The 72089-nt window shown below is 44.2% G+C and overlaps 3 protein-coding genes and 1 long non-coding RNA gene across 9 annotated transcripts in view; 1 reads left to right on the top strand and 3 right to left on the bottom strand.

Moving 5' to 3' along the window:
- Positions 1 to 27134: 27134 nt before the first annotated feature.
- bud31 (BUD31 homolog) lies at positions 27135 to 53997 on the bottom strand. The gene is made up of 4 exons (XM_071390785.1): positions 53724 to 53997; positions 51688 to 51810; positions 31247 to 31413; positions 27135 to 28033 (listed from the first exon to the last, which is right to left on the bottom strand). The coding sequence occupies exons 1-4, from the start codon at positions 53815 to 53817 to the stop codon at positions 27983 to 27985; spliced, it is 435 nt and encodes a 144-aa protein (XP_071246886.1). The 5' UTR covers positions 53818 to 53997; the 3' UTR covers positions 27135 to 27982.
- A 2808-nt stretch (positions 53998 to 56805) lies between these two features.
- cpsf4 (cleavage and polyadenylation specific factor 4) lies at positions 56806 to 67037 on the top strand. Of its 2 annotated transcripts, none has more exons than XM_071390703.1 (8): positions 56806 to 57200; positions 57971 to 58021; positions 58648 to 58800; positions 59343 to 59438; positions 61093 to 61186; positions 63315 to 63387; positions 63885 to 64079; positions 65961 to 67037. In XM_071390703.1, exons 1-8 carry the CDS (start codon positions 57098 to 57100, stop codon positions 66027 to 66029), a joined length of 834 nt encoding a protein of 277 aa, XP_071246804.1. In that variant the 5' UTR covers positions 56806 to 57097; the 3' UTR covers positions 66030 to 67037. The 2 variants fall into 2 exon arrangements, with proteins under 2 accessions (XP_071246804.1, XP_071246813.1); XM_071390712.1 differs by having other exon boundaries at positions 57103 to 57200; positions 58631 to 58800.
- LOC139568734 (uncharacterized) lies at positions 66379 to 68531 on the bottom strand. The gene is made up of 3 exons (XR_011673652.1): positions 68431 to 68531; positions 68201 to 68319; positions 66379 to 66738 (listed from the first exon to the last, which is right to left on the bottom strand). It is a non-coding gene; the product is annotated as an uncharacterized lncRNA (long non-coding RNA).
- A 2793-nt stretch (positions 68532 to 71324) lies between these two features.
- Positions 71325 to 72089, bottom strand: part of atp5mf (ATP synthase membrane subunit f) — a 3571-nt gene continuing 2806 nt past the window's right edge. For all 5 annotated transcript variants that reach the window (XM_071390764.1, XM_071390740.1, XM_071390724.1 and 2 more), the window contains one exon: positions 71325 to 71462. In XM_071390764.1, coding sequence (XP_071246865.1) covers positions 71434 to 71462 — 29 coding nt within the window. In that variant the 3' untranslated portion in view covers positions 71325 to 71433. The remainder of the gene's footprint in view (positions 71463 to 72089) is intronic.

Raw genomic sequence — 72089 nt, 5'->3', positions numbered from 1 at the left:
CTATTTCTCCCTCTGTTTTCCGCTTCTGTCCTGGTCGGATTCTTGTTTGATGTTTGCTGTTCCTGTGTCCTTGTTCCGCCCTGTCGTGTTCTTTGCCTTCTTCAGATGCTGCGTGTGAGCAGGTGTCTATGTCAGCTACGGCCAGTGCCTTCCTGAAGCGACCTGCAGTCTGTGGTCGCGTCTCCAGTCGTTCCTCTCTATTGACGAGAGGATTTCAGTTCCTGTTTTGGATTGACCATTGATATTATCCAGGAGAATCATTATTTGTTTAATACTGGAATAAAGACTCTGTTACTATTACGTCGCTTTTGGGTCCTCATTCATCAGCATAACAGGTAGACTATAGCAGTTAGACCCATAACCATTCAGATGGTGGTAGACTATAGCAGTTAGACCCATAACCATTCAGATGGTGGTAGACTATAGCAGTTAGACCCATAACCATTCAGATGGTGGTAGACTATAGCAGTTAGACCCATAACCATTCAGATGGTGGTAGACTATAGCAGTTAGACCCATAACCATTCAGATGGTGGTAGACTATAGCAGTTAGACCCATAACCATTCAGATGGTGGTAGACTATAGCAGTTAGACCCATAACCATTCAGATGGTGGTAGACTATAGCAGTTAGACCCATAACCATTCAGATGGTGGTAGACTATAGCAGTTAGACCCATAACCATTCAGATGGTGGTAGACTATAGCAGTTAGACCCATAACCATTCAGATGGTGGTAGACTATAGCAGTTAGACCCATAACCATTCAGATGGTGGTAGACTATAGCAGTTAGACCCATAACCATTCAGATGGTGGTAGACTATAGCAGTTAGACCCATAACCATTCAGATGGTGGTAGACTATAGCAGTTAGACCCATAACCATTCAGATGGTGGTAGACTATAGCAGTTAGACCCATAACCATTCAGATGGTGGTAGACTATAGCAGTTAGACCCATAACCATTCAGATGGTGGTAGACTTTAGCAGTTAGACCCATAACCATACAGATGGTGGTAGACTATAGCAGTTAGACCCATAACCATTCAGATGGTGGTAGACTATAGCAGTTAGACCCATAACCATTCAGATGGTGGTAGACTATAGCAGTTAGACCCATAACCATTCAGATGGTGGTAGACTATAGCAGTTATTAATTCAGACCTATTCAGATGGTGGTAGGCTATAGCAGTTATTAATTCAGACCCATAACCATTCAGATGGTGGTAGACTATAGCAGTTATTAATTCCGACCCATAACCATTCAGATGGTGGTAGACTATAGCAGTTATTAATTCAGACCCATAACCATTCAGATGGTGGTAGACTATAGCAGTTATTAATTCAGACCCATAACCATTCAGATGGTGGTAGACTATAGCAGTTATTAATTCAGACCCATTCAGATGGTGGTAGACTATAGCAGTTATTAATTCAGACCCATAACCATTCAGATGGTGGTAGACTATAGCAGTTATTAATTCAGACCCATTCAGATGGTGGTAGACTATAGCAGTTAGACCCATAACCATTCAGATGGTGGTAGACTATAACAGTTATTAAGTCAGACCCATTCAGATGGTGGTAGACTATAGCAGTTATTAATTCAGACCCATTCAGATGGTGGTAGACTATAGCAGTTATTAATTCAGACCCATAACCATTCAGATGGTGGTAGACTATAGCAGTTATTAATTCAGACCCATTCAGATGGTGGTAGACTATAGCAGTTATTTATTCAGACCCATTCAGATGGTGGTAGACTATAGCAGTTATTAATTCAGACCCATTCAGATGGTGGTAGACTATAGCAGTTAGACCCATAACCATTCAGATGGTGGTAGACTATAGCAGTTATTAATTCAGACCCATTCAGATGGTGGTAGACTATAGCAGTTAGACCCATAACCATTCAGATGGTGGTAGACTATAGCAGTTATTAATTCAGACCCATTCAGATGGTGGTAGACTATAGCAGTTAGACCCATAACCATTCAGATGGTGGTAGACTATAGCAGTTATTAATTCAGACCCATAACCATTCAGATGGTGGTAGACTATAACAGTTATTAAGTCAGACCCATTCAGATGGTGGTAGACTATAGCAGTTATTAATTCAGACCCATTCAGATGGTGGTAGACTATAGCAGTTATTAATTCAGACCCATAACCATTCAGATGATGGTAGACTATAGCAGTTATTAATTCAGACCCATTCAGATGGTGGTAGACTATAGCAGTTATTTATTCAGACCCATTCAGATGGTGGTAGACTATAACAGTTATTAATTCAGACCCATTCAGATGGTGGTAGACATTTACATTTACATTTAAGTCATTTAGCAGACGCTCTTATCCAGAGCGACTTACAAATTGGTGCATTCACCTTATGATATCCAGTGGAACAACCACTTTACAATAGTGCATCTAACTCTTTTAAGGGGGGGGGGGTTAGAAGGATTACTTTATCCTATCCTAGGTATTCCTTAAAGAGGTGGGGTTTCAGGTGTCTCCGGAAGGTGGTGATTGACTCCGCTGACCTGGCGTCGTGAGGGAGTTTGTTCCACCATTGGGGTGCCAGAGCAGCGAACAGTTTTGACTGGGCTGAGCGGGAACTGTACTTCCTCAGAGGTAGGGAGGCGAGCAGGCCAGAGGTGGATGAACGCAGTGCCCTTGTTTGGGTGTAGGGCCTGATCAGAGCCTGAAGGTACGGAGGTGCCGTTCCCCTCACAGCTCCGTAGGCAAGCACCATGGTCTTGTAGCGGATGCGAGCTTCAACTGGAAGCCAGTGGAGAGAGCGGAGGAGCGGGGTGACGTGAGAGAACTTGGGAAAGTTGAACACCAGACGGGCTGCGGCGTTCTGGATGAGTTGTAGGGGTTTAATGGCACAGGCAGGGAGCCCAGCCAACAGCGAGTTGCAGTAATCCAGACGGGAGATGACAAGTGCCTGGATTAGGACCTGCGCCGCTTCCTGCGTGAGGCAGGGTCGTACTCTGCGAATGTTGTAGAGCATGAACCTACAGGAACGGGTCACCGCCTTGATGTTAGTTGAGAACGACAGGGTGTTGTCCAGGATCACGCCAAGGTTCTTAGCACTCTGGGAGGAGGACACAATGGAGTTGTCAACCGTGATGGCGAGATCATGGAACGGGCAGTCCTTCCCCGGGAGGAAGAGCAGCTCCGTCTTGCCGAGGTTCAGCTTGAGGTGGTGATCCGTCATCCACACTGATATGTCTGCCAGACATGCAGAGATGCGATTCACCACCTGGTTATCAGAGGGGGGAAAGGAGAAGATTAATTGTGTGTCGTCTGCATAGCAATGATAGGAGAGACCATGTGAGGATATGACAGAGCCAAGTGACTTGGTGTATAGCGAGAATAGGAGAGGGCCTAGAACAGAGCCCTGGGGGACACCAGTGGTGAGAGCACGTGGTGCGGAGACAGATTCTCGCCACGCCACCTGGTAGGAGCGACCTGTCAGGTAGGACGCAATCCAAGCGTGGGCCGCGCCGGAGATGCCCAGCTCGGAGAGGGTGGAGAGGAGGAGTTAGCAGTTATTAATTCAGACCCATTCAGATGGTGGTAGACTATAGCAGTTAGACCCATAACCATTCAGATGGTGGTAGACTATAGCAGTTATTAATTCAGACCCATTCAGATGGTGGTAGACTATAGCAGTTAGACCCATAACCATTCAGATGGTGGTAGACTATAGCAGTTATTAATTCAGACCCATTCAGATGGTGGTAGACTATAGCAGTTAGACCCATAACCATTCAGATGGTGGTAGACTATAGCAGTTATTAATTCAGACCCATTCAGATGGTGGTAGACTATAGCAGTTATTAATTCAGACCCATAACCATTCAGATGGTGGTAGACTATAGCAGTTATTAATTCAGACCCATAACCATTCAGATGGTGGTAGACTATAGCAGTTATTAATTCAGACCCATAACCATTCAGATGGTGGTAGACTATAGCAGTTATTAATTCAGACCCATAACCATTCAGATGGTGGTAGACTATAGCAGTTATTAATTCAGACCCATAACCATTCAGATGGTGGTAGACTATAGCAGTTATTAATTCAGACCCATTCAGATGGTGGTAGACTATAGCAGTTATTAATTCAGACCCATAACCATTCAGATGGTGGTAGACTATAGCAGTTAGACCCATAACCATTCAGATGGTGGTAGACTATAGCAGTTATTAATTCAGACCCATAACCATTCAGATGGTGGTAGACTATAGCAGTTATTAATTCAGACCCATAACCATTCAGATGGTGGTAGACTATAGCAGTTATTAATTCAGACCCATAACCATTCAGATGGTGGTAGACTATAGCAGTTATTAATTCAGACCCATAACCATTCAGATGGTGGTAGACTATAGCAGTTATTTATTCAGACCCATAACCATTCAGATGGTGGTAGACTATAACAGTTATTAATTCAGACCCATAACCATTCAGATGGTGGTAGACTATAGCAGTTATTAATTCAGACCCATAACCATACAGATGGTGGTAGACTATAGCAGTTATTAATTCAGACCCATAACCATTCAGATGGTGGTAGACTATAGCAGTTAGACCCATAACCATTCAGATGGTGGTAGACTATAGCAGTTAGACCCATAACCATTCAGATGGTGGTAGACTATAGCAGTTAGACCCATAACCATTCAGATGGTGGTAGACTATAGCAGTTAGACCCATAACCATTCAGATGGTGGTAGACTATAGCAGTTAGACCCATAACCATTCAGATGGTGGTAGACTATAGCAGTTAGACCCATAACCATTCAGATGGTGGTAGACTATAGCAGTTAGACCCATAACCATTCAGATGGTGGTAGACTATAGCAGTTAGACCCATAACCATTCAGATGGTGGTAGACTATAGCAGTTAGACCCATAACCATTCAGATGGTGGTAGACTATAGCAGTTAGACCCATAACCATTCAGATGGTGGTAGACTATAGCAGTTAGACCCATAACCATTCAGATGGTGGTAGACTATAGCAGTTATTAATTCAGACCCATAACCATTCAGATGGTGGTAGACTATAGCAGTTATTAATTCAGACCCATAACCATTCAGATGGTGGTAGACTATAGCAGTTAGACCCATAACCATTCAGATGGTGGTAGACTATAGCAGTTAGACCCATAACCATTCAGATGGTGGTAGACTATAGCAGTTAGACCCATAACCATTCAGATGGTGGTAGACTATAGCAGTTAGACCCATAACCATTCAGATGGTGGTAGACTATAGCAGTTAGACCCATAACCATTCAGATGGTGGTAGACTATAGCAGTTAGACCCATAACCATTCAGATGGTGGTAGACTATAGCAGTTAGACCCATAACCATACAGATGGTGGTAGACTATAGCAGTTAGACCCATAACCATTCAGATGGTGGTAGACTATAGCAGTTAGACCCATAACCATTCAGATGGTGGTAGACTATAGCAGTTAGACCCATAACCATTCAGATGGTGGTAGACTATAGCAGTTAGACCCATAACCATTCAGATGGTGGTAGACTATAGCAGTTAGACCCATAACCATTCAGATGGTGGTAGACTATAGCAGTTAGACCCATAACCATTCAGATGGTGGTAGACTATAGCAGTTAGACCCATAACCATTCAGATGGTGGTAGACTATAGCAGTTAGACCCATAACCATTCAGATGGTGGTAGACTATAGCAGTTAGACCCATAACCATTCAGATGGTGGTAGACTATAGCAGTTAGACCCATAACCATTCAGATGGTGGTAGACTATAGCAGTTAGACCCATAACCATTCAGATGGTGGTAGACTATAGCAGTTAGACCCATAACCATTCAGATGGTGGTAGACTATAGCAGTTAGACCCATAACCATACAGATGGTGGTAGACTATAGCAGTTAGACCCATAACCATTCAGATGGTGGTAGACTATAGCAGTTAGACCCATAACCATTCAGATGGTGGTAGACTATAGCAGTTAGACCCATAACCATTCAGATGGTGGTAGACTATAGCAGTTAGACCCATAACCATTCAGATGGCGGTAGACTATAGCAGTTAGACCCATAACCATTCAGATGGTGGTAGACTATAGCAGTTAGACCCATAACCATTCAGATGGTGGTAGACTATAGCAGTTAGACCCATAACCATTCAGATGGTGGTAGACTTTAGCAGTTAGACCCATAACCATACAGATGGTGGTAGACTATAGCAGTTAGACCCATAACCATTCAGATGGTGGTAGACTATAGCAGTTAGACCCATAACCATTCAGATGGTGGTAGACTATAGCAGTTAGACCCATAACCATACAGATGGTGGTAGACTATAGCAGTTAGACCCATAACCATTCAGATGGTGGTAGACTATAGCAGTTAGACCCATAACCATTCAGATGGTGGTAGACTATAGCAGTTAGACCCATAACCATTCAGATGGTGGTAGACTATAGCAGTTAGACCCATAACCATTCAGATGGTGGTAGACTATAGCAGTTAGACGCATAACCATTCAGATGGTGGTAGACTATAGCAGTTAGACCCATAACCATTCAGATGGTGGTAGACTATAGCAGTTAGACCCATAACCATTCAGATGGTGGTAGACTATAGCAGTTAGACCCATAACCATTCAGATGGTGGTAGACTATAGCAGTTAGACCCATAACCATTCAGATGGTGGTAGACTATAGCAGTTAGACCCATAACCATTCAGATGGTGGTAGACTATAGCAGTTAGACCCATAACCATTCAGATGGTGGTAGACTATAGCAGTTAGACCCATAACCATTCAGATGGTGGTAGACTTTAGCAGTTAGACCCATAACCATACAGATGGTGGTAGACTATAGCAGTTAGACCCATAACCATTCAGATGGTGGTAGACTATAGCAGTTAGACCCATAACCATTCAGATGGTGGTAGACTATAGCAGTTAGACCCATAACCATTCAGATGGTGGTAGACTATAGCAGTTATTAATTCAGACCTATTCAGATGGTGGTAGGCTATAGCAGTTATTAATTCAGACCCATAACCATTCAGATGGTGGTAGACTATAGCAGTTATTAATTCAGACCCATAACCATTCAGATGGTGGTAGACTATAGCAGTTATTAATTCAGACCCATAACCATTCAGATGGTGGTAGACTATAGCAGTTATTAATTCAGACCCATAACCATTCAGATGGTGGTAGACTATAGCAGTTATTAATTCAGACCCATTCAGATGGTGGTAGACTATAGCAGTTATTAATTCAGACCCATAACCATTCAGATGGTGGTAGACTATAGCAGTTATTAATTCAGACCCATTCAGATGGTGGTAGACTATAGCAGTTAGACCCATAACCATTCAGATGGTGGTAGACTATAACAGTTATTAAGTCAGACCCATTCAGATGGTGGTAGACTATAGCAGTTATTAATTCAGACCCATTCAGATGGTGGTAGACTATAGCAGTTATTGATTCAGACCCATAACCATTCAGATGGTGGTAGACTATAGCAGTTATTAATTCAGACCCATTCAGATGGTGGTAGACTATAGCAGTTATTTATTCAGACCCATTCAGATGGTGGTAGACTATAGCAGTTATTAATTCAGACCCATTCAGATGGTGGTAGACTATAGCAGTTAGACCCATAACCATTCAGATGGTGGTAGACTATAGCAGTTATTAATTCAGACCCATTCAGATGGTGGTAGACTATAGCAGTTAGACCCATAACCATTCAGATGGTGGTAGACTATAGCAGTTATTAATTCAGACCCATTCAGATGGTGGTAGACTATAGCAGTTAGACCCATAACCATTCAGATGGTGGTAGACTATAGCAGTTATTAATTCAGACCCATTCAGATGGTGGTAGACTATAGCAGTTATTAATTCAGACCCATAACCATTCAGATGGTGGTAGACTATAGCAGTTATTAATTCAGACCCATAACCATTCAGATGGTGGTAGACTATAGCAGTTATTAATTCAGACCCATTCAGATGGTGGTAGACTATAGCAGTTATTAATTCAGACCCATAACCATTTAGATGGTGGTAGACTATAACAGTTATTAATTCAGACCCATAACCATTCAGATGGTGGTAGACTATAGCAGTTATTAATTCAGACCCATAACCATACAGATGGTGGTAGACTATAGCAGTTATTAATTCAGACCCATAACCATACAGATGGTGGTAGACTATAGCAGTTATTAATTCAGACCCATAACCATTCAGATGGTGGTAGACTATAGCAGTTAGACCCATAACCATTCAGATGGTGGTAGACTATAGCAGTTAGACCCATAACCATTCAGATGGTGGTAGACTATAGTAGTTAGACCCATAACCATTCAGATGGTGGTAGACTATAGCAGTTAGACCCATAACCATTCAGATGGTGGTAGACTATAGCAGTTAGACCCATAACCATTCAGATGGTGGTAGACTATAACAGTTAGACCCATAACCATTCAGATGGTGGTAGACTATAGCAGTTAGACCCATAACCATTCAGATGGTGGTAGACTATAGCAGTTAGACCCATAACCATTCAGATGGTGGTAGACTATAGTAGTTAGACCCATAACCATTCAGATGGTGGTAGACTATAGCAGTTATTAATTCAGACCCATAACCATACAGATGGTGGTAGACTATAGCAGTTAGACCCATAACCATTCAGATGGTGGTAGACTATAGCAGTTAGACCCATAACCATTCAGATGGTGGTAGACTATAGTAGTTAGACCCATAACCATTCAGATGGTGGTAGACTATAGCAGTTATTAATTCAGACCCATAACCATTCAGATGGTGGTAGACTATAGTAGTTAGACCCATAACCATTCAGATGGTGGTAGACTATAGCAGTTAGACCCATAACCATTCAGATGGTGGTAGACTATAGTAGTTAGACCCATAACCATTCAGATGGTGGTAGACTATAGCAGTTATTAATTCAGACCCATAACCATTCAGATGGTGGTAGGCTATAGCAGTTATTAATTCAGACCCATAACCATTCAGATGGTGGTAGACTATAGCAGTTATTAATTCAGACCCATAACCATTCAGATGGTGGTAGACTATAGCAGTTAGACCCATAACCATTCAGATGGTGGTAGACTATAGCAGTTATTAATTCAGACCCATAACCATTCAGATGGTGGTAGACTATAGCAGTTAGACCCATAACCATTCAGATGGTGGTAGACTATAGCAGTTAGACCCATAACCATTCAGATGGTGGTAGACTATAGTAGTTAGACCCATAACCATTCAGATGGTGGTAGACTATAGCAGTTATTAATTCAGACCCATAACCATTCAGATGGTGGTAGGCTATAGCAGTTATTAATTCAGACCCATAACCATTCAGATGGTGGTAGACTATAGCAGTTATTAATTCAGACCCATAACCATTCAGATGGTGGTAGACTATAGCAGTTAGACCCATAACCATTCAGATGGCGGTAGACTATAGCAGTTAGACCCATAACCATTCAGATGGTGGTAGACTATAGCAGTTAGACCCATAACCATTCAGATGGTGGTAGACTATAGCAGTTAGACCCATAACCATTCAGATGGTGGTAGACTATAGCAGTTAGACCCATAACCATTCAGATGGTGGTAGACTATAGCAGTTAGACCCATAACCATTCAGATGGTGGTAGACTATAGCAGTTAGACCCATAACCATTCAGATGGTGGTAGACTATAGCAGTTAGACCCATAACCATTCAGATGGTGGTAGACTATAGCAGTTAGACCCATAACCATTCAGATGGTGGTAGACTATAACAGTTAGACCCATAACCATTCAGATGGTGGTAGACTATAGCAGTTAGACCCATAACCATTCAGATGGTGGTAGACTATAGCAGTTAGACCCATAACCATTCAGATGGTGGTAGACTATAACAGTTAGACCCATAACCATTCAGATGGTGGTAGACTATAGCAGTTAGACCCACAACCATTCAGATGGTGGTAGACTATAGCAGTTAGACCCATAACCATTCAGATGGTGGTAGACTATAGCAGTTAGACCCATAACCATTCAGATGGTGGTAGACTATAGCAGTTAGACCCATAACCATTCAGATGGTGGTAGACTATAGCAGTTAGACCCATAACCATTCAGATGGTGGTAGACTATAGCAGTTAGACCCATAACCATTCAGATGGTGGTAGACTATAGCAGTTAGACCCATAACCATTCAGATGGTGGTAGACTATAGCAGTTAGACCCATAACCATTCAGATGGTGGTAGACTATAGCAGTTAGACCCATAACCATTCAGATGGTGGTAGACTATAGCAGTTAGACCCATAACCATTCAGATGGTGGTAGACTATAGCAGTTAGACCCATAACCATTCAGATGGTGGTAGACTATAGCAGTTAGACCCATAACCATTCAGATGGTGGTAGACTATAGCAGTTAGACCCATAACCATTCAGATGGCGGTAGACTATAGCAGTTAGACCCATAACCATTCAGATGGCGGTAGACTATAGCAGTTAGACCCATAACCATTCAGATGGTGGTAGACTATAGCAGTTAGACCCATAACCATTCAGATGGTGGTAGACTATAGCAGTTAGACCCATAACCATTCAGATGGTGGTAGACTATAGCAGTTAGACCCATAACCATTCAGATGGTGGTAGACTATAACAGTTAGACCCATAACCATTCAGATGGTGGTAGACTATAGCAGTTAGACCCATAACCATTCAGATGGTGGTAGACTACAGCAGTTAGACCCATAACCATTCAGATGGTGGTAGACTATAGCAGTTAGACCCATAACCATTCAGATGGTGGTAGACTATAACAGTTAGACCCATAACCATTCAGATGGTGGTAGACTATAGCAGTTAGACCCATAACCATTCAGATGGTGGTAGACTACAGCAGTTAGACCCATAACCATTCAGATGGTGGTAGACTATAGCAGTTAGACCCATAACCATTCAGATGGTGGTAGACTATAGCAGTTAGACCCATAACCATTCAGATGGTGGTAGACTATAGCAGTTAGACCCATAACCATTCAGATGGTGGTAGACTATAGCAGTTAGACCCATAACCATTCAGATGGTGGTAGACTATAGCAGTTAGACCCATAACCATTCAGATGGTGGTAGACTATAGCAGTTAGACCCATAACCATTCAGATGGTGGTAGACTATAGCAGTTAGACCCATAACCATTCAGATGGTGGTAGACTATAGCAGTTAGACCCATAACCATTCAGATGGTGGTAGACTATAGCAGTTAGACCCATAACCATTCAGATGGTGGTAGACTATAGCAGTTAGACCCATAACCATACAGATGGTGGTAGACTATAGCAGTTATTAATTCAGACCCATAACCATTCAGATGGTGGTAGACTATAGCAGTTAGACCCATAACCATTCAGATGGTGGTAGACTATAGCAGTTATTAATTCAGACCCATAACCATTCAGATGGTGGTAGACTATAGCAGTTAGACCCATAACCATTCAGATGGTGGTAGACTATAGCAGTTAGACCCATAACCATTCAGATGGTGGTAGACTATAGCAGTTAGACCCATAACCATTCAGATGGTGGTAGACTATAGCAGTTAGACCCATAACCATTCAGATGGTGGTAGACTATAGCAGTTAGACCCATAACCATTCAGATGGTGGTAGACTATAGCAGTTAGACCCATAACCATACAGATGGTGGTAGACTATAGCAGTTAGACCCATAACCATTCAGATGGTGGTAGACTATAGCAGTTAGACCCATAACCATTCAGATGGTGGTAGACTATAGCAGTTAGACCCATAACCATTCAGATGGTGGTAGACTATAGCAGTTAGACCCATAACCATTCAGATGGTGGTAGACTATAGCAGTTAGACCCATAACCATTCAGATGGTGGTAGACTATAGCAGTTAGACCCATAACCATTCAGATGGTGGTAGACTATAGCAGTTAGACCCATAACCATTCAGATGGTGGTAGACTATAGCAGTTAGACCCATAACCATTCAGATGGTGGTAGACTATAGCAGTTAGACCCACAACCATTCAGATGGTGGTAGACTATAGCAGTTAGACCCATAACCATTCAGATGGTGGTAGACTATAGCAGTTAGACCCATAACCATTCAGATGGTGGTAGACTATAGCAGTTAGACCCATAACCATTCAGATGGTGGTAGACTATAGCAGTTAGACCCATAACCATTCAGATGGTGGTAGACTATAGCAGTTAGACCCATAACCATTCAGATGGTGGTAGACTATAGCAGTTAGACCCATAACCATTCAGATGGTGGTAGACTATAGCAGTTAGACCCATAACCATTCAGATGGTGGTAGACTATAGCAGTTAGACCCATAACCATTCAGATGGTGGTAGACTATAGCAGTTAGACCCATAACCATTCAGATGGTGGTAGACTATAGCAGTTAGACCCATAACCATTCAGATGGTGGTAGACTATAGCAGTTAGACCCATAACCATTCAGATGGTGGTAGACTATAGCAGTTAGACCCATAACCATTCAGATGGCGGTAGACTATAGCAGTTAGACCCATAACCATTCAGATGGCGGTAGACTATAGCAGTTAGACCCATAACCATTCAGATGGTGGTAGACTATAGCAGTTAGACCCATAACCATTCAGATGGTGGTAGACTATAGCAGTTAGACCCATAACCATTCAGATGGTGGTAGACTATAGCAGTTAGACCCATAACCATTCAGATGGTGGTAGACTATAACAGTTAGACCCATAACCATTCAGATGGTGGTAGACTATAGCAGTTAGACCCATAACCATTCAGATGGTGGTAGACTACAGCAGTTAGACCCATAACCATTCAGATGGTGGTAGACTATAGCAGTTAGACCCATAACCATTCAGATGGTGGTAGACTATAACAGTTAGACCCATAACCATTCAGATGGTGGTAGACTATAGCAGTTAGACCCATAACCATTCAGATGGTGGTAGACTACAGCAGTTAGACCCATAACCATTCAGATGGTGGTAGACTATAGCAGTTAGACCCATAACCATTCAGATGGTGGTAGACTATAGCAGTTAGACCCATAACCATTCAGATGGTGGTAGACTATAGCAGTTAGACCCATAACCATTCAGATGGTGGTAGACTATAGCAGTTAGACCCATAACCATTCAGATGGTGGTAGACTATAGCAGTTAGACCCATAACCATTCAGATGGTGGTAGACTATAGCAGTTAGACCCATAACCATTCAGATGGTGGTAGACTATAGCAGTTAGACCCATAACCATTCAGATGGTGGTAGACTATAGCAGTTAGACCCATAACCATTCAGATGGTGGTAGACTATAGCAGTTAGACCCATAACCATTCAGATGGTGGTAGACTATAGCAGTTAGACCCATAACCATACAGATGGTGGTAGACTATAGCAGTTATTAATTCAGACCCATAACCATTCAGATGGTGGTAGACTATAGCAGTTAGACCCATAACCATTCAGATGGTGGTAGACTATAGCAGTTATTAATTCAGACCCATAACCATTCAGATGGTGGTAGACTATAGCAGTTAGACCCATAACCATTCAGATGGTGGTAGACTATAGCAGTTAGACCCATAACCATTCAGATGGTGGTAGACTATAGCAGTTAGACCCATAACCATTCAGATGGTGGTAGACTATAGCAGTTAGACCCATAACCATTCAGATGGTGGTAGACTATAGCAGTTAGACCCATAACCATTCAGATGGTGGTAGACTATAGCAGTTAGACCCATAACCATACAGATGGTGGTAGACTATAGCAGTTAGACCCATAACCATTCAGATGGTGGTAGACTATAGCAGTTAGACCCATAACCATTCAGATGGTGGTAGACTATAGCAGTTAGACCCATAACCATTCAGATGGTGGTAGACTATAGCAGTTAGACCCATAACCATTCAGATGGTGGTAGACTATAGCAGTTAGACCCATAACCATTCAGATGGTGGTAGACTATAGCAGTTAGACCCATAACCATTCAGATGGTGGTAGACTATAGCAGTTAGACCCATAACCATTCAGATGGTGGTAGACTATAGCAGTTAGACCCATAACCATTCAGATGGTGGTAGACTATAGCAGTTAGACCCATAACCATTCAGTCTTGGTGAAGAGAAGTGAAAGCCTTCTGCATCTAATTCTAGTCCTGTATTATTATATTATAATTCTAGTTATTCAAGAATGCCATTAGAATGAGGAAGATAAGGACAATCTGCTGATGTAAAAAGGGCTTAATAAATACATTTGATTGATTGATAAACGTACATAATTTAACTGTTGAAAGGAAGGAATGAAGAAACACTAGAGAGAGAGAATGAGGCTAACAACATCAGGGGAAATATTATGAAAGGTGTTTATATACTATATATATTTATATATGTATACAGTGAGGGAAAAAAGTATTTGATCCCCTGCTGATTTTGTACGTTTGCCTACTGACAAAGAAGTGATCAGTCTATAATTTTAATGGTAGGTTTATTTGAACAGTGAGAGACAGAATAACAACAAAAAAATCCAGAAAAACGCATGTCAAAAACGTTATAAATTGATTTGCATTTTAATGAGGGAAATAAGTATTTGACCCCCTCTCAATCAGAAAGATTTCTGGCTCCCACGTGTCTTTCATACAGGTAACGAGCTGAGATTAGGAGCACACTCTTAAAGGGAGTGCTCCTAATCTCAGTTTCTTACCTGTATAAAAGACACCTGTCCACAGAAGCAATCAATCAATCAGATTCCAAACTCTCCACCATGGCCAAGACCAAAGAGCTCTCCAAGGATGTCAGGGACAAGATTGTAGATCTACACAAGGCTGGAATGGGCTACAAGACCATTGCTAAGCAGCTTGGTGAGAAGGTGACAACAGTTGGTGCGATTATTCGCAAATGGAAGAAACACAAAAGAACTGTCAAACTCCCTTGGCCTAGGGCTCCATGCAAGATCTCACCTCGTGGAGTTGCAATGATCATGAGAATGGTGAGGAGTCAGCCCAGAACTACACAGGAGGATCTTGTCAATGATCTCAAGGCAGCTGGGACCATAGTCACCAAGAAAACAATTGGTAACACACTACGCCGTGAAGGACTGAAATCCTGCAGCGCCCGCAAGGTCCCCCTGCTCAAGAAAGCACATATACATGCCCGTCTGAAGTTTGCCAATGAACATCTGAATGATTCAGAGGACAACTGGGTGAACGTGTTGTGGTCAGATGAGACCAAAATGGAGTTCTTTGGCATCAACTCAACTTGCCGTGTTTGGAGGAGGAGGAATGCTGCCTATGACCCCAAGAAACCATCCCCACCGTCAAACATGGCGGTGGAAACATTATGCTTTGGGGGTGTTTTTCTGCTAAGGGGACAGGACAACTTCACCGCATCAAAGGGACGATGGACGGGGCCATGTACCGTCAAATCTTGGGTGAAAACCTCCTTCCCTCAGCCAGGGTATTGAAAATGGGTTGTGGATGGGTATTCCAGCATGACAATGACCCAAAACACACGGCCAAGGCAACAAAGGAGTGGCTCAAGAAAAAGCACATTAAGGTCCTGGAGTGGCCTAGCCAGTCTCCAGACCTTAATCCCATAGAAAATCTGTGGAGGGAGCTGAAGGTTCGAGTTGCCAAACGTCAGTCTCGAAACCTTAATGATTTGAAGAAGATCTGCAAAGAGGAGTGGGACAAAATCTCTCCTGAGATGTGTGCAAACCTGGTGGCCAACTACAAGAAACATCTGACCTCTGTGATTGCCAACAAGGGTTTTGCCACCAAGTACTAAGTCATGTTTTGCAGAGGGGTCAAATACTTATTTCCCTCATTAAAATGCAAATCAATTTATAAAATTTTTGACATGCGTTTTTCTGGATTTTTTTGTTGATATTCTGTCTCTCACTGTTCAAATAAACCTACCATTAAAATTACAGACTGATAATTTCTTTGTCAGTGGGCAAACGTACAAAATCAGCAGGGGATCAAATACTTTTTTCCCTCACTGTATGTGTCAGCCTACTAATTATACAAATAGGCCCTATTATATTACAAAATGTAAATCAAATTCACTAGCGTATATTTGTGTAACGTTCGTCGTATGGAGGAAGAGAGAAGGACCAAGGCGCAGCGTGAAAAGTATCCATTTTAATAGAATACGTTAAACAAACAAACAAAATAACGATAAACGAGAATAAAACGAAACGAAACGAAACAGTTCTGTCTGGTGCAGACACACAAAGACTGAAGACAACCACCCACAAACCCCAACAGAAAACAGGCTACCTAAATATGGTTCCCAATCAGAGACAAAGACTAACACCTGCCTCTGATTGAGAACCATATCAGGCCAAACACAGAAACGGGAAAACTAGACACACAACATAGAATGCCCACTCAGCTCACGTCCTGAGCAACACTAAAACAAAGAAAACACACAAGAACTATGGTCAGAACGTGACAATTTGTAACTTTGTAGGCCACATTTGCGCACCGGAATTATCGTGGTTTAAACGATGTGTGTAATTCCAGTCCGTGTAATACAGTATAATAGACTACAGTAGAGTAATACAGTTCACACTCAAACAGATTAGCCTACTGGAGCTAGTTTCATTGACTTACACAAGAGAGCATATATCTAGCTACATCTATGGGCTTCAATGTTTTTCTGTCGTGCGTAATGTGTAGTAGACTATATCATATAAGGCCTATGTATTGGATAATGGCACAATCGTTTGGTCTTTTTTGGGCTTGGCCTCATTAAATGTCTTGGCCTCATTTAAATGTCTTTAATGTTAGGGGCATAAATATGAAACTCACCAAAAACAATACAGAAGAAACCGTGACGTTCTGGGCTGCTCACAGGCAGCTACACAAAAAAAACAAGATCCCACAAACAACAGGTGGAAAAAAAGGCTGCCTAAATATGATCCCCAATCAGAGACAACGATAGACAGCTGCCTCTGACTGGGAACCATACCAGGCCAACAAAGAAACAGAAAACATATATTTCCCCACCCTAGTCACACCCTGACCTAACCAAAATAGAGAATTAAAAGGATCTCTAAGGTCAGGGCGTGACACCCAGTGTGGATCGGGTCTCAGCTTTTCGGCTGATATTTCTCAGTCATTCTCTTTGGTCTGAGAATCCCAATAAAGCCAATGTATAATTGAGTTCAGAGTCTTGGGTGTCACTCGTCTGTTTGTGTTCGACAGGTGTTCAAGAACTGTTGTAGAAATGATATATTATTAAACTACATTCATCAATCTGGATTCCAATATTAAGGGATTAAATGTAGCAAGCCGTGTTCCTGAGAAGAATGTAGTCAAGACCGTACAGCACCTCTCAGGATGACAAGAACCAACATGTGTCTAACTAGCAACATTATGCAGTTATTAAGAGACTAGATACAAATAGTTCATCCTGGATACCAGTGTTCTGGTATTAATGTATTGAGGTAAACAGGTCAGAGATGTCAAGGTGGAACCCAGTGTTCTAGTATTAATGTATTGAGGTAAACAGGTCAGAGATGTCAAGGTGGAACCCAGTGTTCTAGTATTAATGTATTGAGGTAAACAGATCAGAGATGTCAAGGTGGAACCCAGTGTTCTAGTATTAATGTATTGAGGTAAACAGATCAGAGATGTCAAGGTGGAACCCAGTGTTCTAGTGTTAATGTATTGAGGTAAACAGATCAGAGATGTCAAGGTGGAACCCAGTGTTCTAGTATTAATGTATTGAGGTAAACAGATCAGAGATGTCAAGGTGGAACCCAGTGTTCTAGTATTAATGTATTGAGGTAAACAGAGCAGAGATGTCAAGGTGGAACCCAGTGTTCTAGCATTAATGTATTGAGGTAAACAGATCAGAGATGTCAAGGTGGAACCCAGTGTTCTAGTATTAATGTATTGAGGTAAACAGATCAGAGATGTCAAGGTGGAACCCAGTGTTCTAGTATTAATGTATTGAGGTAAACAGATCAGAGATGTCAAGGTGGAACCCAGTGTTCTAGTATTAATGTATTGAGGTAAACAGATCAGAGATGTCAAGGTGGAACCCAGTGTTCTAGTATTAATGTATTGAGGTAAACAGATCAGATGTCAAGGTGGAACCCAGTGTTCTAGTATTAATGTATTGAGGTAAACAGATCAGAGATGTCAAGGTGGAACCCAGTGTTCTAGTATTAATGTATTAAGGTAAACAGGTCAGAGATGTCAAGGTGGAACCCAGTGTTCTAGTATTAATGTATTGAGGTAAACAAATCAGAGATGTCAAGGTGGAACCCAGTGTTCTAGTATTAATGTATTGAGGTTAACAGGTCAGAGATGTCAAGGTGGAACCCAGTGTTCTAGTATTAATGTATTGAGGTAAACAGGTCAGAGATGTCAAGGTGGAACCCAGTGTTCTTGTATTAATGTATTGAGGTAAACAGGTCAGAGATGTCAAGGTGGAACCCAGTGTTCTAGTATTAATGCATTGAGGTAAACAGAGCAGAGATGTCAAGGTGGAACCCAGTGTTCTAGTATTAATGTATTGAGGTAAACAGGTCAGAGATGTCAAGGTGGAACCCAGTGTTCTAGTATTAATGTATTGAGGTAAACAGATCAGAGATGTCAAGGTGGAACCCAGTGTTCTAGTATTAATGTATTGAGGTAAACAGATCAGAGATGTCAAGGTGGAACCCAGTGTTCTAGTATTCATGTATTGAGGTAAACAGATCAGAGATGTCAAGGTGGAACCCAGTGTTCTAGTATTAATGTATTGAGGTAAACAGATCAGAGATGTCAATGTGGAACCCAGTGTTCTAGTATTAATGTATTGAGGTAAACAGATCAGAGATGTCAAGGTGGAACCTAATGTTCTAGCATTAATGTATTGAGGTAAACAGATCAGAGATGTCAAGGTGGAACCCCAGTGTTCTAGTATTAATGTATTGAGGTAAACAGATCAGAGATGTCAAGGTGGAACCCAGTGTTCTAGTATTAATGTATTGAGGTAAACAGATCAGAGATGTCAAGGTGGAACCTAATGTTCTAGCATTAATGTATTGAGGTAAACAGATCAGAGATGTCAAGGTGGAACCCAGTGTTCTAGTATTAATGTATTGAGGTAAACAGATCAGAGATGTCAAGGTGGAACCCAGTGTTCTAGTATTAATGTATTGAGGTAAACAGATCAGATGTCAAGGTGGAACCCAGTGTTCTAGTATTCATGTATTGAGGTAAACAGATCAGAGATGTCAAGGTGGAACCCAGTGTTCTAGTATTAATGTATTGAGGTAAACAGATCAGAGATGTCAAGGTGGAACCCAGTGTTCTAGTATTAATGTATTGAGGTAAACAGATCAGAGATGTCAAGGTGGAACCCAGTGTTCTAGTATTAATGTATTGAGGTAAACAGATCAGAGATGTCAAGGTGGAACCCAGTGTTCTAGTATTAATGTATTGAGGTAAACAGATCAGAGATGTCAATGTGGAACCCAGTGTTCTAGTATTAATGTATTGAGGTAAACAGATCAGAGATGTCAAGGTGGAACCTAATGTTCTAGCATTAATGTATTGAGGTAAACAGATCAGAGATGTCAAGGTGGAACCCCAGTGTTCTAGTATTAATGTATTGAGGTAAACAGATCAGAGATGTCAAGGTGGAACCCAGTGTTCTAGTATTAATGTATTGAGGTAAACAGATCAGAGATGTCAAGGTGGAACCCAGTGTTCTAGTATTAATGTATTGAGGTAAACAGATCAGAGATGTCAATGTGGAACCCAGTGTTCTAGTATTAATGTATTGAGGTAAACAGATCAGAGATGTCAAGGTGGAACCTAATGTTCTAGCATTAATGTATTGAGGTAAACAGATCAGAGATGTCAAGGTGGAACCCCAGTGTTCTAGTATTAATGTATTGAGGTAAACAGATCAGAGATGTCAAGGTGGAACCCAGTGTTCTAGTATTAATGTATTGAGGTAAACAGATCAGAGATGTCAAGGTGGAACCTAATGTTCTAGCATTAATGTATTGAGGTAAACAGATCAGAGATGTCAAGGTGGAACCCAGTGTTCTAGTATTAATGTATTGAGGTAAACAGATCAGATGTCAAGGTGGAACCCAGTGTTCTAGTATTCATGTATTGAGGTAAACAGATCAGAGATGTCAAGGTGGAACCCAGTGTTCTAGCATTAATGTATTGAGGTAAACAGATCAGAGATGTCAAGGTGGAACCCAGTGTTCTAGCATTAATGTATTGAGGTAAACAGATCAGAGATGTCAAGGTGGAACCCAGTGTTCTAGTATTAATGTATTGAGGTAAACAGATCAGAGATGTCAAGGTGGAACCCAGTGTTCTAGTATTAATGTATTGAGGTAAACAGATCAGAGATGTCAAGGTGGAACCCAGTGTTCTAGCATTAATGTATTGAGGTAAACAGATCAGAGATGTCAAGGTGGAACCCAGTGTTCTAGTATTAATGTATTGAGGTAAACAGAGCAGAGATGTCAAGGTGGAACCCAGTGTTCTAGTATTAATGTATTGAGGTAAACAGATCAGAGATGTCAAGGTGGAACCCAGTGTTCTAGCATTAATGTATTGAGGTAAACAGATCAGAGATGTCAAGGTGGAACCCAGTGTTCTAGTATTAATGTATTGAGGTAAACAGAGCAGAGATGTCAAGGTGGAACCCAGTGTTCTAGCATTAATGTATTGAGGTAAACAGATCAGAGATGTCAAGGTGGAACCCAGTGTTCTAGTATTAATGTATTGAGGTAAACAGATCAGAGATGTCAAGGTGGAACCCAGTGTTCTAGTATTAATGTATTGAGGTAAACAGATCAGAGATGTCAAGGTGGAACCCAGTGTTCTAGTATTAATGTATTAAGGTAAACAGGTCAGAGATGTCAAGGTGGAACCCAGTGTTCTAGTATTAATGTATTGAGGTAAACAGATCAGAGATGTCAAGGTGGAACCCAGTGTTCTAGCATTAATGTATTGAGGTAAACAGATCAGAGATGTCAAGGTGGAACCCAGTGTTCTAGTATTAATGTATTGAGGTAAACAGAGCAGAGATGTCAAGGTGGAACCCAGTGTTCTAGTATTAATGTATTGAGGTAAACAGATCAGAGATGTCAAGGTGGAACCCAGTGTTCTAGCATTAATGTATTGAGGTAAACAGATCAGAGATGTCAAGGTGGAACCCAGTGTTCTAGTATTAATGTATTGAGGTAAACAGAGCAGAGATGTCAAGGTGGAACCCAGTGTTCTAGCATTAATGTATTGAGGTAAACAGATCAGAGATGTCAAGGTGGAACCCAGTGTTCTAGTATTAATGTATTGAGGTAAACAGATCAGAGATGTCAAGGTGGAACCCAGTGTTCTAGTATTAATGTATTGAGGTAAACAGATCAGAGATGTCAAGGTGGAACCCAGTGTTCTAGTATTAATGTATTGAGGTAAACAGATCAGAGATGTCAAGGTGGAACCCAGTGTTCTAGTATTAATGTATTAAGGTAAACAGGTCAGAGATGTCAAGGTGGAACCCAGTGTTCTAGTATTAATGTATTGAGGTAAACAAATCAGAGATGTCAAGGTGGAACCCAGTGTTCTAGTATTAATGTATTGAGGTAAACAGATCAGAGATGTCAAGGTGGAACCCAGTGTTCTAGTATTAATGTATTGAGGTAAACAGAGAGATGTCAAGGTGGAACCTAATGTTCTAGCATTAATGTATTGAGGTAAACAGATCAGAGATGTCAAGGTGGAACCCAGTGTTCTAGTATTAATGTATTGAGGTAAACAGATCAGAGATGTCAAGGTGGAACCCAGTGTTCTAGTATTAATGTATTGAGGTAAACAGATCAGATGTCAAGGTGGAACCCAGTGTTCTAGTATTCATGTATTGAGGTAAACAGATCAGAGATGTCAAGGTGGAACCCAGTGTTCTAGTATTAATGTATTGAGGTAAACAGATCAGAGATGTCAAGGTGGAACCCAGTGTTCTAGTATTAATGTATTGAGGTAAACAGATCAGAGATGTCAAGGTGGAACCCAGTGTTCTAGTATTAATGTATTGAGGTAAACAGATCAGAGATGTCAAGGTGGAACCCAGTGTTCTAGTATTAATGTATTGAGGTAAACAGATCAGAGATGTCAATGTGGAACCCAGTGTTCTAGTATTAATGTATTGAGGTAAACAGATCAGAGATGTCAAGGTGGAACCTAATGTTCTAGCATTAATGTATTGAGGTAAACAGATCAGAGATGTCAAGGTGGAACCCCAGTGTTCTAGTATTAATGTATTGAGGTAAACAGATCAGAGATGTCAAGGTGGAACCCAGTGTTCTAGTATTAATGTATTGAGGTAAACAGATCAGAGATGTCAAGGTGGAACCCAGTGTTATAGTATTAATGTATTGAGGTAAACAGATCAGAGATGTCAATGTGGAACCCAGTGTTCTAGTATTAATGTATTGAGGTAAACAGATCAGAGATGTCAAGGTGGAACCTAATGTTCTAGCATTAATGTATTGAGGTAAACAGATCAGAGATGTCAAGGTGGAACCCCAGTGTTCTAGTATTAATGTATTGAGGTAAACAGATCAGAGATGTCAAGGTGGAACCCAGTGTTCTAGTATTAATGTATTGAGGTAAACAGATCAGAGATGTCAAGGTGGAACCTAATGTTCTAGCATTAATGTATTGAGGTAAACAGATCAGAGATGTCAAGGTGGAACCCAGTGTTCTAGTATTAATGTATTGAGGTAAACAGATCAGATGTCAAGGTGGAACCCAGTGTTCTAGTATTCATGTATTGAGGTAAACAGATCAGAGATGTCAAAGTGGAACCCAGTGTTCTAGCATTAATGTATTGAGGTAAACAGATCAGAGATGTCAAGGTGGAACCCAGTGTTCTAGCATTAATGTATTGAGGTAAACAGATCAGAGATGTCAAGGTGGAACCCAGTGTTCTAGCATTAATGTATTGAGGTAAACAGATCAGAGATGTCAAGGTGGAACCCAGTGTTCTAGTATTAATGTATTGAGGTAAACAGATCAGAGATGTCAAGGTGGAACCCAGTGTTCTAGCATTAATGTATTGAGGTAAACAGATCAGAGATGTCAAGGTGGAACCCAGTGTTCTAGTATTAATGTATTGAGGTAAACAGAGCAGAGATGTCAAGGTGGAACCCAGTGTTCTAGTATTAATGTATTGAGGTAAACAGATCAGAGATGTCAAGGTGGAACCCAGTGTTCTAGCATTAATGTATTGAGGTAAACAGATCAGAGATGTCAAGGTGGAACCTAATGTTCTAGCATTAATGTATTGAGGTAAACAGATCAGAGATGTCAAGGTGGAACCCAGTGTTCTAGTATTAATGTATTGAGGTAAACAGATCAGAGATGTCAAGGTGGAACCCAGTGTTCTAGTATTAATGTATTGAGGTAAACAGATCAGAGATGTCAAGGTGGAACCCAGTGTTCTAGTATTAATGTATTGAGGTAAACAGATCAGAGATGTCAAGGTGGAACCCAGTGTTCTAGTATTAATGTATTGAGGTAAACAGATCAGAGATGTCAAGGTGGAACCCAGTGTTCTAGTATTAATGTATTGAGGTAAACAGATCAGAGATGTCAATGTGGAACCCAGTGTTCTAGTATTAATGTATTGAGGTAAACAGATCAGAGATGTCAAGGTGGAACCTAATGTTCTAGCATTAATGTATTGAGGTAAACAGATCAGAGATGTCAAGGTGGAACCCCAGTGTTCTAGTATTAATGTATTGAGGTAAACAGATCAGAGATGTCAAGGTGGAACCCAGTGTTCTAGTATTAATGTATTGAAGTAAACAGATCAGAGATGTCAAGGTGGAACCCAGTGTTATAGTATTAATGTATTGAGGTAAACAGATCAGAGATGTCAATGTGGAACCCAGTGTTCTAGTATTAATGTATTGAGGTAAACAGATCAGAGATGTCAAGGTGGAACCCCAGTGTTCTAGTATTAATGTATTGAGGTAAACAGATCAGAGATGTCAAGGTGGAACCCAGTGTTCTAGTATTAATGTATTGAGGTAAACAGATCAGAGATGTCAAGGTGGAACCTAATGTTCTAGCATTAATGTATTGAGGTAAACAGATCAGAGATGTCAAGGTGGAACCCAGTGTTCTAGTATTAATGTATTGAGGTAAACAGATCAGATGTCAAGGTGGAACCCAGTGTTCTAGTATTCATGTATTGAGGTAAACAGATCAGAGATGTCAAAGTGGAACCCAGTGTTCTAGCATTAATGTATTGAGGTAAACAGATCAGAGATGTCAAGGTGGAACCCAGTGTTCTAGCATTAATGTATTGAGGTAAACAGATCAGAGATGTCAAGGTGGAACCCAGTGTTCTAGTATTAATGTATTGAGGTAAACAGATCAGAGATGTCAAGGTGGAACCCAGTGTTCTAGTATTAATGTATTGAGGTAAACAGATCAGAGATGTCAAGGTGGAACCCAGTGTTCTAGCATTAATGTATTGAGGTAAACAGATCAGAGATGTCAAGGTGGAACCCAGTGTTCTAGTATTAATGTATTGAGGTAAACAAATCAGAGATGTCAAGGTGGAACCCAGTGTTCTAGTATTAATGTATTGAGGTTAACAGGTCAGAGATGTCAAGGTGGAACCCAGTGTTCTAGTATTAATGTATTGAGGTAAACAGGTCAGAGATGTCAAGGTGGAACCCAGTGTTCTTGTATTAATGTATTGAGGTAAACAGGTCAGAGATGTCAAGGTGGAACCCAGTGTTCTAGTATTAATGCATTGAGGTAAACAGAGCAGAGATGTCAAGGTGGAACCCAGTGTTCTAGTATTAATGTATTGAGGTAAACAGGTCAGAGATGTCAAGGTGGAACCCAGTGTTCTAGTATTAATGTATTGAGGTAAACAGATCAGAGATGTCAAGGTGGAACCCAGTGTTCTAGTATTAATGTATTGAGGTAAACAGATCAGAGATGTCAAGGTGGAACCTAATGTTCTAGCATTAATGTATTGAGGTAAACAGATCAGAGATGTCAAGGTGGAACCCCAGTGTTCTAGTATTAATGTATTGAGGTAAACAGATCAGAGATGTCAAGGTGGAACCCAGTGTTCTAGTATTAATGTATTGAGGTAAACAGATCAGAGATGTCAAGGTGGAACCTAATGTTCTAGCATTAATGTATTGAGGTAAACAGATCAGAGATGTCAAGGTGGAACCCAGTGTTCTAGTATTAATGTATTGAGGTAAACAGATCAGAGATGTCAAGGTGGAACCCAGTGTTCTAGTATTAATGTATTGAGGTAAACAGATCAGATGTCAAGGTGGAACCCAGTGTTCTAGTATTCATGTATTGAGGTAAACAGATCAGAGATGTCAAGGTGGAACCCAGTGTTCTAGTATTAATGTATTGAGGTAAACAGATCAGAGATGTCAAGGTGGAACCCAGTGTTCTAGTATTAATGTATTGAGGTAAACAGATCAGAGATGTCAAGGTGGAACCCAGTGTTCTAGTATTAATGTATTGAGGTAAACAGATCAGAGATGTCAAGGTGGAACCCAGTGTTCTAGTATTAATGTATTGAGGTAAACAGATCAGAGATGTCAATGTGGAACCCAGTGTTCTAGTATTAATGTATTGAGGTAAACAGATCAGAGATGTCAAGGTGGAACCTAATGTTCTAGCATTAATGTATTGAGGTAAACAGATCAGAGATGTCAAGGTGGAACCCCAGTGTTCTAGTATTAATGTATTGAGGTAAACAGATCAGAGATGTCAAGGTGGAACCCAGTGTTCTAGTATTAATGTATTGAAGTAAACAGATCAGAGATGTCAAGGTGGAACCCAGTGTTATAGTATTAATGTATTGAGGTAAACAGATCAGAGATGTCAATGTGGAACCCAGTGTTCTAGTATTAATGTATTGAGGTAAACAGATCAGAGATGTCAAGGTGGAACCTAATGTTCTAGCATTAATGTATTGAGGTAAACAGATCAGAGATGTCAAGGTGGAACCCCAGTGTTCTAGTATTAATGTATTGAGGTAAACAGATCAGAGATGTCAAGGTGGAACCCAGTGTTCTAGTATTAATGTATTGAGGTAAACAGATCAGAGATGTCAAGGTGGAACCTAATGTTCTAGCATTAATGTATTGAGGTAAACAGATCAGAGATGTCAAGGTGGAACCCAGTGTTCTAGTATTAATGTATTGAGGTAAACAGATCAGATGTCAAGGTGGAACCCAGTGTTCTAGTATTCATGTATTGAGGTAAACAGATCAGAGATGTCAAAGTGGAACCCAGTGTTCTAGCATTAATGTATTGAGGTAAACAGATCAGAGATGTCAAGGTGGAACCCAGTGTTCTAGCATTAATGTATTGAGGTAAACAGATCAGAGATGTCAAGGTGGAACCCAGTGTTCTAGTATTAATGTATTGAGGTAAACAGATCAGAGATGTCAAGGTGGAACCCAGTGTTCTAGTATTAATGTATTGAGGTAAACAGATCAGAGATGTCAAGGTGGAACCCAGTGTTCTAGCATTAATGTATTGAGGTAAACAGATCAGAGATGTCAAGGTGGAACCCAGTGTTCTAGTATTAATGTATTGAGGTAAACAGATCAGAGATGTCAGGGTGGAACCCAGTGTTCTAGTATTAATGTATTGAGGTAAACAGATCAGAGATGTCAAGGTGGAACCCAGTGTTCTAGTATTAATGTATTGAGGTAAACAGAGCAGAGATGTCAAGGTGGAACCTAATGTTCTAGATTAATCCAGACTAGAGGGTCAGTCATCACTCATCCAGAGACCATTAGATCAAGACAACCTCTTGGTCTTAACGGTCAAGATGTTTGGTTTCTCCAATGGGAGACCCTGGTTCAGATCTTAACGGTCAAGATGTTTGGTTTCTCCAATGGGAGACCCTGGTTCAGATCTTAACGGTCAAGATGTTTGGTTTCTCCAATGGGAGACCCTGGTTCAGATCCCACCCGTGACATACACACACAGACGGCATTATTTAAAACAAGAGTTTTAATTGAAATTATAAAAAAAAAAAGGTACAAATTAAACTAGAATCATCAGGTTGAAAGCAATGACATGTTCAACAGCTTAAAAAGCTCCCACCCTTCCCTCTCCCACAGACCTCTTCATTGTAAATGAGGTACAATAGCACTTAATAATGACCACCGCGTGTCCTAAACAGCTGGAATGGTAACAATAACCCTGCCCAATCACAAAGACACCCCTATACGGGGAGTAGGGGCTAGAGAGTAGGGAGTAGGGGGCAGAGCGTAGGGGGCTAGAGAGTAGGGAGTAGGGGGCAGAGAGTAGGGGGCTAGGGAGTAGGGAGCAGAGAGTAGGGGGCTAGAGAGTAGGGGCTAGAGAGTAGGGAGTAGGGGGCAGAGAGTAGGGGGCTAGAGAGTAGGGGCTAGAGAGTAGGGGGCAGAGCGTAGGGGGCTAGAGAGTAGGGAGTAGGGGGCAGAGAGTAGGGAGTAGGGGGCAGAGAGTAGGGGGCGAGAGACTAGGGGGCGAGAGACTAGGGGGCGAGAGACTAGGGGGCGAGAGACTAGGGGGCGAGAGACTAGGGGGCGAGAGACTAGGGGGCGAGAGACTAGGGGGCGAGAGACTAGGGGGCGAGAGACTAGGGGGCGAGAGACTAGGGGGCTAGGTGTGTATTTGAGATTAGGCGCTCCAGGGTCATAAAGCACACAGGTGGAGTAGATGAGCCCTGATGTCCCGTAGAAAATAACTGACGATCCAGAGAAGAACAGCCAGGCCACACTAGACGATCCACAGCAAAACAGCCAGGCGATCCAGACCTGACTAGACGATCCAGAGTAGAACAGCCAGGCGATCCTGACGAGTCAGCCGGAGCAGCCCCGGCAGCCACAGTGGGTACACTCTATTATCCTGCCCTGTAGAGAGACAGAGAGAGACAGAGAGAGACAGAGACAGAGACAGAGAGAGAGAGAGACAGAGAGAGAGACAGAGAGAGAGAGAGAGAGAGACAGAGAGAGAGACACAGAGACAGAGACACACAGAGAGAGAGACAGAGAGTATTAGTATTGTGTTGTACGATTATAGTGTAGTAGTGATGTGTTGTAGTATTATAGTGTTGTAGTATTATAGTGCAGTAGTATTATATTATAGTGCAGTAGTATTATATTATAGTGTAGTAGTGATGTGTTGTAGTATTATAGTGCAGTAGTATTCTATTATAGTGTAGTAGTATTATATCATAGTGTAGTAGTGATGTGTTGTAGTATTATAGTGCAGTAGTATTATATTATAGTGTAGTAGTGATGTGTTGTAGTATTATAGTGCAGTAGTATTATATTCTAGTGTAGTAGTGATGTGTTGTAGTATTATAGTGCAGTAGTATTATATTATAGTGTAGTAGTATTATAGTATTATAGTGCAGTAGTATTATATTATAGTGCAGTAGTATCATATTATAGTGTAGTAGTATTATATTATAGTGTAGTAGTGATGTGTTGTAGTATTATAGTGCAGTAGTATTATATTATAGTGCAGTAGTATTATAGCGTAGGTGTATTATAGTCCAGTAGTATTATAGTGTAGTATTATAGTGTAGCAGTATTATAGTGCAGTAGTATTATATTATAGTGTAGTAGTATTATAGTGCAGTAGTATTATATTATAGTGTAGTAGTATTATAGTGCAGTAGTATTATATTATAGTGTAGTAGTGATGTGTTGTAGTATTATAGTGCAGTAGTATTATATTATAGTGCAGTAGTATTATAGTGCAGTAGTATTATATTATAGTGTAGTAGTATTATAGTGCAGTAGTATTATATTATAGTGTAGTAGTGATGTGTTGTAGTATTATAGTGCAGTAGTATTATATTATAGTGTAGTAGTATTATAGTGCAGTAGTATTATATTATAGTGTAGTAGTGATGTGTTGTAGTATTATAGTGCAGTAGTATTATATTATAGTGCAGTAGTATTATATTATAGTGTAGTAGTGATGTGTTGTAGTATTATAGCGTAGGTGTATTATAGTCCAGTAGTATTATAGTGTAGTATTATAGTGTAGCAGTATTATAGTGCAGTAGTATTATATTATAGTGTAGTAGTATTATAGTGCAGTAGTATTATATTATAGTGTAGTAGTATTATAGTGCAGTAGTATTATATTATAGTGTAGTAGTATTATAGTGCAGCAGTATTATAGTGTAGCAGTATTATAGTGCAGCAGTATTATAGCGTAGCAGTATTATTGTGTAGTAGTATTATATTGTAGTAGTATTATAGTGCAGTAGGGATGTGTTGTAGTGTGGTAGTATTATAGTGCAGTAGTATTATAGTGTAGTTGTACTATATTGTAGTGGTACTATATTGTAGTAGTGCCACAGTGTAGTAGTATTATAGTGTAGTAGTACCACAGTGTATTGATATGGTATAGTGCTGTAGTAGTATTATAGTGCAGTAGTATTATAGTGTAGTAGTACCACAGTGTAGTAGTTTTATAGTGCAGTAGTATTATAGTGCAGTAGTATTACAGTGTAGTAGTATTACAGTGTAGTAGTATTACAGTGTAGTAGTATTACAGTGTAGTAGTGCCACAGTGTAGTAGTATTATAGTGTAGTACTCACGGCCTCCAGTTTGCTCTTGGGGACTCTACAGATGTACAGTGTATTGATATAGTATTATAGTGTAGTAGTACTATAGTGTAGTAGTATTATAGTGTAGTAGTACTATAGTGTAGTAGTACTATAGTGTAGTAGTATTATAGTACTCACGGCCTCCAGTTTGCTCTTGGGGACTCCACAGATGTACAGTGTATTGATATGGTATAGTGGTGTAGTAGTATTGTAGTAGTACTATAGTACTCACGGCCTCCAGTTTGCTCTTGGGGACTCCACAGATGTACAGTGTATTGATATAGTATTACAGTGTAGTAGTATTGTAGTAGTACTATAGTACTCACGGCCTCCAGTTTGCTCTTGGGGACTCTACAGATGCAGTGTATTGATATAGTATTATAGTGTAGTAGTATTGTAGTAGTACTATAGTACTCACAGCCTCCAGTTTGCTCTTGGGGACTCCACAGATGCAGTGTATTGATATAGTATTATAGTGTAGTAGTATTGTAGTAGTACTATAGTACTCACGGCCTCCAGTTTGCTCTTGGGGACTCCACAGATGCAGTGTATTGATATAGTATTATAGTGTAGTAGTACTATAGTACTCACGGCCTCCAGTTTGCTCTTGGGGACTCTACAGATGTACTGATATAGTATTATAGTGTAGTAGTACTATAGTACTCACGGCCTCCAGTTTGCTCTTGGGGACTCGACAGATGTACAGTGTATTGATATAGTATTATAGTGTAGTAGTACTATAGTACTCACGGCCTCCAGTTTGCTCTTGGGGACTCTACAGATGTACAGTGTATTGATATAGTATTATAGTGTAGTAGTACTATAGTACTCACGGCCTCCAGTTTGCTCTTGGGGACTCTACAGATGTACAGTGTATTGATATAGTATTATAGTGTAGTAGTACTATAGTACTCACGGCCTCCAGTTTGCTCTTGGGGACTCGACAGATGTACAGTGTATTGATATAGTATTATAGTGTAGTAGTACTATAGTACTCACGGCCTCCAGTTTGCTCTTGGGGACTCTACAGATGTACAGTGTATTGATATAGTATTATAGTGTAGTAGTACTACAGTACTCACGGCCTCCAGTTTGCTCTTGGGGACTCTACAGATGTACAGTGTATTGATATAGTATTATAGTGTAGTAGTACTATAGTACTCACGGCCTCCAGTTTGCTCTTGGGGACTCGACAGATGTACAGTGTATTGATATAGTATTATAGTGTAGTAGTACTATAGTACTCACGGCCTCCAGTTTGCTCTTGGGGACTCGACAGATGTACAGTGTATTGATATAGTATTATAGTGTAGTAGTACTATAGTACTCACGGCCTCCAGTTTGCTCTTGGGGACTCGACAGATGTACAGTGTATTGATATAGTATTATAGTGTAGTAGTACTATAGTACTCACGGCCTCCAGTTTGCTCTTGGGGACTCGACAGATGTACAGTGTATTGATATAGTATTATAGTGTAGTAGTACTATAGTACTCACGGCCTCCAGTTTGCTCTTGGGGACTCGACAGATGCAGTTGGTTCCAAAGTTGGTGTCTCGTGTCTGGATGCAGCGAAGACAGCACAGGTTCTCGTACCCCTGCTTCTTCCACTTAGCGATCAGGTTCTTATCAGCATAACTCTCCTTTATACAGTAGTCGTACAGCTCTATACACACACACACACACACACACACACACACACACCACACACACACACACACACACACACAGACAGAGATAGAAATAGCATTATACCGAAACCCAACCCTAAAATATGTCAACCCTAACATTAACCCTGTCCTGGAGGTTACCACGGTAGCCCGTGATGGCCTTCCTCTTATGTAACATCTACCTCTGCTGATGGCCTTCCTCTTATGTAACATCTACCTCTGCTGATGGCCTTCCTCTTATGTAACATCTACCTCTGCTGATGGTCTTCCTCTTATGTAACATCTACCTCTGCTGATGGTCTTCCTCTAATGTAACATCTACCTCTGCTGATGGCCTTCCTCTTATGTAACATCTACCTCTGCTGATGGCCTTCCTCTTATGTAACATCTACCTCTGCTGATGGCCTTCCTCTTATGTAACATCTACCTCTGCTGATGGCCTTCCTCTTACGTAACATCTACCTCTGCTGATGGCCTTCCTCTTATGTAACATCTACCTCTGCTGATGGCCTTCCTCTTATGTAACATCTACCTCTGCTGATGGCCTTCCTCTTATGTACCATCTACCTCTGCTGATGGCCTTCCGCTTATGTAAAATCTACCTCTGCTGATGGCCTTCCTCTTATGTAACAGTAACATCTACCTCTGCTGATGGCCTTCCTCTTACGTAACATCTACCTCTGCCGATGGCCTTCCTCTTATGTAACATCTACCTCTGCTGATGGCCTTCCTCTTACGTAACATCTACCTCTGCTGATGGCCTTCCTCTTATGTAACATCTACCTCTGCTGATGGCCTTCCTCTTATGTACCATCTACCTCTGCTGATGGCCTTCCTCTTATGTAACATCTACCTCTGCTGATGGTCTTCCTCTTATGTAACATCTACCTCTGCTGATGGCCTTCCTCTTATGTAACATCTACCTCTGCTGATGGCCTTCCTCTTATGTACCATCTACCTCTGCTGATGGCCTTCCGCTTATGTAACATCTACCTCTGCTGATGGCCTTCCTCTTATGTAACAGTAACATCTACCTCTGCTGATGGCCTTCCTCTTACGTAACATCTACCTCTGCCGATGGCCTTCCTCTTATGTAACATCTACCTCTGCTGATGGCCTTCCTCTTACGTAACATCTACCTCTGCTGATGGCCTTCCTCTTATGTAACATCTACCTCTGCTGATGGCCTTCCTCTTATGTAACATCTACCTCTGCCGATGGCCTTCCTCTTACGTAACATCTACCTCTGCCGATGGCCTTCCTCTTATGTAACATCTACCTCTGCTGATGGTCTTCCTCTTATGTAACATCTACCTCTGCTGATGGCCTTCCTCTTACGTAACATCTACCTCTGCTGATGGCCTTCCTCTTATGTAACATCTACCTCTGCTGATGGCCTTCCTCTTATGTAACATCTACCTCTGCTGATGGCCTTCCTCTTATGTACCATCTACCTCTGCTGATGGCCTTCCGCTTATGTAAAATCTACCTCTGCTGATGGCCTTCCTCTTATGTAACAGTAACATCTACCTCTGCTGATGGCCTTCCTCTTACGTAACATCTACCTCTGCCGATGGCCTTCCTCTTATGTAACATCTACCTCTGCTGATGGCCTTCCTCTTACGTAACATCTACCTCTGCTGATGGCCTTCCTCTTATGTAACATCTACCTCTGCTGATGGCCTTCCTCTTATGTACCATCTACCTCTGCTGATGGCCTTCCGCTTATGTAACATCTACCTCTGCTGATGGCCTTCCTCTTATGTAACAGTAACATCTACCTCTGCTGATGGCCTTCCTCTTACGTAACATCTACCTCTGCCGATGGCCTTCCTCTTATGTAACATCTACCTCTGCTGATGGCCTTCCTCTTACGTAACATCTACCTCTGCTGATGGCCTTCCTCTTATGTAACATCTACCTCTGCTGATGGCCTTCCTCTTATGTAACATCTACCTCTGCCGATGGCCTTCCTCTTACGTAACATCTACCTCTGCCGATGGCCTTCCTCTTATGTAACATCTACCTCTGCTGATGGCCTTCCTCTTACGTAACATCTACCTCTGCCGATGGCCTTCCTCTTATGTAACATCTACCTCTGCCGATGGCCTTCCTCTTACGTAACATCTACCTCTGCCGATGGCCTTCCTCTTATGTAACATCTACCTCTGCCGATGGCCTTCCTCTCATGTAACATCTACCTCTGCTGATGGCCTTCCTCTTATGTAACATCTACCTCTGCTGATGGCCTTCCTCTTATGTAACATCTACCTCTGCTGATGGCCTTCCTCTTATGTAACATCTACCTCTGCTGATGGCCTTCCTCTTACGTAACATCTACCTCTGCTGATGGCCTTCCTCTTATGTAACATCTACCTCTGCCGATGGCCTTCCTCTTATGTACCATCTACCTCTGCTGATGGCCTTCCTCTAATGTAACATCTACCTCTGCTGATGGCCTTCCTCTTACGTAACATCTACCTCTGCCGATGGCCTTCGTCTTACGTAACATCTACCTCTGCCGATGGCCTTCCTCTTATGTAACATCTACCTCTGCTGATGGCCTTCCTCTTATGTAACATCTACCTCTGCTGATGGCCTTCCTCTTATGTAACATCTACCTCTGCCGATGGCCTTCCTCTTACGTAACATCTACCTCTGCCGATGGCCTTCCTCTTACGTAACATCTACCTCTGCCGATGGCCTTCCTCTTACGTAACATCTACCTCTGCTGATGGCCTTCCTCTTACGTAACATCTACCTCTGCCGATGGCCTTCCTCTTATGTAACATCTACCTCTGCTGATGGCCTTCCTCTTATGTAACATCTACCTCTGCTGATGGTCTTCCTCTAATGTAACATCTACCTCTGCCGATGGCCTTCCTCTTACGTAACATCTACCTCTGCTGATGGCCTTCCTCTTACGTAACATCTACCTCTGCTGATGGCCTTCCTCTTACGTAACATCTACCTCTGCTGATGGCCTTCCTCTTATGTAACATCTACCTCTGCCGATGGCCTTCCTCTTATGTAACAGTAACATCTACCTCTGCTGATGGCCTTCCTCTTACGTAACATCTACCTCTGCGGATGGCCTTCCTCTTATGTAACATCTACCTCTGCTGATGGCCTTCCTCTTACGTAACATCTACCTCGGCCGATGGCCTTCCTCTTATGTAACATCTACCTCTGCCGATGGCCTTCCTCTTATGTTACATCTACCTCTGCCGATGGCCTTCCTCTTATGTAACATCTACCTCTGCTGATGGTCTTCCTCTTATGTAACATCTACCTCTGCTGATGGCCTTCCTCTAATGTAACATCTACCTCTGCTGATGGCCTTCCTCTTACGTAACATCTACCTCTGCTGATGGTCTTCCTCTTATGTAACATCTACCTCTGCTGATGGCCTTCCTCTTACGTAACATCTACCTCTGCTGATGGCCTTCCTCTTATGTACCATCTACCTCTGCCGATGGCCTTCCTCTTATGTAACATCTACCTCTGCCGATGGCCTTCCTCTTATGTAACATCTACCTCTGCAGATGGCCTTCCTCTTATGTAACATCTACCTCTGCTGATGGCCTTCCTCTTATGTAACATCTACCTCTGCTGATGGTCTTCCTCTTATGTAACAGTAACATCTACCTCTGCCGACGGCCTTCCTCTTACGTAACATCTACCTCTGCCGATGGCCTTCCTCTTATGTAACATCTACCTCTGCTGATGGCCTTCCTCTTATGTAACATCTACCTCTGCCGATGGCCTTCCTCTTATGTACCATCTACCTCTGCCGATGGCCTTCCTCTTATGTAACATCTACCTCTGCTGATGGCCTTCCTCTTATGTAACAGTAACATCTACCTCTGCTGATGGCCTTCCTCTTACGTAACATCTACCTCTGCGGATGGCCTTCCTCTTATGTACCATCTACCTCTGCTGATGGTCTTCCTCTTATGTAACATCTACCTCTGCGGATGGCCTTCCTCTTATGTAACATCTACCTCTGCCGATGGCCTTCCTCTTACGTAACATCTACCTCTGCCGATGGCCTTCCTCTTATGTAACATCTACCTCTGCCGATGGCCTTCCTCTAATGTAACATCTACCTCTGCTGATGGCCTTCCTCTTATGTAACATCTACCTCTGCTGATGGCCTTCCTCTTATGTAACATCTACCTCTGCTGATGGCCTTCCTCTTATGTAACATCTACCTCTGCTGATGGCCTTCCTCTTACGTAACATCTACCTCTGCTGATGGCCTTCCTCTTATGTAACATCTACCTCTGCTGATGGCCTTCCTCTTACGTAACATCTACCTCTGCTGATGGTCTTCCTCTTATGTAACATCTACCTCTGCTGATGGTCTTCCTCTTATGTAACATCTACCTCTGCTGATGGCCTTCCTCTTACGTAACATCTACCTCTGCTGATGGCCTTCCTCTTATGTAACATCTACCTCTGCTGATGGCCTTCCTCTTATGTAACATCTACCTCTGCTGATGGCCTTCCTCTTATGTACCATCTACCTCTGCTGATGGCCTTCCGCTTATGTAAAATCTACCTCTGCTGATGGCCTTCCTCTTATGTAACAGTAACATCTACCTCTGCTGATGGCCTTCCTCTTACGTAACATCTACCTCTGCCGATGGCCTTCCTCTTATGTAACATCTACCTCTGCTGATGGCCTTCCTCTTACGTAACATCTACCTCTGCTGATGGCCTTCCTCTTATGTAACATCTACCTCTGCTGATGGCCTTCCTCTTATGTAACATCTACCTCTGCTGATGGCCTTCCTCTTATGTACCATCTACCTCTGCTGATGGCCTTCCGCTTATGTAACATCTACCTCTGCTGATGGCCTTCCTCTTATGTAACAGTAACATCTACCTCTGCTGATGGCCTTCCTCTTACGTAACATCTACCTCTGCCGATGGCCTTCCTCTTATGTAACATCTACCTCTGCTGATGGCCTTCCTCTTACGTAACATCTACCTCTGCTGATGGCCTTCCTCTTATGTAACATCTACCTCTGCTGATGGCCTTCCTCTTATGTAACATCTACCTCTGCCGATGGCCTTCCTCTTACGTAACATCTACCTCTGCCGATGGCCTTCCTCTTATGTAACATCTACCTCTGCTGATGGCCTTCCTCTTACGTAACATCTACCTCTGCCGATGGCCTTCCTCTTATGTAACATCTACCTCTGCCGATGGCCTTCCTCTTACGTAACATCTACCTCTGCCGATGGCCTTCCTCTTATGTAACATCTACCTCTGCCGATGGCCTTCCTCTAATGTAACATCTACCTCTGCTGATGGCCTTCCTCTTATGTAACATCTACCTCTGCTGATGGCCTTCCTCTTATGTAACATCTACCTCTGCCGATGGCCTTCCTCTTACGTAACATCTACCTCTGCCGATGGCCTTCCTCTTATGTAACACCTACCTCTGCCGATGGCCTTCCTCTAATGTAACATCTACCTCTGCTGATGGCCTTCCTCTTATGTAACATCTACCTCTGCTGATGGCCTTCCTCTTATGTAACATCTACCTCTGCTGATGGCCTTCCTCTTATGTAACATCTACCTCTGCTGATGGCCTTCCTCTTACGTAACATCTACCTCTGCTGATGGCCTTCCTCTTATGTAACATCTACCTCTGCTGATGGCCTTCCTCTTATGTAACATCTACCTCTGCTGATGGCCTTCCCCTTATGTAACATCTACCTCTGCCGATGGCCTTCCTCTTACGTAACATCTACCTCTGCTGATGGTCTTCCTCTTATGTAACATCTACCTCTGCTGATGGCCTTCCTCTTATGTAACATCTACCTCTGCTGATGGCCTTCCTCTTACGTAACATCTACCTCTGCTGATGGTCTTCCTCTTATGTAACATCTACCTCTGCTGATGGCCTTCCTCTTACGTAACATCTACCTCTGCCGATGGCCTTCCTCTTATGTAACATCTACCTCTGCCGATGGCCTTCCTCTAATGTAACATCTACCTCTGCCGATGGCCTTCCTCTTATGTAACATCTACCTCTGCTGATGGCCTTCCTCTTATGTACCATCTACCTCTGCCGATGGCCTTCCTCTTATGTAACATCTACCTCTGCTGATGGTCTTCCTCTTATGTAACATCTACCTCTGCTGATGGCCTTCCTCTTACGTAACATCTACCTCTGCCGATGGCCTTCCTCTTACGTAACATCTACCTCTGCCGATGGCCTTCCTCTTACGTAACATCTACCTCTGCTGATGGCCTTCCTCTTATGTAACATCTACCTCTGCTGATGGTCTTCCTCTTATGTAACATCTACCTCTGCTGATGGCCTTCCTCTTACGTAACATCTACCTCTGCCGATGGCCTTCCTCTTATGTAACATCTACCTCTGCTGATGGTCTTCCTCGAATGTAACATCTACCTCTGCTGATGGCCTTCCTCTTATGTAACATCTACCTCTGCTGATGGCCTTCCTCTTATGTAACATCTACCTCTGCCGATGGCCTTCCTCTTATGTACCATCTACCTCTGCTGATGGCCTTCCTCTAATGTAACATCTACCTCTGCTGATGGCCTTCCTCTTACGTAACATCTACCTCTGCCGATGGCCTTCGTCTTACGTAACATCTACCTCTGCCGATGGCCTTCCTCTTATGTAACATCTACCTCTGCTGATGGCCTTCCTCTTATGTAACATCTACCTCTGCTGATGGCCTTCCTCTTATGTAACATCTACCTCTGCTGATGGCCTTCCTCTTATGTAACATCTACCTCTGCTGATGGCCTTCCTCTTACGTAACATCTACCTCTGCTGATGGCCTTCCTCTTACGTAACATCTACCTCTGCTGATGGCCTTCCTCTTACGTAACATCTACCTCTGCTGATGGCCTTCCTCTTATGTAACATCTACCTCTGCCGATGGCCTTCCTCTTATGTAACAGTAACATCTACCTCTGCTGATGGCCTTCCTCTTACGTAACATCTACCTCTGCGGATGGCCTTCCTCTTATGTAACATCTACCTCTGCTGATGGTCTTCCTCTTATGTAACATCTACCTCTGCAGATGGCCTTCCTCTTACGTAACATCTACCTCTGCCGATGGCCTTCCTCTTATGTAACATCTACCCCTGCCGATGGCCTTCCTCTTATGTTACATCTACCTCTGCCGATGGCCTTCCTCTTATGTAACATCTACCTCTGCTGATGGTCTTCCTCTTATGTAACATCTACCTCTGCTGATGGCCTTCCTCTAATGTAACATCTACCTCTGCTGATGGCCTTCCTCTTACGTAACATCTACCTCTGCTGATGGTCTTCCTCTTATGTAACATCTACCTCTGCTGATGGCCTTCCTCTTACGTAACATCTACCTCTGCTGATGGCCTTCCTCTTATGTACCATCTACCTCTGCCGATGGCCTTCCTCTTATGTAACATCTACCTCTGCCGATGGCCTTCCTCTTATGTAACATCTACCTCTGCAGATGGCCTTCCTCTTATGTAACATCTACCTCTGCTGATGGCCTTCCTCTTATGTAACATCTACCTCTGCTGATGGTCTTCCTCTTATGTAACAGTAACATCTACCTCTGCCGACGGCCTTCCTCTTACGTAACATCTACCTCTGCCGATGGCCTTCCTCTTATGTAACATCTACCTCTGCTGATGGCCTTCCTCTTATGTAACATCTACCTCTGCCGATGGCCTTCCTCTTATGTACCATCTACCTCTGCCGATGGCCTTCCTCTTATGTAACATCTACCTCTGCTGATGGCCTTCCTCTTATGTAACAGTAACATCTACCTCTGCTGATGGCCTTCCTCTTACGTAACATCTACCTCTGCGGATGGCCTTCCTCTTATGTACCATCTACCTCTGCTGATGGTCTTCCTCTTATGTAACATCTACCTCTGCGGATGGCCTTCCTCTTATGTAACATCTACCTCTGCCGATGGCCTTCCTCTTACGTAACATCTACCTCTGCCGATGGCCTTCCTCTTATGTAACATCTACCTCTGCCGATGGCCTTCCTCTAATGTAACATCTACCTCTGCTGATGGCCTTCCTCTTATGTAACATCTACCTCTGCTGATGGCCTTCCTCTTATGTAACATCTACCTCTGCCGATGGCCTTCCTCTTACGTAACATCTACCTCTGCTGATGGTCTTCCTCTTATGTAACATCTACCTCTGCTGATGGCCTTCCTCTTATGTAACATCTACCTCTGCTGATGGCCTTCCTCTTACGTAACATCTACCTCTGCTGATGGTCTTCCTCTTATGTAACATCTACCTCTGCTGATGGCCTTCCTCTTACGTAACATCTACCTCTGCCGATGGCCTTCCTCTTATGTAACATCTACCTCTGCCGATGGCCTTCCTCTAATGTAACATCTACCTCTGCCGATGGCCTTCCTCTTATGTAACATCTACCTCTGCTGATGGCCTTCCTCTTATGTACCATCTACCTCTGCCGATGGCCTTCCTCTTATGTACCATCTACCTCTGCTGATGGTCTTCCTCTTATGTAACATCTACCTCTGCGGATGGCCTTCCTCTTACGTAACATCTACCTCTGCCGATGGCCTTCCTCTTACGTAACATCTACCTCTGCCGATGGCCTTCCTCTTACGTAACATCTACCTCTGCTGATGGCCTTCCTCTTATGTAACATCTACCTCTGCTGATGGCCTTCCTCTTATGTAACATCTACCTCTGCTGATGGCCTTCCTCTTATGTAACATCTACCTCTGCTGATGGCCTTCCTCTTATGTAACAGTAACATCTACCTCTGCTGATGGCCTTCCTCTTACGTAACATCTACCTCTGCCGATGGCCTTCCTCTTATGTAACATCTACCTCTGCTGATGGCCTTCCTCTTATGTAACATCTACCTCTGCTGATGGCCTTCCTCTTATGTAACAGTAACATCTACCTCTGCTGATGGCCTTCCTCTTACGTAACATCTACCTCTGCGGATGGCCTTCCTCTTATGTACCATCTACCTCTGCTGATGGTCTTCCTCTTATGTAACATCTACCTCTGCGGATGGCCTTCCTCTTACGTAACATCTACCTCTGCCGATGGCCTTCCTCTTACGTAACATCTACCTCTGCCGATGGCCTTCCTCTTACGTAACATCTACCTCTGCTGATGGCCTTCCTCTTATGTAACATCTACCTCTGCTGATGGTCTTCCTCTTATGTAACATCTACCTCTGCTGATGGCCTTCCTCTTACGTAACATCTACCTCTGCCGATGGCCTTCCTCTTATGTAACATCTACCTCTGCTGATGGTCTTCCTCGAATGTAACATCTACCTCTGCTGATGGCCTTCCTCTTATGTAACATCTACCTCTGCTGATGGCCTTCCTCTTATGTAACATCTACCTCTGCCGATGGCCTTCCTCTTATGTACCATCTACCTCTGCTGATGGCCTTCCTCTAATGTAACATCTACCTCTGCTGATGGCCTTCCTCTTACGTAACATCTACCTCTGCCGATGGCCTTCGTCTTACGTAACATCTACCTCTGCCGATGGCCTTCCTCTTATGTAACATCTACCTCTGCTGATGGCCTTCCTCTTATGTAACATCTACCTCTGCTGATGGCCTTCCTCTTATGTAACATCTACCTCTGCTGATGGCCTTCCTCTTACGTAACATCTACCTCTGCCGATGGCCTTCCTCTTACGTAACATCTACCTCTGCCGATGGCCTTCCTCTTACGTAACATCTACCTCTGCCGATGGCCTTCCTCTTACGTAACATCTACCTCTGCCGATGGCCTTCCTCTTACGTAACATCTACCTCTGCCGATGGCCTTCCTCTTATGTAACATCTACCTCTGCTGATGGCCTTCCTCTTATGTAACATCTACCTCTGCTGATGGTCTTCCTCTAATGTAACATCTACCTCTGCCGATGGCCTTCCTCTTACGTAACATCTACCTCTGCTGATGGCCTTCCTCTTACGTAACATCTACCTCTGCTGATGGCCTTCCTCTTACGTAACATCTACCTCTGCTGATGGCCTTCCTCTTATGTAACATCTACCTCTGCCGATGGCCTTCCTCTTATGTAACAGTAACATCTACCTCTGCTGATGGCCTTCCTCTTACGTAACATCTACCTCTGCGGATGGCCTTCCTCTTATGTAACATCTACCTCTGCGGATGGTCTTCCTCTTATGTAACATCTACCTCTGCTGATGGCCTTCCTCTTACGTAACATCTACCTCTGCCGATGGCCTTCCTCTTATGTAACATCTACCTCTGCCGATGGCCTTCCTCTTATGTAACATCTACCTCTGCCGATGGCCTTCCTCTTATGTACCATCTACCTCTGCCGATGGCCTTCCTCTTATGTAACATCTACCTCTGCTGATGGCCTTCCTCTTATGTAACAGTAACATCTACCTCTGCTGATGGCCTTCCTCTTACGTAACATCTACCTCTGCGGATGGCCTTCCTCTTATGTACCATCTACCTCTGCTGATGGTCTTCCTCTTATGTAACATCTACCTCTGCGGATGGCCTTCCTCTTATGTAACATCTACCTCTGCCGATGGCCTTCCTCTTACGTAACATCTACCTCTGCTGATGGCCTTCCTCTTACGTAACATCTACCTCTGCCGATGGCCTTCGTCTTACGTAACATCTACCTCTGCCGATGGCCTTCCTCTTATGTAACATCTACCTCTGCTGATGGCCTTCCTCTTATGTAACATCTACCTCTGCTGATGGCCTTCCTCTTATGTAACATCTACCTCTGCTGATGGCCTTCCTCTTACGTAACATCTACCTCTGCCGATGGCCTTCCTCTTACGTAACATCTACCTCTGCCGATGGCCTTCCTCTTACGTAACATCTACCTCTGCCGATGGCCTTCCTCTTACGTAACATCTACCTCTGCCGATGGCCTTCCTCTTACGTAACATCTACCTCTGCCGATGGCCTTCCTCTTATGTAACATCTACCTCTGCTGATGGCCTTCCTCTTATGTAACATCTACCTCTGCTGATGGTCTTCCTCTAATGTAACATCTACCTCTGCCGATGGCCTTCCTCTTACGTAACATCTACCTCTGCTGATGGCCTTCCTCTTACGTAACATCTACCTCTGCTGATGGCCTTCCTCTTACGTAACATCTACCTCTGCTGATGGCCTTCCTCTTATGTAACATCTACCTCTGCCGATGGCCTTCCTCTTATGTAACAGTAACATCTACCTCTGCTGATGGCCTTCCTCTTACGTAACATCTACCTCTGCGGATGGCCTTCCTCTTATGTAACATCTACCTCTGCGGATGGTCTTCCTCTTATGTAACATCTACCTCTGCTGATGGCCTTCCTCTTACGTAACATCTACCTCTGCCGATGGCCTTCCTCTTATGTAACATCTACCTCTGCCGATGGCCTTCCTCTTATGTAACATCTACCTCTGCCGATGGCCTTCCTCTTATGTACCATCTACCTCTGCCGATGGCCTTCCTCTTATGTAACATCTACCTCTGCTGATGGCCTTCCTCTTATGTAACAGTAACATCTACCTCTGCTGATGGCCTTCCTCTTACGTAACATCTACCTCTGCGGATGGCCTTCCTCTTATGTACCATCTACCTCTGCTGATGGTCTTCCTCTTATGTAACATCTACCTCTGCGGATGGCCTTCCTCTTATGTAACATCTACCTCTGCCGATGGCCTTCCTCTTACGTAACATCTACCTCTGCCGATGGCCTTCCTCTTATGTAACATCTACCTCTGCCGATGGCCTTCCTCTAATGTAACATCTACCTCTGCCGATGGCCTTCCTCTTATGTAACATCTACCTCTGCCGATGGCCTTCCTCTTATGTAACATCTACCTCTGCTGATGGCCTTCCTCTTATGTAACATCTACCTCTGCTGATGGCCTTCCTCTTACGTAACATCTACCTCTGCTGATGGCCTTCCTCTTATGTAACATCTACCTCTGCTGATGGCCTTCCTCTTATGTAACATCTACCTCTGCTGATGGCCTTCCTCTTATGTAACATCTACCTCTGCCGATGGCCTTCCTCTTACGTAACATCTACCTCTGCTGATGGTCTTCCTCTTATGTAACATCTACCTCTGCTGATGGCCTTCCTCTTATGTAACATCTACCTCTGCTGATGGCCTTCCTCTTACGTAACATCTACCTCTGCTGATGGTCTTCCTCTTATGTAACATCTACCTCTGCCGATGGCCTTCCTCTTACGTAACATCTACCTCTGCCGATGGCCTTCCTCTTATGTAACATCTACCTCTGCCGATGGCCTTCCTCTAATGTAACATCTACCTCTGCCGATGGCCTTCCTCTTATGTAACATCTACCTCTGCTGATGGCCTTCCTCTTATGTACCATCTACCTCTGCCGATGGCCTTCCTCTTATGTAACATCTACCTCTGCTGATGGTCTTCCTCTTATGTAACATCTACCTCTGCTGATGGCCTTCCTCTTACGTAACATCTACCTCTGCCGATGGCCTTCCTCTTACATAACATCTACCTCTGCCGATGGCCTTCCTCTTACGTAACATCTACCTCTGCTGATGGCCTTCCTCTTATGTAACATCTACCTCTGCTGATGGTCTTCCTCTTATGTAACATCTACCTCTGCTGATGGCCTTCCTCTTACGTAACATCTACCTCTGCCGATGGCCTTCCTCTTATGTAACATCTACCTCTGCTGATGGTCTTCCTCTTATGTAACATCTACCTCTGCTGATGGCCTTCCTCTTATGTAACATCTACCTCTGCTGATGGCCTTCCTCTTATGTAACATCTACCTCTGCTGATGGCCTTCCTCTTATGTAACATCTACCTCTGCCGATGGCCTTCCTCTTATGTACCATCTACCTCTGCTGATGGCCTTCCTCTAATGTAACATCTACCTCTGCTGATGGCCTTCCTCTTACGTAACATCTACCTCTGCCGATGGCCTTCGTCTTACGTAACATCTACCTCTGCCGATGGCCTTCCTCTTATGTAACATCTACCTCTGCTGATGGCCTTCCTCTTATGTAACATCTACCTCTGCTGATGGCCTTCCTCTTATGTAACATCTACCTCTGCTGATGGCCTTCCTCTTACGTAACATCTACCTCTGCTGATGGCCTTCCTCTTACGTAACATCTACCTCTGCCGATGGCCTTCCTCTTACGTAACATCTACCTCTGCCGATGGCCTTCCTCTTACGTAACATCTACCTCTGCTGATGGCCTTCCTCTTACGTAACATCTACCTCTGCTGATGGCCTTCCTCTTATGTAACATCTACCTCTGCTGATGGTCTTCCTCTTATGTAACATCTACCTCTGCTGATGGTCTTCCTCTTATGTAACATCTACCTCTGCAGATGGCCTTCCTCTTACGTAACATCTACCTCTGCCGATGGCCTTCCTCTTACGTAACATCTACCTCTGCCGATGGCCTTCCTCTTACGTAACATCTACCTCTGCCGATGGCCTTCCTCTTATGTAACATCTACCCCTGCCGATGGCCTTCCTCTTATGTAACATCTACCTCTGCTGATGGTCTTCCTCTTATGTAACATCTACCTCTGCCGATGGCCTTCCTCTTATGTAACATCTACCTCTGCTGATGGCCTTCCTCTTATGTAACATCTACCTCTGCTGATGGTCTTCCTCTTATGTAACATCTACCTCTGCAGATGGCCTTCCTCTTACGTAACATCTACCTCTGCCGATGGCCTTCCTCTTATGTAACATCTACCTCTGCTGATGGCCTTCCTCTTATGTAACATCTACCTCTGCTGATGGTCTTCCTCTAATGTAACATCTACCTCTGCCGATGGCCTTCCTCTTACGTAACATCTACCTCTGCTGATGGCCTTCCTCTTACGTAACATCTACCTCTGCTGATGGCCTTCCTCTTACGTAACATCTACCTCTGCTGATGGCCTTCCTCTTATGTAACATCTACCTCTGCCGATGGCCTTCCTCTTATGTAACAGTAACATCTACCTCTGCTGATGGCCTTCCTCTTACGTAACATCTACCTCTGCGGATGGCCTTCCTCTTATGTAACATCTACCTCTGCTGATGGTCTTCCTCTTATGTAACATCTACCTCTGCTGATGGCCTTCCTCTTACGTAACATCTACCTCTGCCGATGGCCTTCCTCTTATGTAACATCTACCTCTGCCGATGGCCTTCCTCTTATGTTACATCTACCTCTGCCGATGGCCTTCCTCTTATGTAACATCTACCTCTGCTGATGGTCTTCCTCTTATGTAACATCTACCTCTGCTGATGGCCTTCCTCTAATGTAACATCTACCTCTGCTGATGGCCTTCCTCTTACGTAACATCTACCTCTGCTGATGGTCTTCCTCTTATGTAACATCTACCTCTGCTGATGGCCTTCCTCTTACGTAACATCTACCTCTGCTGATGGCCTTCCTCTTATGTACCATCTACCTCTGCCGATGGCCTTCCTCTTATGTAACATCTACCTCTGCCGATGGCCTTCCTCTTATGTAACATCTACCTCTGCAGATGGCCTTCCTCTTATGTAACATCTACCTCTGCTGATGGCCTTCCTCTTATGTAACATCTACCTCTGCTGATGGTCTTCCTCTTATGTAACAGTAACATCTACCTCTGCCGACGGCCTTCCTCTTACGTAACATCTACCTCTGCCGATGGCCTTCCTCTTATGTAACATCTACCTCTGCTGATGGCCTTCCTCTTATGTAACATCTACCTCTGCCGATGGCCTTCCTCTTATGTACCATCTACCTCTGCCGATGGCCTTCCTCTTATGTAACATCTACCTCTGCTGATGGCCTTCCTCTTATGTAACAGTAACATCTACCTCTGCTGATGGCCTTCCTCTTACGTAACATCTACCTCTGCGGATGGCCTTCCTCTTATGTACCATCTACCTCTGCTGATGGTCTTCCTCTTATGTAACATCTACCTCTGCGGATGGCCTTCCTCTTACGTAACATCTACCTCTGCCGATGGCCTTCCTCTTACGTAACATCTACCTCTGCTGATGGCCTTCCTCTTTTGTAACATCTACCTCTGCTGATGGCCTTCCTCTTATGTACCATCTACCTCTGATGGCCTTCCTCTTATGTAACATCTACCTCTGCCGATGGCCTTCCTCTTATGTAACATCTACCTCTGCTGATGGTCTTCCTCTTACGTAACATCTACCTCTGCTGATGGCCTTCCTCTTACGTAACATCTACCTCTGCCGATGGCCTTCCTCTTACGTAACATCTACCTCTGCCGATGGCCTTCCTCTTACGTAACATCTACCTCTGCTGATGGTCTTCCTCTTATGTAACATCTACCTCTGCCGATGGCCTTCCTCTTATGTAACATCTACCTCTGCTGATGGCCTTCCTCTTATGTAACATCTACCTCTGCTGATGGTCTTCCTCTTATGTAACATCTACCTCTGCAGATGGCCTTCCTCTTATGTAACATCTACCTCTGCTGATGGCCTTCCTCTTATGTAACATCTACCTCTGCTGATGGTCTTCCTCTAATGTAACATCTACCTCTGCCGATGGCCTTCCTCTTACGTAACATCTACCTCTGCTGATGGCCTTCCTCTTACGTAACATCTACCTCTGCCGATGGCCTTCCTCTTATGTAACATCTACCTCTGCTGATGGTCTTCCTCTTATGTAACATCTACCTCTGCTGATGGTCTTCCTCTTATGTAACATCTACCTCTGCAGATGGCCTTCCTCTTACGTAACATCTACCTCTGCCGATGGCCTTCCTCTTACGTAACATCTACCTCTGCCGATGGCCTTCCTCTTACGTAACATCTACCTCTGCCGATGGCCTTCCTCTTATGTAACATCTACCCCTGCCGATGGCCTTCCTCTTATGTAACATCTACCTCTGCTGATGGTCTTCCTCTTATGTAACATCTACCTCTGCCGATGGCCTTCCTCTTATGTAACATCTACCTCTGCTGATGGCCTTCCTCTTATGTAACATCTACCTCTGCTGATGGTCTTCCTCTTATGTAACATCTACCTCTGCAGATGGCCTTCCTCTTACGTAACATCTACCTCTGCCGATGGCCTTCCTCTTATGTAACATCTACCTCTGCTGATGGCCTTCCTCTTATGTAACATCTACCTCTGCTGATGGTCTTCCTCTAATGTAACATCTACCTCTGCCGATGGCCTTCCTCTTACGTAACATCTACCTCTGCTGATGGCCTTCCTCTTACGTAACATCTACCTCTGCTGATGGCCTTCCTCTTACGTAACATCTACCTCTGCTGATGGCCTTCCTCTTATGTAACATCTACCTCTGCCGATGGCCTTCCTCTTATGTAACAGTAACATCTACCTCTGCTGATGGCCTTCCTCTTACGTAACATCTACCTCTGCGGATGGCCTTCCTCTTATGTAACATCTACCTCTGCTGATGGTCTTCCTCTTATGTAACATCTACCTCTGCTGATGGCCTTCCTCTTACGTAACATCTACCTCTGCCGATGGCCTTCCTCTTATGTAACATCTACCTCTGCCGATGGCCTTCCTCTTATGTTACATCTACCTCTGCCGATGGCCTTCCTCTTATGTAACATCTACCTCTGCTGATGGTCTTCCTCTTATGTAACATCTACCTCTGCTGATGGCCTTCCTCTAATGTAACATCTACCTCTGCTGATGGCCTTCCTCTTACGTAACATCTACCTCTGCTGATGGTCTTCCTCTTATGTAACATCTACCTCTGCTGATGGCCTTCCTCTTACGTAACATCTACCTCTGCTGATGGCCTTCCTCTTATGTACCATCTACCTCTGCCGATGGCCTTCCTCTTATGTAACATCTACCTCTGCAGATGGCCTTCCTCTTATGTAACATCTACCTCTGCTGATGGCCTTCCTCTTATGTAACATCTACCTCTGCTGATGGTCTTCCTCTTATGTAACAGTAACATCTACCTCTGCCGACGGCCTTCCTCTTACGTAACATCTACCTCTGCCGATGGCCTTCCTCTTATGTAACATCTACCTCTGCTGATGGCCTTCCTCTTATGTAACATCTACCTCTGCCGATGGCCTTCCTCTTATGTACCATCTACCTCTGCCGATGGCCTTCCTCTTATGTAACATCTACCTCTGCTGATGGTCTTCCTCTTATGTAACATCTACCTCTGCCGATGGCCTTCCTCTTATGTAACAGTAACATCTACCTCTGCTGATGGCCTTCCTCTTATGTAACATCTACCTCTGCCGATGGCCTTCCTCTTATGTAACAGTAACATCTACCTCTGCTGATGGCCTTCCTCTTACGTAACATCTACCTCTGCGGATGGCCTTCCTCTTATGTAACATCTACCTCTGCTGATGGTCTTCCTCTTATGTAACATCTACCTCTGCTGATGGCCTTCCTCTTACGTAACATCTACCTCTGCCGATGGCCTTCCTCTTATGTAACATCTACCTCTGCCGATGGCCTTCCTCTTATGTTACATCTACCTCTGCCGATGGCCTTCCTCTTATGTAACATCTACCTCTGCTGATGGTCTTCCTCTTATGTAACATCTACCTCTGCTGATGGCCTTCCTCTAATGTAACATCTACCTCTGCTGATGGCCTTCCTCTTACGTAACATCTACCTCTGCTGATGGCCTTCCTCTTATGTACCATCTACCTCTGCCGATGGCCTTCCTCTTATGTACCATCTACCTCTGCCGATGGCCTTCCTCTTATGTAACATCTACCTCTGCCGATGGCCTTCCTCTTATGTAACATCTACCTCTGCAGATGGCCTTCCTCTTATGTAACATCTACCTCTGCTGATGGCCTTCCTCTTATGTAACATCTACCTCTGCTGATGGTCTTCCTCTTATGTAACAGTAACATCTACCTCTGCCGACGGCCTTCCTCTTACGTAACATCTACCTCTGCCGATGGCCTTCCTCTTATGTAACATCTACCTCTGCTGATGGCCTTCCTCTTATGTAACATCTACCTCTGCCGATGGCCTTCCTCTTATGTACCATCTACCTCTGCCGATGGCCTTCCTCTTATGTAACATCTACCTCTGCTGATGGCCTTCCTCTTATGTAACAGTAACATCTACCTCTGCTGATGGCCTTCCTCTTACGTAACATCTACCTCTGCGGATGGCCTTCCTCTTATGTACCATCTACCTCTGCTGATGGTCTTCCTCTTATGTAACATCTACCTCTGCGGATGGCCTTCCTCTTACGTAACATCTACCTCTGCCGATGGCCTTCCTCTTACGTAACATCTACCTCTGCTGATGGCCTTCCTCTTTTGTAACATCTACCTCTGCTGATGGCCTTCCTCTTATGTACCATCTACCTCTGATGGCCTTCCTCTTATGTAACATCTACCTCTGCCGATGGCCTTCCTCTTATGTAACATCTACCTCTGCTGATGGTCTTCCTCTTACGTAACATCTACCTCTGCTGATGGCCTTCCTCTTACGTAACATCTACCTCTGCCGATGGCCTTCCTCTTACGTAACATCTACCTCTGCCGATGGCCTTCCTCTTACGTAACATCTACCTCTGCTGATGGCCTTCCTCTTATGTAACATCTACCTCTGCTGATGGTCTTCCTCTTATGTAACATCTACCTCTTCTGATGGCCTTCCTCTTACGTAACATCTACCTCTGCCGATGGCCTTCCTCTTATGTAACATCTACCTCTGCTGATGGTCTTCCTCTTATGTAACATCTACCTCTGCTGATGGCCTTCCTCTTATGTAACATCTACCTCTGCTGATGGCCTTCCTCTTATGTAACATCTACCTCTGCCGATGGCCTTCCTCTTATGTACCATCTACCTCTGCTGATGGCCTTCCTCTTATGTAACATCTACCTCTGCTGATGGCCTTCCTCTTATGTAACATCTACCTCTGCCGATGGCCTTCGTCTTACGTAACATCTACCTCTGCCGATGGCCTTCCTCTTATGTAACATCTACCTCTGCCGATGGCCTTCCTCTTATGTAACATCTACCTCTGCTGATGGCCTTCCTCTTATGTAACATCTACCTCTGCCGATGGCCTTCCTCTTACGTAACATCTACCTCTGCCGATGGCCTTCCTCTTACGTAACATCTACCTCTGCCGATGGCCTTCCTCTTACGTAACATCTACCTCTGCCGATGGCCTTCCTCTTATGTAACATCTACCTCTGCTGATGGTCTTCCTCTTATGTAACATCTACCTCTGCAGATGGCCTTCCTCTTACGTAACATCTACCTCTGCCGATGGCCTTCCTCTTACGTAACATCTACCTCTGCCGATGGCCTTCCTCTTATGTAACATCTACCTCTGCCGATGGCCTTCCTCTTATGTAACATCTACCTCTGCCGATGGCCTTCCTCTTATGTAACATCTACCTCTGCCGATGGTCTTCCTCTTATGTAACAGTAACATCTACCTCTGCCGACGGCCTTCCTCTTACGTAACATCTACCTCTGCCGATGGCCTTCCTCTTACGTAACATCTACCTCTGCTGATGGCCTTCCTCTTATGTAACATCTACCTCTGCCGATGGCCTTCCTCTTATGTACCATCTACCTCTGCTGATGGTCTTCCTCTTATGTAACATCTACCTCTGCTGATGGCCTTCCTCTTATGTAACAGTAACATTACCTCTGCTGATGGCCTTCCTCTTACGTAACATCTACCTCTGCGGATGGCCTTCCTCTTATGTACCATCTACCTCTGCTGATGGTCTTCCTCTTATGTAACATCTACCTCTGCCGATGGCCTTCCTCTTACGTAACATCTACCTCTGCCGATGGCCTTCCTCTTACGTAACATCTACCTCTGCCGATGGCCTTCCTCTTACGTAACATCTACCTCTGCCGATGGCCTTCCTCTTACGTAACATCTACCTCTGCTGATGGCCTTCCTCTTATGTAACATCTACCTCTGCTGATGGCCTTCCTCTTTTGTAACATCTACCTCTGCTGATGGTCTTCCTCTTATGTAACATCTACCTCTGCTGATGGCCTTCCTCTTACGTAACATCTACCTCTGCCGATGGCCTTCCTCTTACGTAACATCTACCTCTGCCGATGGCCTTCCTCTTATGTAACATCTACCTCTGCCGATGGCCTTCCTCTTATGTAACATCTACCTCTGCTGATGGCCTTCCTCTTATGTAACATCTACCTCTGCCGATGGCCTTCCTCTTATGTAACATCTACCTCTGCTGATGGCCTTCCGCTTATGTAACAGTAAGATCTACCTCTGCTGATGGCCTTCCTCTTGTAGAACAAGTCGAAGATATATCTGCTCCTCTGGTGGTGCAGTCTGAATATCGGCCACAGGGACTCCACCTTCCTCTTTCCCTCGTGAGGCTCCGTCTCGGCTGGAAGGAGACAATCACAGCTCGTCATCAGTAGAAAACAGGAACTATCCAAGATTCCCATTCGTACATCAACTTTATATTGTAGCTAAGTGGCTAATAGTTTAGCTGGTTGATTAGCCTAGCTAAATTAACTATACTGAGTAACAATATAAAAACGCAACATGTAAAGTGTTGGTCCCATGTTTCCATACACTAAAAACGTATTTCTCTCTAATTTTGAGCACACATTTGTCTACATCCCTGTTAGTGAGCATTTCTCCTTTGCCAAGATAATCCATCCACCTGACAGGTGTGGCATATGAAGAAGTTGATTAAACACAGGTGCACCTTGTGCTGGGGACAATAAAAGGCCACTAAAATGTGCAGTTTTGTCACAACTCAATGCCACAGATGTCTCAAGTTGAGGGAGTGTGCAATTGGCATGCTGACTGCAGGAATGTCACCAGAGTTGTTGCTAGAGAATTGAATGTTCATTCCTCTACCATAAGCCACCTCCGTCATTTTAGAGAATTTGGCAGGATGTCCAACCAGCTTCACACCAGCACTGGTCCTCCACATCCGGCTTCTTCACATGCGGGATTGTCTGTGACCAGCCACCCGGAGACTTGGCGAAACCGTAGGTTTGCACAGCTACAGAATTTTTACACAAACGGCCAGAAATCGTCTCAGGGAAGGTAATCTGTGTGCTCGTTGTCCTCACCAGGGTCCCGACCTGACTGCAGTTCGACTTCGTAACCGACTTCAGTGGGAAAATGCTCACCTTTAATGGCCACTGGCACGCTGGATAAGTGTGCTCTTCACAGATTAATCCTGGTTTCAAATCTACCGGGCAGATGGCAGACAGCGTGTATGGTGTCGTGTGGGCGAGCGGTTTGCTGATGTCAACGTTGTGAACAGAGTGCCCCATGGTGGCGGTGGGGTTATGGTATGGGCAGGAATAAGATACGGACAACGAACACAATTGCATTTTATCGATGGCAATTTGAATGCAGAGATACCGTGATGAGATCCTGAGGCCCATTGTGGTGCCATTCATCCGCCGCCATCACCTCATGTTTCAGCATGATAATGTACGACCCCGTGTCGCAAGGATCTGTACACAACTCCTGGAAGCTGAAAATGTCCCAGTTCTTCCATGGCCTGCATACTCACCAGACATGTCACCCACTGAGCATGTTAGGGATGCTCTGGATCGACGTGTACGACAGCGTGTTCCAGTTCCCGCCAATATCCAGCAACTTCGCTCAGCCATTGAAGAGGAGTGGGAAAACATTCCACAGGCCACAATCAACAGCCTGATCAACTCTATGTGAAGGAGATGTGTCACACTGCGTGAGAAAAATGGTGGTCACACCAGATACTGACTGGTTTTCTGATCCACACCCCTACCTTTCTTTTTTTAAGGCATCTGTGACCAACAGATGCATATCTGTATCCCAGTCATGTGAAATCCATAGATTAGGGCCTAATTAATTAATTTCAGATTCATTATATGAACTCGGTAACATTATTGAATTTGTTGCATGTTGCGTTTATATTTTTATTCAGTGTAGTTAACTTAGAAGCTACCTATCTAACGTCAACATTTTGGTTATGATTGTCGAGGTATCTGAACAATAACACACAATACGAAAAAACGAACATACAGACAAAAGTAAATAACTTAACGGCAGACAGCGGTAGGCATCTGGCTGTCACAGCTCGTCATACAATAAAACAGGAAGGATCCAAGTCAGATTCATACAACAGCTTGGTAATATAGCTAGCCAAATGAGTACTAGTTGACTGGTTGAATATCCCAAACAAATGTCAACATTGTGTAGACATGATGTTAGCGGAGCCTCGTTTGGTACGGTCGGAGTAGCGGGCTTAGCTAGCTTCGGTGGCTAACATTATTACCAAACTAAAATTACCTTCTCTCATCTTTTGATCTAGTTCGTCCAAGGTCGGTTCAATCAACTCCCAGCCATCGGGAGGTGGTTTCCTGCTCCTCTTCACTTTCGGCATTGCGTTTAATCAAACGGATTTATTTAACCAAAAACAATAAACACTTTTCCCACTGTCCTATTTTTATGTGTTGATTTCGTAGGCCTGCTCACCGTCGCTTCTTATTGACGTCACAACATAGAGGGGTCTTTCAGCTTCAGCTCGATCCCCGCACGATATGTACGTCACTCAATTCTATTTCATTCAATTGGGGCTTTTGCTGCGTTCAAGACAACTGGGAACTCGGGAAACTCTGACTTCAGTGCGTTCAAAACAACTGGGATCTCGGGAAACTCCGACTTCAGTGCGTTCAAAACAACTGGGAACTCGGGAAACTCCGACTTCAGTGTGTTCAAAACAACTGGGAACTCGGGAAACTCTGACTTCAGTGTGTTCAAAACAACTGGGATGTCGGGAAACTCCGACTTCAGTGCGTTCAAAACAACTGGGAACTCGGGAAACTCCGACTTCAGTGCGTTCAAAACAACTGGGAACTCGGGAAACTCCGACTTCAGTGCGTTCAAAACAACTGGGAAACCGGGAAACTCCGACTTCAGTGCGTTCAAAACAACTGGGAACTCGGGAAACTCCGACTTCAGTGCGTTCAAAGCAACTGGGAACTCGGGAAACTCCGACTTCAGTGCGTTCAAAGCAACTGGGAACTCAGGAAACTCCGACTTCAGTGCGTTCAAAACAACTGGGAACTCGGGAAACTCCGACTTCAGTGCGTTCAAAGCAACTGGGAACTCGGGAAACTCCGACTTCAGTTCATTCAAAACAACTGGGAACTCGGGGGGAAAAAAGTGTTTGGATGCTCTTGATCGACAGCATGTTCCAGTTCCCACCAATATCCAGCAACTTCCCACAGCCATTGAAGAGGAGTTGGATAACATTCCCCCAGGCCCCAATCAACAGCCTGATCAACTCTATGTGAAGGAGATGTGTCGCGCTGCATGAGGCAAATGGTGGTCACACCAGATACTGACCCAGGCGCGAACCAGGGACCCTCTGCACACATCAACAACAGTCACCCACGAAGCATCGTTACCCATCTCTCCACAAAAGCCGTGGGGAACCACTACTTCAAGGTCTCAAAGCGAGTGACGTCACCGATTGAAGCGCTATTAGCGCGCACCACCGCTAACTAGCTAGCCATTTCACATCGGTTACACATACCTGAGAGAGTGGGTAGTGATTTTACTTGATAAAGAACATTTAAACACTCAAACTGGACAGTTTTATCTCCATCTCTTCATTCAAAGACTCAATCGTGGACACTGTAAATGCGGCCGCTGCCAACAAACTGACTCAGCTCCAGCCACCTTAAAAATGGGAATTGATGGAAATTATGTAAAAATGTACCACCAGCCACTTTAAACAATGCCACCTAATATAATGTTTACATACCCTACATTACACATCTCTTATGTATATGTATATACTGTACTCTATATCATCTACTGCATCTTGCCATCTTATGTAATACATGGACCACTAGCCACTTTAAACTATGCCACTTTATGTTTACATACCCTACAGTACTCATCTCATAGGTATATACCGTACTCTATACCATCTACTGCACCTTGCCTATGCCGTCTGTACCATCACTCATTCATATATCTTTATGTACATATTCTTTATCCCTTTACACTTGCGTGTATAAGGTAGTAGTTGCGGAATTGTTAGGTTAGATTACTTGTTGTTATTACTGCATTGTCGGAACTAGAAGCACAAGCATTTCGCTACACTCGCATTAACATCTGCTAACCATGTGTATGTGACTAATAAATTTGATTTGATTTGATTTGACAGTTGTGGCTGCTTTGCGTGATGTATTGTTGTCTCTACCTTATTGCCCTTTGTGCGGTTGTCTGTGCCCATTTCATCATGTGTTCTCTGACATACACTCACTAAAGTTATCAACCCTGACAATAGGAACTTTCCTACATTTTTTATGAAGTAAAACAGAAGTTCCCTTCCTGGGTGAAACGGGCTACCCCAGAGTGTAAATCATACGCACCCTGGAACTAGGCTGGTTAACAGATACAGCAGTATGTTGAGCTTTCCTTTTCTCCCGAGTGATGAAGGACTGGCTGGCTTGTGGGTAAAATAGTCAAATAACATTAAAAAGCTTTTAATTGTAAGAGAGTCCAGCCTATTGATGTTTTACGTTTTGCCAGCGTGAGATATGGGTGGAAAAACTAACCTCAATACAGGGATGGGATATGCCACTTCACTCCAAATCAATCAATCAATGAAATGTATTTATTAAAGCCCTTCTTACATCAGCTGATATCTCAAAGTGCTGTACAGAAACGCAGCCTAAAACCCCAAACAGCAAGCAATGCAGGTGTAGAAGCACGGTGGCTAGGAAAAACTCCCTAGAAAGGCCAGAACCTAGGAAGAAACCTAGAGAGGAACCAGGCTATGAGGGGTGGCCAGTCCTCTTCTGGCTGTGCCGGGTGGGGATTATAACAGAACATGGCCAAGATGTTCAAATGTTCATAGATGACCAACAGGGTCAAATGTTATCTTTATCCACACTGCTCCATCAAGAAGATTGAAATACTGCTACCTCCCCCCCCAAGAAAACTGCCCTTTTCATCCTCATGCTAGCTAGCAGTATTCACAGCAGCCATTATGAAATGACATGTTTATGTTGAACAACAAAAGAGCTGATTGGCTGACACTGCCATTTCAAAATGGCTGCGGTGGCTACTGCTAATTAGCATGAGTATAAAAATGGCAGTTTTCCCTGGAAAACGAGCAGTGTGAATTATGGTAACATTTGGAGTATGGTGGCATATCCCATTGAGTTACCCTTTTCCAGCCCATATCTCACTAGCTCAATGGTGTCTTAATGTAACCATGACTACATTCTGACCCCAGTGCAGCTCTGTGTAAACAAGCGTAATTGTAGGGTCGGCATCTTGTGGCAAGTTCACATCCAGACTCTCTCATAGATCGATTACTCGGCCTTTTAAACCTCCCCCAGGTCAAAGGTTGGAGTTCAACCCGCCCGCCTTCTGGAGGCAAGAGAAACAAGATGGCAGATCAACAAGACAAACGGGACTTGTTTTAGTTAATCCAACTTTTCCACTGTTGATTTCTACACATTCAAATATATACAATTAGCTAGCCAAAGCAATCTAGCGCCCACGCCTTTTATGGTTGATATATCAGCTACTTAAGCGAGATTTCACAGGTTAGCTGATTGCCAACTGCCGTTAGACTGCTAGCTAGGCTAAGCTAGGTTAGCTTGTTTCTGTCTGGTCGGAGCGTAGTGAGACCTGCCATCATGCAGGACCTGATAGCCACCGTGGACCACATCAAGTTTGATCTAGAGATAGCTGTGGAGCAGCAGCTGGGGGCTCAGCCTCTCCCCTTCCCCGGGATGGACAGTAAGTAGTCGCTACTTACTAAGTTAGCCAGTTAGCTAACGTTAGCTAGGTACTGTTGTAGTTTTAGCATGGTAGCTAAGCTAGCTAGTTTAGCTAGCTAACTTCTTAACTGATTTTTATAGTTAGGTGTTTTTTGCAGAGTTTGAGGCAGCAGTGTGTTAGGATTATGTATAGTTTTGTATTGTAACTTCCTGCCCTGTGTCTGTGCAGAGTCCGGGGCTGCAGTGTGTTAGGATTATGTATAGTTTTGTATTGTAACTTCCTGCCCTGTGTCTGCAGAGTCCGGGGCTGCAGTGTGTTAGGATTATGTATAGTTTTGTATTGTAACTTCCTGCCCTGTGTCTGTGCAGAGTCCGGGGCTGCAGTGTGTTAGGATTATGTATAGTTTTGTATTGTAACTTCCTGCCCTGTGTCTGCAGAGTCCGGGGCTGCAGTGTGTTAGGATTATGTATAGTTTTGTATTGTAACTTCCTGCCCTGTGTCTGCAGAGTCCGGGGCTGCAGTGTGTTAGGATTATGTATAGTTTTGTATTGTAACTTCCTGCCCTGTGTCTGTGCAGAGTCCGGGGCTGCAGTGTGTTAGGATTATGTATAGTTTTGTATTGTAACTTCCTGCCCTGTGTCTGTGCAGAGTCCGGGGCTGCAGTGTGTTAGGATTATGTATAGTTTTGTATTGTAACTTCCTGCCCTGTGTCTGTGCAGAGTTCGAGGCTGCAGTGTGTTAGGATTATGTATAGTTTTGTATTGTAACTTCCTGCCCTGTGTCTGCAGAGTCCGGGGCTGCTGTGTGTGAGTTCTTCATGAGAGCAGCATGTCTCAAAGGTGAGAGTGTTACCGGTGATGAGTTCTCTGTATGTGACTGCTACAGCCTCCTCTACGTGTGGGTGTGTTTAATGAATTGACCAGTGTGTGTGTATATTAGACTGACCGTGTGTGTGTGTGTGTGGATATGAACTGTCCCTGTTTGTGTGTGTGTGTGGGGGGGGATAGGAACTGACCCAGTGTGTGTGTATAAAAAACTGACCCAGTGTGTGTGTGTGGATAGGAACTGACCCAGTGTGTGTGTTGATATGAACTGTGTGTAAAAAGTGATCAGTGTGTGTGTGTGTGGATAGGAACTGACCCAGTGTGTGTGTGTGTGTGTGTGTGTGTGTGTGGATAGGAACTGACCCAGTGTGTGGATAGGAACTGACCCAGTGTGTGGATAGGAACTGACCCAGTGTGTGGATAGGAACTGACCCAGTGTGTGGATAGGAACTGACCCAGTGTGTGTGTGTGTGTGTGTATGTGGATAGGAACTGACCCAGTGTGTGTGTGGATAGGAACTGACCCAGTGTGTGTGTGGATAGGAACTGACCCAGTGTGTGTGTGTGGATAGGAACTGACCCAGTGTGTGTGTGTTGATATGAACTGTGTGTAAAAAGTGATCAGTGTGTGTGTTGCTGCAGGTGGTATGTGTCCGTTCCGTCACATCAGTGGGGAGAAGACGGTGGTGTGTAAACACTGGCTCAGAGGACTCTGTAAGAAGGGAGACCAGTGTGAGTTTCTACACGAGTACGACATGACCAAGATGCCCGAGTGTTACTTCTACTCCAAGTTCGGTATGTGGCTGGGGTTTTATTTAACCTTTTATTTAACGAGGCAAGTCAGTTAAGAACTATTTCTTATTTTACAATGATGGCCTACCAAAAGGCAAACGGCCTCCTGCGAGGACGGGGGCCTGGGATTAAAAATAAACAAATACAATATAAATATAGGACAAAACACATATCACAACAAGAGAGACAACACTACATAAAGAGAGACCTAAGACGACAACATAGCAAGGCAGCAACACATGACAACATAGCATGGTAGCAACACAACATGGAAGCAGCACAAAACATGGTACAAACATTATTGGGCCCAGTCAACAGCACAAAGGGCATGAAGGTAGAGACAACAATACATCACGCAAAGCAGCCACAACTGTCAGTATGAGTGTCCATGATTGAGTCTTTGAATGAAGAAATTGAGATAAAACTGTCCAGTTTCAGTGTTTGTTGCAGCTCGTTCCAGCCCCATCTGTATCGGCTAACTGTCTACTGCAGTGACCGCCATCTGTATCGGCTAACTGTGTGTGTGTGTGTGTCTGTGTGTTTAGGAGAGTGCAGTAACAAGGAATGTCCGTTCCTCCACATCGACCCAGAGTCTAAGATCAAAGACTGTCCCTGGTATGACAGAGGCTTCTGCAAACATGGTACGTACTCTCACTCACTCACTCACTCACTCACTCACTCGCTGCTCCAGCACTAAGAGACTAAACAGACCGTGCCGACCAATGGTTCACAGCAGCAGGTGTCTCTGCTTCCTCAGAACATCAACTGTCATTTCCTGTTCACTTCCTGATGATTCTACATGTTGAATAACCACCGTTCACTTCCTGATATGTTGAGTCGCCACCGTTCACGTCCTGATGGGTTGAATCGCCACCGTTCACTTCCTGATGGGTTGAGTCGCCACCGTTCACTTCCTGATGGGTTGAATCGCCACCGTTCACTTCCTGATGGGTTGAGTCGCCACCGTTCACTTCCTGATGGGTTGAATCGCCACCGTTCACTTCCTGATGGGTTGAGTCGCCACCGTTCACTTCCTGATGTGTTGAATCGCCACCGTTCACTTCCTGATGGGTTGAGTCGCCACCGTTCACTTCCTGATGGGTTGAATCGCCACCGTTCACTTCCTGATGGGTTGAGTCGCCACCGTTCACTTCCTGATGGGTTGAGTCGCCACCGTTCACTTCCTGATGGGTTGAGTCGCCACCGTTCACTTCCTGATGGGTTGAGTCGCCACCGTTCACTTCCTGATGGGTTGAGTCGCCACCGTTCACTTCCTGATGGGTTGAATCGCCACCGTTCACTTCCTGATGTGTTGAGTCGCCACCGTTCACTTCCTGATGGGTTGAGTCGCCACCGTTCACTTCCTGATGGGTTGAGTCGCCACCGTTCACTTCCTGATGGGTTGAGTCGCCACCGTTCACTTCCTGATGGGTTGAGTCGCCACCGTTCACTTCCTGATGGGTTGAGTCGCCACCGTTCACTTCCTGATGGGTTGAGTCGCCACCGTTCACTTCCTGATGGGTTGAGTCGCCACCGTTCACTTCCTGATGGGTTGAGTCGCCACCGTTCACTTCCTGATGGGTTGGGTCGCCACCGTTCACTTCCTGATGTGTTGAGTCGCCACCGTTCACTTCCTGATGTGTTGAGTCGCCACCGTTCACTTCCTGATGGGTTGAGTCGCCACCGTTCACTTCCTGATGGGTTGAATCGCCACCGTTCACTTCCTGATGGGTTGAGTCGCCACCGTTCACTTCGATGGGTTGAATCGCCACCGTTCACTTCCTGATGGGTTGAGTCGCCACCGTTCACTTCCTGATATGTTGAATCGCCACCGTTCACTTCCTGATGGGTTGAGTCGCCACCGTTCACTTCCTGATGGGTTGAGTCGCCACCGTTCACTTCCTGATGGGTTGAGTCGCCACCGTTCATCAACACCCAGCAGGTGATCTACTGTGCTGATGTTCCTGTTGTCCTTAACATTCTCCCTCCCCCCTCTCTCTCTCTCTCCCATCCCCTCTCTCCCACATCCCTCCCACTCTCTCCCTCCTCTCTCTCCCTCCCTCCCTCCTCCTCCCTCCCCCCTCCTCTCTCTCTCCCTCCTCTCTCTCCCTCCCTCCCTCCTCCTCCCTCCCCCCTCCTCTCTCTCTCCCTCCTCTCTCTCTCCCTCCTCTCTCTCTCCCTCCTCTCTCTCTCCCTCCTCTCTCTCGCCCTCCTCTCTCTCTCCCTCCTCCCTCTCTCTCTCTCTCCCCCCTCCCTCTCTCTCTCTCTCCCCCTCCCTCCCTCCCTCCTCCACAGGTCCAGACTGCAGACATCGCCACACCAGAAGAGTAATCTGTATGAACTACTTGGTTGGGTTTTGTCCAGAGGGCCGGTCCTGTAAATTCATGCAGTGAGTTTATTCTCTTATTCAATCTGTTTAATATTCACCGTTTATAGCCTGTACTGCAGAGGTATTTAACTGTTACCCTGCCTGGTCTGGAATACTGCAGCTGTTCTGTTCTACCTGGAGTCCGAGGTCTTAATCGGTCCCTGAGTAGACGGCGGCGGGGGGGGGGGGCAGTGGAACTGGCTTTGAGGTCCAGATTAGAATTTGAGGTAACACCCCTCCTGAGTAGACGGGGGGGGAGCAGTGGAACTGGCTTTGAGGTCCAGATTAGAATTTGAGGTAACACCCCTCCTGAGTAGACGGGGGGGGGCAGTGGAACTGGCTTTGAGGTCCAGATTAGAATTTGAGGTAACACCCCTCCTGAGTAGACGGGGGGGGAGCAGTGGAACTGGCTTTGAGGTCCAGATTAGAATTTGAGGTAACACCCCTCCTGAGTAGACGGGGGGGGGAGCAGTGGAACTGGCTTTGAGGTCCAGATTAGAATTTGAGGTAACACCCCTCCTGAGTAGACGGGGGGGGAGCAGTGGAACTGGCTTTGAGGTCCAGATTAGAATTTGAGGTAACACCCCTCCTCCTGAGTAGACGGGGGGGGGAGCAGTGGAACTGGCTTTGAGGTCCAGATTAGAATTTGAGGTAACACCCCTCCTGAGTAGACGGGGGGGGAGCAGTGGAACTGGCTTTGAGGTCCAGATTAGAATTTGAGGTAACACCCCTCCTCCTGAGTAGACGGGGGGGGGAGCAGTGGAACTGGCTTTGAGGTCCAGATTAGAATTTGAGGTAACACCCCTCCTGAGTAGACGGGGGGGAGCAGTGGAACTGGCTTTGAGGTCCAGATTAGAATTTGAGGTAACACCCCTCCTGAGTAGACGGGGGGGGAGCAGTGGAACTGGCTTTGAGGTCCAGATTAGAATTTGAGGTAACACCCCTCCTCCTGAGTAGACGGGGGGGGGAGCAGTGGAACTGGCTTTGAGGTCCAGATTAGAATTTGAGGTAACACCCCTCCTCCTGAGTAGACGGGGGGGAGCAGTGGAACTGGCTTTGAGGTCCAGATTAGAATTTGAGGTAACACCCCTCCTCCTGAGTAGACGGGGGGGAGCAGTGGAACTGGCTTTGAGGTCCAGATTAGAATTTGAGGTAACACCCCTCCTGAGTAGACGGGGGGGGAGCAGTGGAACTGGCTTTGAGGTCCAGATTAGAATTTGAGGTAACACCCCTCCTCCTGAGTAGACTGGGGGTGGAGCAGTGGAACTGGCTTTGAGGTCCAGATTAGAATTTGAGGTAACACCCCTCCTCCTGAGTAGACGGGGGGGAGCAGTGGAACTGGCTTTGAGGTCCAGATTAGAATTTGAGGTAACACCCCTCCTAAGTAGACGGGGGGGGGGGGGGGATCAGTGGAACTGGCTTTGAGGTCCAGATTAGAATTTGAGGTAACACCTCTCCTCCTGAGTAGCACCTCTTGGTCATATGTATATCCTCTCTGACCCAGGAAGAGGTAAGACTACACTAACCATAATCCTCTCTGACTCTCTGAGCCCTCTGGGTCAAGTAGTGCACTCTAAAAAATAATAGCATTTAGGACTCAGACCGTCAGATGAAATGAATAATAGCATTTAGGACTCAGGCCGTCAGATGAAATGAATAATAGCATTTAGGACTCAGGTCCGTCAGATGAAATGAATAATAGCATTTAGGACTCAGGCCGTCAGATGAAATGAATAATAGCATTTAGGACTTTAGGCCGTCAGATGAAATGAATAATAGCATTTAGGACTTTAGGCCGTCAGATGAAATGAATAATAGCATTTAGGACTCAGACCGTCAGATGAAATGAATAATAGCATTTAGGACTTTAGACCGTCAGATTAAATGAATAATAGCATTTAGGACTTTAGGCCGTCAGATGAAATGAATAATAGCATTTAGGACTTTAGGCCGTCAGATTAAATGAATAATAGCATTTAGGACTCAGGCCGTCAGATGAAATGAATAATAGCATTTAGGACTTTAGGCCGTCAGATGAAATGAATAATAGCATTTAGGACTCAGGCCGTCAGATGAAATGAATAATAGCATTTAGGACTTTAGGCCGTCAGATGAAATGAGTCCAGAATAATGAGTGTGTTTTCTGCAGCCCGCGGTTTGAGCTGCCGATGGGAGCCACGGAACAGCCTCCTCTACCAGCACAGATACTGGGTCACCAGAAGGTAGGACACACCCCGTCTCTCTCTCACACCCCGTCTCTCTCTCACACCCCGTCTCTCTCTCACACCCCGTCTCTCTCTCTCTCTCTCTCACCCCGTCTCTCTCTCTCACACACAGTCTCTCTCTCTCTCACCCCATCTCTCTCTCTCTCACACCCCGTCTCTCTCTCTCTCACACCCCGTCTCTCTCTCTCTCACACCCCGTCTCTCTCTCTCACACCCCGTCTCTCTCTCTCTCACCCCGTCTCTCTCTCTCTCACCCCGTCTCTCTCTCTCACACCCCGTCTCTCTCTCTCACACCCCGTCTCTCTCTCTCACACCGCGTCTCTCTCTCACCCCGTCTCTCTCTCTCTCTCTCACACACCCCGTCTCTCTCTCTCTCTCACACACCCCGTCTCTCTCTCTCTCACCCCGTTTCTCTCACAACAGTCACACTGCACTCCGCTCTTTATATTCAACTTAATTTATAGTCCTGTCCTCTCTTCCTGTCCTCGTCCCAGCCGTTGCCTTCGCTTGGCCGCTCGTCCCTGTCACTCATCCAGCTGACCAATCCTGGGGGCGGGGCGGGTCCTCACCAGCATCAACACCATCAACGCCAGCCGTACTCCTCTGGTCCCAGCATGCATCAGCACCACAACAACATGGGAGGAGGGAACAGGGGTCCTCGCCCACTAGACCAGGTCACCTGCTACAAGGTAAACAGAGACCACACACACACACACACACACAGCTAGACCAGGTCACCTGCTACAAGGTAAACAGAGACTACACACACACACACAGCTAGACCAGGTCACCTGCTACAAGGTAAACAGAGACCACACACACACACACACACACACACACACAGCTAGACCAGGTCACCTGCTACAAGGTAAACAGAGACCACACACACACACACACACACAGCTAGACCAGGTCACCTGCTACAAGGTAAACAGAGACTACACACACACACACACACACACAGCTAGACCAGGTCACCTGCTACAAGGTAAACAGAGACCACACACACACACACACACACACACACACACACACACAGCTAGACCAGGTCACCTGCTACAAGGTAAACAGAGACCACACACACACACACACACACAGCTAGACCAGGTCACCTGCTACAAGGTAAACAGAGACTACACACACACACACACACACACAGCTAGACCAGGTCACCTGCTACAAGGTAAACAGAGACCACACACACACACACAGCTAGACCAGGTCACCTGCTACAAGGTAAACAGAGACTACACACACACACACAGCTAGACCAGGTCACCTGCTACAAGGTAAACAGAGACTACACACACACACACACACACAGCTAGACCAGGTCACCTGCTACAAGGTAAACAGAGACTACACACACACACACAGCTAGACCAGGTCACCTGCTACAAGGTAAACAGAGACTACACACACACACACACACACACAGCTAGACCAGGTCACCTGCTACAAGGTAAACAGAGACCACACACACACACACACACACACACAGCTAGACCAGGTCACCTGCTACAAGGTAAACAGAGACTACACACACACACACACACACACACACAGCTAGACCAGGTCACCTGCTACAAGGTAAACAGAGACCACACACACACACACAGCTAGACCAGGTCACCTGCTACAAGGTAAACAGAGACCACACACACACACACAGCTAGACCAGGTCACCTGCTACAAGGTAAACAGAGACTACACACACACACATCTGTCACACAGCTCCCAACCTGTTTCAATATCAACATACGTGTGTGTTTGTGTCAGGCTCTGGGGATTCAATCTAATTGTTGTTGTCCCCAATGCAATGTTCCCGTATTCACGGTAAAAGCTGCAGATTTCATTCTGAAATTACCTTTTAAAAGCTGCATTGTGGAAAACCAGTGATCAGATTGAATCCCAGCCTCCGTCTCTGTGAGTAACACTTGTTTCTCTCTGTGTCTCTCTCTGTGTCTCTCTCTGTGTCTCTCTCTGTGTCTCTGTCTCTCTCTGTCTCTCTCTCTCTGTCTCTCTCTGTCTCTCTCTCTCTCTCTCTCTCTCTGTCTCTCTCTCTCTCTCTCTCTCTCTCTCTCTCTCTCTCTCTCTCTCTCTCTCTCTCTCTGTCTCTCTCTCTCTCTGTCTCTCTCTCTCTGTCTCTCTCTCTCTCTCTCTCTCTCTGTCTCTCTCTCTCTCTGTCTCTCTCTCTCTCTGTCTCTCCTCTCTGTCTGTCTCTCGCTCTCTGTCTCTGTCTCTCTCTCTCTCTCTGTCTCTCTCTCTCTGTCTGTCTCTCTCTCTGTCTCTCTCTCTCTGTCTCTCTCTCTCTCTGTCTCTCTCTCTGTCTCTCTCTCTGTCTCTCTCTCTCTCTGTCTCTCTCTCTCTCTCTGTCTCTCTCTCTCTCTGTCTCTCTCTCTCTCTCTGTCTCTCTCTCTGTCTCTCTCTCTCTCTCTGTCTCTCTCTCTCTCTCTGTCTCTCTCTCTCTGTCTCTCTCTCTCTCTCTCTCTCTCTCTCTCTCTCTCTGTCTCTCTCTCTCTGTCTCTCTCTCTGTCTCTCTCTCTCTCTGTCTCTCTCTCTCTCTGTAGTGTGGTGAGAAGGGCCACTACGCCAACAAATGCACCAAAGGACACCTGGCCTTCCTCAGTGGACAGTAACTCTCTCACAACCCCGTGGTTGGACTCCGTTCAGCTGGAAGACGACCAGAGCAGAAAGTTCTGTCGATTTTGAGATGCTATTTTGAAACTTCCAAGTCCTTCGCTGAGTCCTCAGGACCCTCCGGACAGACAGACCTGTTTCTAGATCGTCAGACTGGAGGACAGCAGACAGAGAGTTGAAGCGTCTATGGTCTCCCAGGTAACTAGACGAGTGTTTCCCGACTGCGTCCTCTGGGGATGGTGATGTCCGCTTTGATCAAATCTTTCTGTTGGTCCTAAACCCCTTTAACCTCGAGACACTTTTGGGGACCCAGCTGGGATTGGTCAGTTTGCTTCGTGTACTTATTAAGGGGGCGGGGGGGGGTAGAGGAAGTGTGTAACCTAGCCAACCAATCCTGGAGGTCGGTCTTCCAGGGAATCAAACGTTGCTGAGGATTTGATCAAAAATATTAAAACACGAAATCCCAATCTTCAGACCTTTTTTTGTATGTGAGTGAAGAGACTAGTAGACATTCTAACCCAGGATCTGTTGTTCATCCTGAATACTCCATTTTACTGGCTTCAGAGGCAACCTTCAATGACTTGGAATAGGACTCTTGAGCTGTGATGTTGCTGTGTTGGATCCTTTCACAGCCTTTTCCCCCCCAGATCTGTTGCCTTTCTGTAGATTACAGTTTCAGTCTGGTCTAGTCTGTAAAATACAATAAACCTGTTCCTCCTGGTCTAGTCTGTAAAATACAATAAACCTGTTCCTCCTGGTCTAGTCTGTAAAATACAATAAACCTGTTCCTCCTGGTCTAGTCTGTAAAATACAATAAACCTGTTCCTCCTGTTCTAGTCTGTAAAATACAATAAACCTGTTCCTCCTGTTCTAGTCTGTAAAATACAATAAACCTGTTCCTCCTGGTCTAGTCTGTAAAATACAATAAACCTGTTCCTCCTGGTCTAGTCTGTAAAATACAATAAACCTGTTCCTCCTGGTCTAGTCTGTAAAATACAATAAACCTGGTCTAGTCTGTAAAATACAATAAACCTGTTCCTCCTGTTCTAGTCTGTAAAATACAATAAACCTGTTCCTCCTGGTCTAGTCTGTAAAATACAATAAACCTGTTCCTCCTGTTCTAGTCTGTAAAATACAATAAACCTGTTCCTCCTGGTCTAGTCTGTAAAATACAATAAACCTGTTCCTCCTGTTCTAGTCTGTAAAATACAATAAACCTGTTCCTCCTGTTCTAGTCTGTAAAATACAATAAACCTGTTCCTCCTGGTCTAGTCTGTAAAATACAATAAACCTGTTCCTCCTGGTCTAGTCTGTAAAATACAATAAACCTGTTCCTCCTGGTCTAGTCTGTAAAATACAATAAACCTGTTCCTCCTGGTCTAGTCTGTAAAATACAATAAACCTGTTCCTCCTGGTCTAGTCTGTAAAATACAATAAACCTGTTCCTCCTGGTCTAGTCTGTAAAATACAATAAACCTGTTCCTCCTGGTCTAGTCTGTAAAATACAATAAACCTGTTCCTCCTGTTCTAGTCTGTAAAATACAATAAACCTGTTCCTCCTGGTCTAGTCTGTAAAATACAATAAACCTGGTCTAGTCTGTAAAATACAATAAACCTGTTCCTCCTGTTCTAGTCTGTAAAATACAATAAACCTGTTCCTCCTGGTCTAGTCTGTAAAATACAATAAACCTGTTCCTCCTGGTCTAGTCTGTAAAATACAATAAACCTGTTCCTCCTGGTCTAGTCTGTAAAATACAATAAACCTGTTCCTCCTGTTCTAGTCTGTAAAATACAATAAACCTGTTCCTCCTGGTCTAGTCTGTAAAATACAATAAACCTGTTCCTCCTGGTCTAGTCTGTAAAATACAATAAACCTGTTCCTCCTGGTCTAGTCTGTAAAATACAATAAACCTGTTCCTCCTGGTCTAGTCTGTAAAATACAATAAACCTGTTCCTCCTGGTCTAGTCTGTAAAATACAATAAACCTGTTCCTCCTGGTCTAGTCTGTAAAATACAATAAACCTGTTCCTCCTGGTCTAGTCTGTAAAATACAAAAAACCTGTTCCTCCTGTTCTAGTCTGTAAAATACAATAAACCTGTTTCTCCTGTTCTAGTCTGTAAAATACAATAAACCTGTTTCTCCTGTTCTAGTCTGTAAAATACAATAAACCTGTTCTGGTCAGTCTTTTGTTCCTCCTGGTCTAGTCTGTAAAATACAATAAACCTGTTTCTCCTGTTCTAGTCTGTAAAATACAATAAACCTGTTCTAGTCTGTAAAATACAATAAACCTGTTCCTCCTGGTCTAGTCTGTAAAATACAATAAACCTGTTCCTCCTGGTCTAGTCTGTAAAATACAATAAACCTGTTTCTCCTGTTCTAGTCTGTAAAATACAATAAACCTGTTCTGGTCAGTCTTTTGTTCCTCCTGGTCTAGTCTGTAAAATACAATAAACCTGTTCCTCCTGGTCTAGTCTGTAAAATACAATAAACCTGTTCCTCCTGTTCTAGTCTGTAAAATACAATAAACCTGTTCCTCCTGTTCTAGTCTGTAAAATACAATAAACCTGTTCCTCCTGTTCTAGTCTGTAAAATACAATAAACCTGTTCCTCCTGGTCTAGTCTGTAAAATACAATAAACCTGTTCCTCCTGGTCTAGTCTGTAAAATACAATAAACCTGTTCCTCCTGTTCTAGTCTGTAAAATACAATAAACCTGTTCCTCCTGGTCTAGTCTGTAAAATACAATAAACCTGTTCCTCCTGGTCTAGTCTGTAAAATACAATAAACCTGTTCCTCCTGGTCTAGTCTGTAAAATACAATAAACCTGTTCCTCCTGGTCTAGTCTGTAAAATACAATAAACCTGTTCCTCCTGTTCTAGTCTGTAAAATACAATAAACCTGTTCCTCCTGTTCTAGTCTGTAAAATACAATAAACCTGTTCCTCCTGGTCTAGTCTGTAAAATACAATAAACCTGTTCCTCCTGGTCTAGTCTGTAAAATACAATAAACCTGTTCCTCCTGGTCTAGTCTGTAAAATACAATAAACCTGTTCCAGTCAGTCTCTTGTTCCTCCTGGTCTAGTCTGTAAAATACAATAAACCTGTTCCAGTCTGTAAAATACAATAAACCTGTTCCGGTCAGTCTCTTGTTCTTCCTGGTCTAGTCTGTAAAATACAATAAACCTGTTCCAGTCTGTAAAATACAATAAACCTGTTCCAGTCAGTCTCTTGTTCCTCCTGGTCTAGTCTGTAAAATACAATAAACCTGTTCCAGTCTGTAAAATACAATAAACCTGTTCCGGTCAGTCTCTTGTTCTTCCTGGTCTAGTCTGTAAAATACAATAAACCTGGTCTGTAAAATACAATAAACCTGTTCTAGTCTGTAAAATACAATAAACCTGTTCCGGTCAGTCTCTTGTTCTTCCTGGTCTAGTCTGTAAAATACAATAAACCTGTTCTTCCTGTTCTAGGCTGTAAATACAATAAACCTGTTCCTCCTGGTCTGTAAATACAATAAACCTGTTCCTCCTGGTCTGTAAAATACAATAAACCTGTTCTTCCTGTTCTAGGCTGTAAATACAATAAACCTGTTCCTCCTGGTCTGTAAAATACAATAAACCTGTTCCTCCTGGTCTGTAAAATACAATAAACCTGTTCTTCCTGTTCTAGGCTGTAAATACAATAAACCTGTTCCTCCTGGTCTGTAAAATACAATAAACCTGTTCCTCCTGGTCTGTAAAATACAATAAACCTGTTCCTCCTGGTCTGTAAAATACAATAAACCTGTTCCTCCTGGTCTGTAAAATACAATAAACCTGTTCCAGTCTCTTGTTCTTCCTGTTTTGTTGTAGATAATGGCGCCGATTTACAGGTTCCAAACCAACTGTGCTATTTTTTATTGTACATAATGTTGCTGCTATCGTCACTTTTGACCGAAAATACCTTCTGGGCGTCAGAACAGCGATTCCTCGAATTGGACAAATGTGTTGTCCTTTAATGAGTCCGATGCGAAGATTATACTACTTCCCGGAGGCCCAAAATCCTCGTCATTCGCATGAAGAATTAACTGGACGATCTACGATTTAAGACTGTCCTACCAACGGGACATTTAAAAACTGTAATATCTTATGTTTCACCAAGACTTGGCTGAACGACGACACAATGATAATAAAGAGCTGGCTGGCTACTCCTTTTTCCAGCCGGACAGAGGAGCAGCTACGTCTGGTAAGACGAGGGGCGGGGGACATTAATGCAGGCAAATTTAAACCTGTTCTACCTCATTTCTACCAGCATGTCACATGTGCAACCAGAGGGGGAAAAAAACTCTGGACCACCTTTACTCCACACACAGAGACGCGTACAGAGCTCTCCCTCACCCTCCATTTGGCAAATCTGACCATAATTCTATCCTCCTGATTCCTGCTTACAAGCAAAAACTAAAGCAGGAAGTACCAGTGACTCGTTCGATACAGAAGTGGTCAGATGACGCAGACGCTAAGCTACAGGACTGTTTTGCACAGACTGGATTATGTTCTGGGATTCCTCCAATGGCATTGAGGAGTTTACACATCAGTCACCGGCTTCATCAGTAAATGTATCGACGACGTCGTTCCCACAGCTTCCTGTCGGGCTGTATCACCGCCTGGTACCGCCCACAACCGTAAGGCTCTCCAGAGGGTAGTGAGGTCTGCACAACGCATCACCAGGGGCAAACTACCTGCCCTCCAGGACACCTACACCACCCGATGTCACAGGAAGGCCAAAAAGATCATCAAGGACATCAACCACCCGAGCTACTGCCTGTTCACCCCGCTATCATCCAGAAGGCGAGGTCAGTAAAGGTGCATCAAAGCTGGGACCGAGAGACTGAAGAACAGCTTCTATCTCAGGGCCATCAGACTGTTAAACAGCCATCACTAACACATTACAGGCTGCTGCCTATATACATAGACTTTGAATCACTGGCCACTTTAATAATGGAACACTAGTCACTTTAATAATGTTTACAAATGTTACATTATTCATCAAATGTATATACTGTCTTAGTCTGACATTGAGCATGAAAAGTTAAACCATTATTTTAGACGTGTTCATTATGAAATCGTTAGATATTACTGCACTGTTGGAGCTAGACACCAACATCTGCTAAACACGTATGTGACATAAAACCTTGATTTCACTTTAACGTTTCCCCCATTAAACAAGAAATTATAATGTCCACGGTCATTTCAACTACCAAATAAAACACTCACGCCTCAACATCCAACACTGTAATAAAAACCCCAACACAGCAGATCAAATGTTATAAGTAGTTTTAATTATTCTTGGTCACAACGGTGGTATAATACAGACAGCTGGGGGTCAGAGGTCAGGCTTTGCCCTGCTGGGTCAGGGGGGGAGGGGCTTAGTGGTACTTCCTCCAGCGGTCGTGCTCTGAGAGAAGAAGAAGAAGGAACGGAGAAGGATAGAGGGAGGACAAAGAGCGAGGGAGACAGGTTAGATCAGAAGAGATTGTCCTTCAGTGTTTTGAGGTGAACGGTATTGTATGAGGTGTGTACTCAGACGTGGTCGTACTCCCACAGTGTTTTGAGGTGAACGGTATTGTATGAGGTGTGTACTCAGACGTGGTCGTACTCCCACAGTGTTTTGAGGTGAACGGTATTGTATGTGGTGTGTACTCAGAAGTCGTCGTACTCCCACAGTGTTTTGAGGTGAACGGTATTGTATGTGGTGTGTACTCAGACGTCGTCGTACTCCCACAGTGTTTTGAGGTGAACGGTATTATATGAGGTGTGTACTCAGACGTCGTCGTACTCCCAGTGTTTTGAGGTGAACGGTATTGTATGAGGTGTGTACTCAGACGTGGTCGTACTCCCACAGTGTTTTGAGGTGAACGGTATTGTATGTGGTGTGTACTCAGACGTCGTCGTACTCCCAGTGTTTTGAGGTGAACGGTATTGTATGTGGTGTGTACTCAGACGTGGTCGTACTCACACAGTGTTTTGAGGTGAACGGTATTGTATGTGGTGTGTACTCAAACGTGGTCGTACTCCCACAGTG

This window comes from Salvelinus alpinus, chromosome 1, assembly GCF_045679555.1.
Source record: "Salvelinus alpinus chromosome 1, SLU_Salpinus.1, whole genome shotgun sequence".
Taxonomy (NCBI): domain Eukaryota; kingdom Metazoa; phylum Chordata; class Actinopteri; order Salmoniformes; family Salmonidae; genus Salvelinus; species Salvelinus alpinus.
Note: the sequence above shows the minus strand (reverse complement) of the source record. Positions and strands in the feature narration are given on the sequence as shown.

Coding starts and splice junctions, on each gene's coding strand:
- cpsf4 (XM_071390703.1), top strand. CDS start 57,098: ATGCAGGACCTGATAGCCACCGTGGACCACATCAAGTTTGATCTAGAG. Junction 57,201..57,970: donor CCCCTTCCCCGGGATGGACA/GTAAGTAGTCGC, acceptor CTGTGTCTGCAG/AGTCCGGGGCTGCTGTGTGT. Junction 64,080..65,960: donor ACCAGGTCACCTGCTACAAG/GTAAACAGAGAC, acceptor CTCTCTCTGTAG/TGTGGTGAGAAGGGCCACTA.
- bud31 (XM_071390785.1), bottom strand. CDS start 53,817: ATGCCGAAAGTGAAGAGGAGCAGGAAACCACCTCCCGATGGCTGGGAG. Junction 31,414..51,687: donor GAGGAAGGCCATCAGCAGAG/GTAGATCTTACT, acceptor GTGTGTGTATAG/AGCTGTACGACTACTGTATA. Junction 28,034..31,246: donor CCAAGAGCAAACTGGAGGCC/GTGAGTACTATA, acceptor GTCTCTCTACAG/GGCAGGATAATAGAGTGTAC.